The 55,068-nt window shown below is 44.5% G+C and overlaps 4 protein-coding genes across 8 annotated transcripts; all 4 read right to left on the bottom strand.

The window, feature by feature from the left end:
- Window positions 1–304: 304 nt before the first annotated feature.
- LOC135237762 (6-phosphofructo-2-kinase/fructose-2,6-bisphosphatase 1-like) lies at window positions 305–12,116 on the bottom strand. The gene is made up of 12 exons (XM_064305170.1): window positions 11,512–12,116; window positions 9,871–9,944; window positions 8,268–8,393; window positions 7,213–7,309; window positions 6,534–6,600; window positions 5,758–5,832; window positions 4,925–4,981; window positions 3,499–3,620; window positions 3,162–3,369; window positions 2,372–2,518; window positions 1,872–1,976; window positions 305–722 (listed from the first exon to the last, which is right to left on the bottom strand). Exons 2-12 carry the CDS (start codon window positions 9,920–9,922, stop codon window positions 483–485), a joined length of 1,296 nt encoding a protein of 431 aa, XP_064161240.1. The 5' UTR covers window positions 9,923–9,944; window positions 11,512–12,116; the 3' UTR covers window positions 305–482.
- A 2,680-nt stretch (window positions 12,117–14,796) lies between these two features.
- On the bottom strand, window positions 14,797–32,706 carry LOC135238497 (uncharacterized). 2 transcript variants are annotated; one of them, XM_064306442.1, is made up of 15 exons: window positions 32,567–32,706; window positions 29,750–30,883; window positions 28,829–28,975; window positions 27,380–27,518; window positions 25,634–26,037; window positions 24,023–24,105; window positions 23,818–23,861; window positions 22,985–23,128; window positions 22,115–22,162; window positions 21,786–21,830; window positions 21,158–21,250; window positions 20,599–20,763; window positions 17,697–17,921; window positions 17,335–17,418; window positions 14,797–16,126 (listed from the first exon to the last, which is right to left on the bottom strand). In XM_064306442.1, exons 2-15 carry the CDS (start codon window positions 30,517–30,519, stop codon window positions 15,581–15,583), a joined length of 2,937 nt encoding a protein of 978 aa, XP_064162512.1. In that variant the 5' UTR covers window positions 30,520–30,883; window positions 32,567–32,706; the 3' UTR covers window positions 14,797–15,580. The 2 variants fall into 2 exon arrangements, with proteins under 2 accessions (XP_064162512.1, XP_064162513.1); XM_064306443.1 differs by having other exon boundaries at window positions 23,818–23,858.
- An 804-nt stretch (window positions 32,707–33,510) lies between these two features.
- Window positions 33,511–44,450, bottom strand: atp6ap1a (ATPase H+ transporting accessory protein 1a). Its single transcript, XM_064306444.1, has 10 exons — window positions 44,236–44,450; window positions 42,161–42,287; window positions 41,565–41,639; window positions 40,717–40,916; window positions 40,582–40,622; window positions 39,857–39,942; window positions 39,117–39,376; window positions 37,622–37,672; window positions 36,516–36,753; window positions 33,511–35,648 (listed from the first exon to the last, which is right to left on the bottom strand). The coding sequence occupies exons 1-10, from the start codon at window positions 44,355–44,357 to the stop codon at window positions 35,439–35,441; spliced, it is 1,410 nt and encodes a 469-aa protein (XP_064162514.1). The 5' UTR covers window positions 44,358–44,450; the 3' UTR covers window positions 33,511–35,438.
- A 2,680-nt stretch (window positions 44,451–47,130) lies between these two features.
- On the bottom strand, window positions 47,131–54,408 carry tafazzin (tafazzin, phospholipid-lysophospholipid transacylase). 4 transcript variants are annotated; one of them, XM_064306448.1, is made up of 11 exons: window positions 54,323–54,408; window positions 53,027–53,163; window positions 52,546–52,674; window positions 52,086–52,131; window positions 51,411–51,508; window positions 51,068–51,148; window positions 50,797–50,838; window positions 50,143–50,205; window positions 48,250–48,302; window positions 48,074–48,151; window positions 47,131–47,847 (listed from the first exon to the last, which is right to left on the bottom strand). In XM_064306448.1, the coding sequence occupies exons 2-11, from the start codon at window positions 53,133–53,135 to the stop codon at window positions 47,800–47,802; spliced, it is 747 nt and encodes a 248-aa protein (XP_064162518.1). In that variant the 5' UTR covers window positions 53,136–53,163; window positions 54,323–54,408; the 3' UTR covers window positions 47,131–47,799. The 4 variants fall into 4 exon arrangements, with proteins under 4 accessions (XP_064162518.1, XP_064162515.1, XP_064162517.1 ...); XM_064306445.1 differs by having other exon boundaries at window positions 47,131–47,809; XM_064306447.1 differs by having other exon boundaries at window positions 47,131–47,809; window positions 51,411–51,496.
- Between the last annotated feature and the right edge of the window lie 660 nt (window positions 54,409–55,068).

Below are 55,068 nucleotides of genomic sequence, written 5' to 3'. Positions count from 1 at the left end.
ATGGTCATGAGCAGTTTACATGATGACAAGGTAGATGTAGCACAGAGGAATGTTCTGGTACGATGATACTGACCATAGCCACATTGTGATTCAGCACCTGTTAGAGGCACTTGACATTACAGGATCCTCTAGTTACACAGACACAGACAATATGCTGAGTTCACCTCGGACACACTGCACACACTTTACATCTGCAACACACTGCACACGCTTTATACCTGAGACACACTGCACCCATGTTATACCTGAGACACACTACACACGCTTTACACCTGAGACACTGCACACACTTTACACCTGAGACACACTGCACACGCTTTACACCTTAGACACACTGCACACATTTTATACCTGAGACACACTGCACACACTTTACACCTGTGATACACTGCTCTCACACTACACCTGAGACACACTGTTCACACTTCATAATCTCTCTCAGATTCTGATTGTGTGACTGTGGCCTGAAGGCATATATGGCCTCAATAGGAGCAGGTGGGAGCCCATGATGTTTTCCCTGCAGTGCATGTGTGAATGAGCCAGTGATTATATGCGCTAAAGCAAAGCAGGCCCCCTGCTGAAGGTTCCCTACCTGCGTTCTTATCCAGGAAGTAGGCCAGCAGGCAGCGCATGACGGCCTGGTGACAGACCACTAGCACGTTCTCCTGGCGCTCCAGCTCCATGATGACTGGCTCCAACCGCTGCACCAGGTCCTCATAAGACTGCAGAGAGTCACACACACTCAGAGACAGAGACTGGCATTATATGGCCACACGCACAAACGCCTTTAGAGATGGAATGTGTGTGTATGTATTGTAGGCACTGTGTACTATAGATGAAGTGCAATGTAGACAGTGTGTAGTGTTTATTGTAGGTAGTGTATACTGCAGGTTGCCTGTATTACAGATAGAGTGTACTGTAGGTAGTGTGTATATAAATAGTGTGTACAGAAGGTAGTGCTCACTGTAGTTGCAGTGTACTGGTGGTTTGTACTGGAGACCTGTAGACAGTATGTATGAAGGTAGTGTGTACTGTAGTTACAGTGTACTGTAGATGGCGTTTACTGTAAGTAGTGTGTACTGTAGAGTGTACTGTAGGCAGTGCATACTGTAGTTAGGGTGTACTGTAAGTAGTGTGGTAGTGAGTACTGCAGGTAGTGTGTACTGTAGTTAGGGTGTACTGTAAGTAGTGTGGTTGTGAGTACTGCAGGTAGTGAGTACTGTAGTTAGGGTGTACTGTAAGTAGTGTAGTAGTGAGTACTGTAGGTAGTGTGTACTGTAAGTAGTGTGGTAGTGAGTACTGTAGTTAGGGTGTACTGTAAGTAGTGTGGTAGTAGTGTGTACTGTAGTTAGGGTATACTATAAGTAGTGTGGTAGTGTGTACTGTAGTTAGGGTGTACCGTAAGTAGTGTGGTAGTGAGTACTGTAGGTAGTGTGCACTGTAAGTAGTGTAGCGGAGTGTAGCACAGTGGGTAAGGAACTGGGCTTGTAGCCGAGTGTACGTTCGATCGGTAGACACTTCGTGACCTGCAAGGGACTACGAAATTGCTTCAGTAATTCAGCTGTATAATGGATACAAGTAAAGTGTGTAAGTCGCTCTGGATAAGAGCGTCTGCTAAATGCCTGTAATGTAATGTAATGTAATGTAATGTAGTGAGTACTGCAGGTAGTGTGTACTGTAAGTAGTGTGGTAGTGAGTACTGCAGGTAGTGTGTACTGTACGTAGTGTGGTAGTGTGTACTGTAGGTAGTGTGTACTGTAAGTAATGTGGTAGTGAGTACTGTAAGTAGTGTGGTAGTGTGTACTGTAGGTAGTGTGTACTGTAAGTAATGTGGTAGTGAATACTGTAGGTAGTGTGACAGATACAGTTACCTCTCCTTTGGGGTAGCGGTAGCGGTATTTGTCCTGGTCTCGCAGGGCAAATTCCTCTGGGTAGTTCTCCTGTATCTCCTCATACATCATTTCCTCACACACTCCCTACACACAGAGAAGAGAAATTGGCATCATGCAGTATGCATGTACACATCAACACACACGCACATGCTCGCACACACACAGCACATGTTCACGCGCACACACACACACAGTGTTTACATCAAACTATATACTCATCACATTTTGGATTGATTCAGTCACATACACATTTTTTCACTTCCCGCTGACTCAGCTCCGAGAAAAGATCTTTAACTTATGGCTGGAAAAACAACTTTAACTAACTGCTGACGAACAAACACACATACACACATGATTACTTAAAAATGATCCCTTTAGCGTACTCTCTCTCTCTCTACATATATACACACACACACACACACAGATACAGCACATGCACACACGGCGCACACACACACAGCACATGCACTCTGACTCACTGCATCAATCTCATTGAGAGCCTTCCAGGGCTCGTAGGGTACACCCACAGGCTGAGCGGTCTGGATGGTGCGCTTCAGGTGGCTGGTCCAGATTTTCAGATCCTGAATGGCCTGGCTCTGGATGAAGTCTCTTAGTGCACTGGCAAACTGAATGAGAATAGGCATCTCACACAGGGCGGCAGAGCTGTGGACTACAACTCCCATCAGGCAAACATCTGTGATGCTATGCCTTCAGATCAGTGCAGAGCTCTGTGTGTTTCAGATGGAGTTTTATGTGCAGATATGGCACAAAAGCCAGCTATGAACATTCAGTCTGTGCTAACCACTCTCCTGGGGGTTCAGTCAGAGTCACTGCACTGGGGGTGGAGTCAGAATTACTGCATTGGGGGTGGAGTTAGAGTTACTACACGTGAGTGGAGCCAAAGTTACTGCACTGGGGGTGGAGTCAGAGTTACTGCACTGGGGGTGGCATCATAGTCACTGCACTGGGGGTGGAGTTAGAGCTACTGCACTGAGGGAGGAGTCAGAGTCACTACACTGGGGGTGGAGTCAGAGTGAATGTGCTGGAGCGGAGTCAGTCACTATGCTGTGGGAGGAGTCAATGACCACTTGTCACTGTGTGATAGGAGGAGCCAATCACTGTGCTGTGATAGAAGTTAGTCACTACGCTGTGGGATGAGTCAATGATTACCTGTCACAGTGTGATAGGAGGAGCCAATCACTGTGCAGTGAGAGGAGTCAGTCACTGTGTGTTAGAAGTCAGTCACTTTGGGAGGAGTCACTGTCCCACCTTCCTACCCCGCGGTGAAAGGTCAGAGTCTCCTCCGATTCGGCCCTGCAGGTTGAGCTCACTCTCTCCATGGCGACACAGGTAAATGGAGCGTGGCGTGACGTGGATGTTCATGAGGTAGTAGACGATGCGGCTTTGGATGTGGTCTAGGACCCTGTTCACCAGGTATCGCCGGCCCACGTTAAAGATCTTTATGAAGGACAAGTTCCTGTAGGAAGTCACAGGGGCAAGAAACACATTCAGGTTAGGTTCACCACCAGGATATAAACATCTTTATGATTCATGGATCATTACTGACAGGTGTACTGTAAACCTGCCCTGTCTTCAAGCTCGTCACCTGTCAAAATCCTCATCCAGGGACACATAGGCACGTTTGTAGCAATCGATCCTCTTCTGGAAGTCCTCCACTGTTTCTTTCATGTCACGGCCCTTGTAATCTGGGCAGCTGAGCTTCACTTCCTACCGAAGCACAAGACAACTTCGCTTAAATACAGCAGAGTGCAAGACAACACACTTACATACTCCACAACACAACACAACACAACACAACACACTTACATACTCCAATACTCAACACAACATCATTTAAATACTCCAGAACACAAGACACCATTGCTTAAATACACCAGAACACAAGACAACATTGCTAAAATACTCCACATCACAACACAATACACTTACATACTCCAATACTTAACACAACATCACTTAAATACTTCAGAACGCAACACAAGATCACATACATACTCCAATACACAGCACCACCTCACCTACAGATTACAATATACAACACAGCATCACTTAGAAATTCCAACACATAACTCATATAAAATATTGGAATCTAGTATTGGGAACAAGTTCGAATTAATTATTGAAAAACAGGATCTTAAAGCATAGCCAACATGTTTTTCGGGGAATGTCATGTTTCTTGTAAAGGATCAAAGGGATTGTGGTGGGGTGTGTGATTTTAAGAGATCAGCAGTATATTCCGGGAGACATACTAAAGACATACTATGCATGATTTTTAGCCTTGCAGTTACTGTGTTTACAGTCGAAGAAGTCTCTTCCTCTATCCTCAACCCCACCCACTCTCCTCCCTTTTGATATTTTACATTAAATTTTCTACCATTTTTATTTTTATATCTTCGTTTTTACTGTCATCATTGAGGAAAAGCAATTCCAAGGTTGACTCTGGTTTTTGAGCACGCCCTGTCGGCTTGTTGTTCCACTTAGCTACACTTGCCCTACACACTGCCACTGCAGTAGCCAGCTAGCTACAAACGCTCTGCTGAAACCTGATCCCACCCCACAGGCTCTGCAGTCACAGCCTCCCCTTTCCACGCAGAATAGACCATCATGCCGAGAAACATCACAAACACATCTTAGAAGAAGAAATACAAACGGAGGAGCTATCCATTTACCTTCCTGATAGGGTAGAACGGCGTATGCACACACACACACAAACATGGGCACACACGTGTGTACACACACACGCACACAGTAGGAAACTGATCGGACACACACGTAGATGTCAGTGGAAAATTTTCTGTGGTTGACGTATTAAATGCTCATGACACTGTAGCTGGGAGGCTACATTCTGTCATGGCTCTATAATTTCACATGAATTAAATGTGTTCATTACACCACATGAAATTGAGAACCTCAAACAGCTATATTCCTCTGGTGGAGCCAAAATCCCAGGTTGCCATATCCACTTCACACGTGGTTCAGTTTCCAGCTGGATCAGAAATAAAGTCCCTTACCTTGATGTTTTCTGCAATGATATCTGGATCATCACATAAGGACTCCACAAAGAAGATCTGCAATGCAGAACCCAAGGTGAAGTGAACGTCTAACTTTAACATATCTAACCCAGATATGTCCTCAATGTGATCTTTAACATACCTAACTCTGAGATAACCTCTCAGTTAGTTCCACTTTGGTAAAAAGTGTCATCAATACAAATCCTTATTAAGGATCTTTAGCAGAACACAATCACAGCTGCGTGCAGCTGACTCTAGCCAGAATGTGACACAACGATTAGATGTTTGAAAGAACACAATAATAAAAAAATAGGGCTATATTTGGGAAAGTGTCTATCTTATCTATAGTGAATAAATATCCAAAGACTACATTATTTTCATAGCCTGTATAAATGGAAAGTGTTTATTAGTTCATAAATGCATCTCAAATGTCCATCTCAAAAGCTCAGTGAGAGGAGACCCTGTGTATGATTGGTCAGAATTCACAGGCACATAACACAGCCAATAAGGTACAAGCAATGTGCTTCTCCATAAAATCAGAATGGGACAGATGGTTTTTAGAGGAAAATCAGTATAGGAATGATAGGTGTTCTCTGTAAAATCAGACTGGCAGTTTTTTTCTGTGAAGTCAGTGTTGAAGCAGTCGTTTTGTTTTTCTTCCGTAAAATCAGTGTTGGAGAAATAGTTTTTGCCTGTAAAATTAGTGTTGGAGTAATAGTTTTTCTGTAAAACCAGTGTTGGAGTTTTTCTCAGTAAAATCAGTATGAGAGTAAAATCAGTGTGGGAGTTTTCATCTGCATAGTTAAATGAGGTATCTTTCTCTGTAAACACACCTTGTAGCTGTGCTCCAAGGCAAACTGATGGATCATCTCCCTGCGCTCACGTGTGGTGTTGGTGGCATCAAACACCTGAAAAAGAGAAGACATCAGAAACCTGACCCAATCAGAATCAGCTCTGTCTCTCCTGACCCAATCAGAATCAGCTCTGTCTCTCCTGACCCAATCAGAATCAGTATAAATGTATAAAAAGTAGTCACTGAAAAGGCTGGGTTCAACTGACTCTGCAAACCCTTTGAGGCAGTTGTGCATGAAAGCGTTGCTGGATTGTAGCATCTCTCTGTCACTGCTTGCATACGTTTAATAAACTTTATCAATTCTTCATCAAGACTGGAACTGGAAGATTTTCTTACACAGTTAAGACAATAATGTGGCACGGGGTATATTAGACACAGTTAAGACAGTAATGTGGTATGGGGTATATTAGTCGCAGTTAAGACTAATGTGTTATGGGGTATATTAGACACAGTTAAGACAGTATGTGGTATGGGGTATATTAGACACAGTTAAGACAGTAATGTGGTATGGGGTATATTAGTTACAGTTAAGACTAATGTGGTATGGGGTATATTAGACACAATTAAGACTAATGTGGTAAAGGGTATATTAGACGTAGACAGATGTATGGGATATTAGCATTAAGACTAATTGGTGGGTATGTTAGCACAGTTAAGACACTGATTTGGTACAGGGTATATTAGACACAGTTAAGATAGTAATGTGGTATGGGGTATATTAGACAGATGTGGTGTGCGATATGAGGAGAAACTCACTGCCACTTGTCCTTTCTCCTGACTGAAGAAAACAGGTATGTCTCTCAAGGCAGCAAGGGCGCAGGCTCTGAACACACAGAGAAACTGCACTTTACTACTCAACACACAGGGAACACACTTTAGCACATTAGCACTGAACACATGTAGAAACTGCATATACTCACCACAGAACACTTTGCACTACACTGAACCACAAGAACTGTACTACTACTCAACCAGGACACTTTAGCATTAGCACGACACATGTAGAAACTGAACTTCAACTCTGAATGCATGTGGAGAAACTGCACTTCAGTGCTAAATTCACAGAGGAACTGCATTTTAGCACTAAACACACATGGAAAAACTTTTCACTGTCTTTCAGAGCAAGGCCAATGGAAAATAAGGTACGGAAATAAGGTATGACATTTATACATGTAGAGGCTGAACACTAAGACACAATTGAAAAGGTGTTTTAAAACATTTTGTATAACACAACATAAATCTTTGAAACCTGTTCAAGTGGAAAGGAATCAGCCTTTTCAGTCAATAAAAAAACAAATAACAGGAGGTGGTTTTGTCCAGATTTTTATGATATATATTTTGATGGTATAAATGATCATTTTGCAGCGAATGTCGGTCTGCAGGAGACCAAACTCTGGGACATTCTGCAGCTCCACAGATTCGCCGGTTTTCGTACTTGCGAATCTTCATGGCCTCCTCGTTGTCTGGCCGGAAAAACTCAAAGCTCTCGTAGGTGGGAACTGCCTTTCTGCGGTACTGCCCGACGTTGAACACTGAGAGAGGGGCAGAGACGTGGCGTTGCCAAGGGTACGCATGCCAATCATTTCATCTCATCACTGCTAATACTTTAGGTGCACTTGCTTATGAACACAGGAAACAAAGATCCATCAAGACCATGCATGTAGGAAGTGGGACTGTATTGACATCTCCCATGGGTCCCATTTTTTCCAGTATCTCAGTTTCTTAGGAGTCATGAACACTGATCTTAGCTGAGGCTAGAGAGGCCTGCAGTTTTTTACATGTTCTTCTGGGGTCCTTTTGTGACTTCCTGAAAGAGTTGTCATTGCATCCTTGGAGAAATTTTGCAAGGCAGCCACTGCTGGAAAGATTTACCACTATTGTAAGCGTTCTCCATTCGGAGATAATGGCCCTCACTGTCATTCAGTGGTGTCCCAGAGCCTTCAAAATGGCTTTGTATCCTTTTTCAGACTAATGCATTTCATAAACTTTTTTTCCTCATCTCATCTGGAATTTCCTTTGATCGTGGCATAGTGTGCTTGCAGAAACTTTGTGGTGACTACTTCATTTTGATGGAAAGGTTCAATAAGAGTGAGGTTTAGATTCAACAGGGCTGGCTGCAGTTAAGCCTGGCTGTATTCAATCAGCTCAAATTATCAATTAAATTTGGTTAATCGGTTGCAGGAGTCAATTACTTTTTCACACAGGTGATGTGGATTTTTTTTTTTCATTAAATAAATGAAATAATAATTTAAAAAATATGTTTTGTGTTTACTCAGCTTCCATTTTCTAGTATTACATTTTGTCTAAACATCTGAAACCACTTAGTGTGACAAATATGCAGTAATAGAGGAAATCAGGAAGGGGAAAATTATTTTTTCACGGCATTGTAAACACACTGTACAGCAGGGTTAGCCAATGAGTAAGAGTCAAGGGCAAGTATCAAGAGTAAATAAGCTAGAGTCAGACTGTTGGCTGGCAGTGAGGACTGACCTTTGGTGACCACACCGATCCAGTTGAGATAGCGAGTGAGCTTCTTAGAGATGTAGGTTTTCCCCCGGGCGGGCAAGCCGACCATCACGATCATGGTTGGGGAGTTGGTGAAATGCGGCACGCAGGCTAAAAAAGCACAACACACCAGACATCTCCGCTTTTATCATAATGTATTACAGACGTACACCCACGCTACAAAAATGGACAGTTCATCCATTTTCTTTTGACTGCTATATTCCCTACTGTAGTAAAAGTGAATGGAGCTCAGTGCCCAGCTCGGTATACAAATAGTCTCCTACTCACATACTCACGTGCAAACGCACATATACATATATGCAAGCATGCATGCATGCACACAATGAGTGACTACTTTAGGCCCTGGCCATGCATTAGAAGCTGGGTCAATTGGTAGAGGCTGGGCTACAGGTAAAGTCTGGGGGAACAGGTGGAGATTGGGGGTACAGGTAGACACTGGGATATCGTAGCATGTAACCCAGAGGTCACAGGTTAAATACGCAAGTGTGGCCCTGTCATTGTAACCTTCAGGTGCTTAAACTGAACTGCTTCGGTAAACATCCAGCTGTATAAATGGCGACTATGCAAGCTGTGGAAGTCCCTCTGGATATGGTCTATCACAGTGGTCTCCAACCCTGGTCCTGGAGAGCTACAGGGTCTGCTGGTTTTTCTTTTCACCTTAAAATCAGCACCCAATTGAGACCCAAGACACCAGGTGAGTTGAGTTAACTGTGTAATCAACTGCTCTAATTGATTCATGAAGTGCAGAGTCACTATGAAAACCAGCGGACCCTGTAGCTCTCCAGGACCAGGGTTGGAGACCACTGGTCTATCACATGCCAAAACAAAGTACAGTGCCGTAGTGTTGCTGAGACATACAGAAAGAAACTCAGTCGACATTTTTTTCTGAACATCAAGGTGTTCACATTTCCTTTTATGAATTTACATTCAACATCCTCAACAATTCAGAGACATCTTGTGAAAGACACAACATTACATTATTCATGGTATTATAAATAAAACTAATGAAATTAAATAAATTATTGTGATATTCCTATTTCAGAGTGTCATAGTATTAAGCACAGAGACAGGCTGTACTAGGGCATGAATGTATTACAGAATGCATACGGTGCACAAGCCACATTGATCATTTTTTCAATATACTGTCCCTGTGCATTTAAATCAGAATTCATGGCAATCAAATCTCAGCCCCTGTTAACATGATATGATATAATCATGATAACAGCAACAACATAATTTCAGCAGTGGAGAACCCCAAAATGTGACAACTCATTTGATAACAATCTGCATGTCGAAACAGCATGCACCAGCATGCACACAGACACACACACTCACATACAATCAGAAGATCAACAGGTTGCAGCACTGGACTACAGCTTCCTCCAATAAAGCACCCTGTTTATCGCTATTAATGCCCAAAACCCCACAAGCTGGCCTGATTAGGTTAGAGATGAACTCTGCCCCTCACTCTGTTATGGTCATTAAAGTAAAGGAAAGTAAAGGAGAGAAGGAAAGGTGGAGGAAGGGCTTCCAGGAAAGGCAGAACAGACATCTTTCCCTCGCTCACCTGTCCTGCCACTTCGCACGCATTCCCTCGCTTCTGTCTTCTGTGCCTCCATTTTGAAAGGTATTCCAGCGAACCTGGTGAAGGAAGAGGCCGTTTCACTCAGGCTAAGACACGCTACTCGTATGCCACAGATCTTACTATAAATGCACCCTGTACTGCTGCCTTAGGAATCCCCCCCCTCTCCAGGACACACGATACCTTCACAGACTGCCAGGGCCCCCCCAGACCCCATTACGCTGCGGCCACACGAGGGGGGGGGGAGTTGCCAGTGACAAGAGCAAAGGCCAAAGGTCATCTTAAAAGGCAGCCTCTGCTCCGTTCTCGCCGCCCGCTACGTTTACGACCGCGTGGACTCTTACACATCAGTCTTATCTCTGTATTAGTTTTACTGTGAGGCTCACGCCCGGAGTTGTCATGAAGAGCCGTTAACTTTCTGAATGGCCTTCAGTTTAAGTGCAAATGTGCAAAATGCACCATTATAGTGCCTGCTATTGGACAGGAAGGAGTATTACTGAACGTGTGTGGGATTGTTGATCAGCTTGTTAGACCCACACACACATATTCACAAAAACTACACTTTGTGGTATGTAAACTACACTTTGTGGTATGTAAACTTGAAAATTTGGCGTATAAAATGTGCATGCGGTCACACAGTCTGAACTCAGTCCACACGGCTGATCCTTGTTACCATCCCGAGGCATAGAAAGAAACAGGTTCTCAACTTCAATCACGTTCTCAGAAACATACCGGGTGTGTCACTAGGCTGTAAATGAAAATGACACGCTGGGCTGGGGGGGGGCGTGGCCAGATCATGAGCGCTGAATGTGTTCAAAATCACACACTCATTCGCTCGGTAATGCTGCGCGCTGCACTGAGGCCGCCTGCCCAAGCGGAGCTCCGCGCTGCAGCTAAAATCAGTCGGTATTCTCCTGCAGAGTATGGAGGATATTTTTAGTAAGGTGACAGAGCCCTGATACACAGCTTCCATCTGCAGCTCACAGACTGCGTGTCTGCCTAACTGTGCACACACAGTCTCTCTTCCCTGTACTTAACTGTGTACACACAGTCTGTCTCCTTGTACCTATCTTGTTTCTCCTTAATGTATGCATCATAGTAAAGGCTTTTTATCTGCATGTTGTTCAATGGACTTAAGTGGACTTGATCCTGAGTTTGGTTACACTGTTGTAAGTCGCTCTGGATAAGAGCGTCAGCTAAATGCCTATAATGTAATGTAATGTAATGTACCTAACTGCACACACGGTCTCTCTCCCTGTGCCTAACTGTGCACAGTCTCACCATGTACCTATCTGTGCACACACAGTCTCTCTCCATGTACCTAACTGTGCACACACACAGTCTCTCTCTGTACCTAACTGTGCACACACACAGTTTCACACCATCTCCCTGGGTAAACACATTAATGTTACTGTTCAGTGAAGTCTGGTTCAGGGTGTTCCACAGAGTCCTTCTCCTGCTCCAACAGTGCCTCACCTGAACTCGTACTCTGAGTTGCATGTCCAATTCCTTAGCCATTGTACTACACCGCAGCCCACAGCTGGTTTCTTTAATAGGAGGAGTAAAGTGTGGAACATTCACAGTATTAATCCCAGATGAAATGCATAAACCGGCCCGCGTTCCCACCTGTTTCCTCCGGTGACCTGTAGCCATGCAGCGAGAACCGCGCTCCCTGGAACCAGTCAGTCCAGCTCTGCTTCTCCCTGCCGCGGCTGGTGTCGCACTGTAGTTCCTGGAGAAATTTCCCTGGAGAGTTTCCCCACCAACCCGGGATTGGAGGTCTGTCCCCCAGCAATCTCTACAGGCCCAAGGCGTGAGCACATTTGCCCGGAACACAAAAGCGCGTATGAATCTGCAACTCTTCACCACTCAAAACAGAGAATTTCTGTGTTCCTCCTGTGAACACTTTGGAAGAACTGTGTACAAGAAGAAAAACAGCTGACTCAACAAACATCACGGAAGTGGTCACATTCTTCCCCCATTCTCTCCACTTTTGTTCAAAGGGGCAAATTCATTTTTTGCTCACAAGCGGCGATGGTTTCGCAACCATTAGCTTAAGACAGCTAATGTGCAGACACACTGTGTGCCAGTGTTGCTGTAATAATTTTGCAGTCTTTAAACTCTGGATGAGTGAGTCAGATAAAAAGTGTGTGTGTGTGTGTGTGTGCGCATGTGTGTGTGGTGGGGGTGGTTCCATATGCCAGGGAGAGAAAGAAAGCATGTGTGTGTGTTACATTAAAAGCATTCCCCCCTTCCTCTGTTCTCTTCATGTGTGGTGCTGCTCCAGGAAGTGTTCTTCCGCGTCATAACTATAGTTCCCCCGTGGGGATACATCTGGGATCAGCTTGGGGGAAGGCAGGAGAGTCCCTGAGGCGTCCGCCACGGGGTTTTTCCGCTCCTCTCGAGGTTCGATGCAAAACACCACCCCAAGCACCCTCCCCTCGCTTTGCACAGAAACCTCACAGCAGTGTTCAGGTGAAAGGCCTTTCAGGAAGCGCCCGACGCGGGGCGTCAACCCGCCAATTCGCCGGAGCTGCAGTCACATTCCGAGAATTATTCATTATTTGGCACCAAGGCTTTCTTTTTTTTCTTTTTTTTTTAGAACACCAGCGTTCCTATCAACACGCCTCTCACAATAACCTGCTGGTTTCGCCCTCCCACTGTGCGCCAAGGCCTCTCTAAATAACATGCCTGTTTCTTTAAATGAGCACTCCTCTGTGAGACAGGACTTCTCTGCCAGGCCCAGCAGTGTTGCCATGTTGGTAGGTAATGGCCAATGTTTGGGGGATTGTCAGGTTCCACAGATTTGTTATTGGCAGTGGGGGGGGGGGGGGGGGGGGGCGGGAGGTATTTTTAGATTGGGGTATATAACTATTTGTTGTATAAATATGCATTTTTAAAAGGAATAAATGCCTTATGAAGAAAGCCAAACGTTCCAACTTATTTTTCGTTGCATTATTCTTTGAATCTCTCCCATCCCACCATTTTTTGAACTCACCAGCTGCCATTAATACATAAGATAATAAAAATAACTGTTGATGTTTTAGTAACCACCATTTACCCTCAGGGCAAGGTGAAGATGTGTACACCAACACAGCATGTAGACGTACAGGTCTGACCAGTAAAAAGGCACATGAGCAGCTGCACGTCAGCCTTTTACTCTTTTAAGATACTTGTCAACTCTTATACATGAAAGAGAGGAACTTATATCCACTCACTAATGCATATTTTAAGGGTATATAACAATAAAAATATAACCAGAAATACAAAACTATATAAAATGTACAATTTATAAAAGACAGTACTAAGAACCTCAATAAGATCTGTCACTACAGCCTGTTTGAACATCTTCTTACCAGACTAGAATGTTTACATTAATCTGAAACATTCCTACAAGAGTTGAAATATTCAACAGCTACGCTTAAAAACTGAATCAACTCTCTGGTTGCACAGAGCAATTAACACAGAAAGCTATATCACACACTTTTTTTACAGAAAGGATATCAAGCTTCTCTGAATCAAGTGTGTTGATGTCCAAAACCATTGTGTAAATTAGCATATCAACATATCTAGCAACTGGGTCCTGATTGATGCTGTGCTCAAAAGTCAAATGACGAGAGAGAGAAGTGAGGGACTAAATGAAAGAGAAATAAGACATTATTCTGTAAGATCCCCTGCTTAGCAAGCCTTGCTTTCAATGTTCATACAATTTCATGTCATAATGAGTACCACATTTTACATATTTACTAAATTGTCATTAAATTGAAGGAATATACTGACAACTGAAGTACTTGCTCATAAATTAGATTGATTGTAGCCCATATGTGCTACACTGTTCAACAAGAGCACTTGACTGAAAAGTATGATCTCTATCTGTAAGACCATGTCAATGACAAATGTTTGGACAAGCAAATTTTGTTTGGGACTCCAGTGTTACATTGATTCCAAGATTTTATTTTATTTTGTCGGACACTGGAGGACTAAATGGTCCCAATGTTTAACAAACTATGACCATAGGTATCTATTCTGCAATTGTGATATACTAAGTTTGGGGAAAGGTGGATTTGTATTCCATTTTGACCAGAGAAAGATGTTCCTCAGCTTTCCTGTGAAATGGCAGAGACTGTGAGACGTGGCTCTGAAGCCAGCTTTGGGTCATGGTCATGGTTATGCAAGCTAAGAAGACAACAAGCCAGAGAGAAGCCCTCCGTCCCTGGGTGGGCTCGAACCGCCAACCTTTCGGTTAACAGCCTTCTCGGTTAATGTGCCACCACCCTACGTAAGAACGTCAGGCACCAAGGCGGTGTCACTTCCGGTAAGTGGTGGCCCTCGGCTTTTACTTTACCTCAACTGTACACGTATAGCCATTTCACCACTCATGTTGTGCACCTATGTATACTGTCATTATTATTAGACACACTGAACAATAAACTGCATTCATTTTAACCTGACGTTCCACTTTGACTGTTGCCGCTGCACACCTAGCAGTTTTAAGGTCCTAACATACAGACCAGACAGAACTCAGGATATCTGCACCCCGCAGTCACTCACCTATACACTAGTGCCGTAGCAAGATGCACTACTGTATCTACGCAAGCTCACGCGCACACACACACACTCACTCACACATGCTCACGCAGGCACACACACACATACACACTCACTCACACATGCACATTCATACACGCACGCACGTACACATGCGCGCACACACACACACACGCACACACACTCATGCACATGCACGCACGCATACATGTTCACACACACGTACCCACACACACCCCTCAAAAGAACGCCAGAACGCCTGTCACACAAGGAAGACAATTCCACACAGGCAAGAACCGCAGCCGCACGGTCAATCGATCACGGTCGAAACTCAAATGAAAAAAGAAATCTTCAGAACATGCATCCATCCTAGATTATTTATTTGGGGATTTGGTACAAAATTCGAAAACAGGAGAATAAACTAACAAAAAAAAAACCAGTCATGAAACGTAAAGAGCCTCTCGCCAAAGGCTTTAAGGCTAATTGATATTGAAGTTCCCATTCAAAGGTACTCTTTATCCCCCCCACCACAACAGTGATAAACTCCGTGGCTCAAAGCCCTTCCCGCAGATCTGCGTGACGCGGGTCAGCTAGAGGGACGCTGAGAGGCGACGGGTCGGGTTCCCACAGCCGCGCGTTCCAGCTGTGAGGCAGCGTCGCGTCCCGTCGGCCTCAGAGCGCGCGCTAACAGAGCAGAGCCTGATGGGTACAGGCCGGGTCCAATCCGCGTGAGGGAGGAGCGCCCCCCAGTGGTCTCCCCCGGCGCAGACCCGAGGGCAGGGAGAGCCAGGGCAGTCGGTTCAGCAGGGTTCCCTCAGGGTTCTCTCAGGGTTCTGAAAACGGCTCACTTCACTGGTCTTCAGACGGAACGCAGATCCATTTATGGTCTTCAGTGGAAAAACATCAGTAATCATCAGCTGGAATGGAGCCGTGTAGAAAAGAACAGTCCGCAACTGTGTGTGTGTGCGTCACACGTGTATGTGTGAGAGAGAGCGAGTTTCTGAGTGAGTGAGGGAGTATGTGTGTATGGTGTGTGCATGTGTGTTTGTGTGAGTACGTGTGTGTGTATCTGTGGGTATTTCCAGAGTGTGTCTGTGTGTGTGTGGTACGTGTGTACGTGTGTGTGTGTGTGGTGTGCGTCTCTCTCTCAGGGGCCCCGGGCCCCGTCCCTGCAGTGCTCGCAGCGCTCCTCGGTCTTCAGCACCAGGAAGGCGCAGACGGCGGCGCGCACGGGGACGAAGGGCTGCTGGGAAGGCGAGGGGGCGGGAGCGGGGGCGGGACCGGGGGAGGGGCTGGGGCCGGGGCCCGGGGCCGGGTAGCCCTGGCACACGGCGTAGCGCTCCAGGTCCAGCAGCAGCGCCACCACGTGGGCGACGGTGGGCAGGCGGCGGGGGTGCTCGCGGTACAGCGGGTGCGTGAGCAGCAGCGGCTGGCCCTGCACGCTGATCTGGTAGAAGAAGCCCGAGTCGATGAGCAGCGACGTGTCGGCCATGGTGGAGCGCCTGGAGCACTGCAGCACCTGCAGGCTCGGCCCCTCCCCCAGCAGCCCCACCCAGTGGGGCGGCAGCGCCATCTTGCGCAGCGCATCCAGGAGGCCCTGCAGCTCCGGCTCCCAGGGCACGCCCGCCCCCTCGTCTACCAGCGCCTCCCCGTCGGCCTCCGCCCCCTCCGCCAGGGTACAGACGCTGCTGGTCTAAAAGAAACAAATAAACACACCCAGCCAGGTTAAAGATGCTGTTTATCTAAAAAAACAAACACACACTCAGCCAGGTTAAATATGCTGTTTATCTAAAAAAACAAACACACACTCAGCGAGGTTAAAGATGCCGTTTATCTAAAAAAACAAACACACACCCAGCGAGGTTAAAGATGCTGCTTATCTAAAAAAACAAACACACATCCAGCGAGGTTAAAGATGCCGCTTATCTAAAAAAAACAAACACACACTCAGCCTGGCTGAAGATGCTGTTCATCTAAAAAAAAAAAAACACACACTCAGCCTGGCTAAAGATGTTGTTTATCTAAAAAAACAAACACACACTCAGCCAGGTTAAATATGCTGTTTATCTAAAAAAAAAAACACACACTCAGCCAGGTTAAATATGCTGTTTATCTAAAACAAAGCACTCAGCCTGGCTAACAGTATGTTGTTTGCTAGAAAAACAGACCACACACTAGGCGGGTTGAATATAGGTTGGTTTATCTAAAAAAACACCACTCAGCCAGGTTAAATATGCTGTTTATCTAAAAGAAACAAATAAACACACCCAGCCAGGTTAAATATGCTGTTTATCTAAAAAAACAAACACACACTCAGCCTGGCTAAAGATGTTGTTTATTTAAAAAAACAAACACACACTCAGCCAGGTTAAAGATGCTGCTTATCTAAAAAAAACAACAACAAAAAAAACACACACTCTCAGCCTGGCTAAAGATGTTGTTTATCAAAAAAAAAAAAAAAAAACACTCAGCCTGGCTAAAGATGCTACTGAGCTATAAAAACATACAAAAAAAAACGAGTGGTTGTGACACAGAAGGCAGCTCCCTCTGAAGGCAGTAGGCAGTAAAGGAACCTCAAAAGGAGTGAGTGAGTGGTTGGAGCAGGTCAGTGACTGAGTGAGAGAGAGGTTGAAGCAGGTCAGTGACTGAGTGAGAGAGGTTGAAGCAAGTCAGTGAGTGAGTGAGTAAGTGAGTGAGAGATTGGTGCAGGTCAGTAAGTGAGTGAGTGTATGGGTTTGGGGCAGGTGAGTATGCGAGTGTGTGAGTGGTTGAGCAGGTCAGTGAGTGAGTGTGCGGGTTGGGGGCAGGTCAGTGAGTGAGTGTGCGGGTTTGGGGCAGGTCAGTGAGTGAGTGTGCGGGTTTGGGGCAGTCAGTGAGTGTGTGGGGTTGCAGGCTGCTCACCGAGTGGCCGGTGTCAGGAACTCCTCCTGAGGATCTGTTTGCATTCTCAATGTCTACCCTTCGGCTGTCAGCCTTGAAACAGTTCTGGGAATTAAACGAAAGACCACAGCAGTATTAATACAAATAATAATCATCAATTATAACAATAATAATAATTATGTATTTGTAGAATGATTCTTACCACCATTTCATTTCTGTACCCATAATGCACTGCTCCTTATCAACTGCTGCAGGCTGCTAACCTAGGAGCTCATAGTTATGAGACCGGGCCCTGAGTTCAGTGAAAATAAAGACCCGCCTTCTGTTAAACGGGGTCCTGTTGATTGGCAGGGACACCGGCCATACACAGGGCTGTGGCTCACCTGGGATGTCCAAACACTGGCGTCTCTATCCACATCCTGCTGCAGCTTGTAGTCCCCTGGTCTTCCTGCACCGGCGACGTCTTCGTCGTCATCCTCCTCTTCGCTGAACTCCAAGGCTTCCCAGAATGCTTTGCGTTTGTGCTGGTTCCCCCAGTGGCTGCTGGAGTAGTGGGGTCGCGGGCGGCCTAGACCCATCCAACCTTCGTGGGCTACGCGCTGGACCAACTGAAACACACACACATACATATATACATACTGTCATGGAAGTGAGGACAGCAGTTTGCAAGCTTATCCACTCAAGTCTCAAACACTAGCACACAACCATGCCTACCACCCAGATAGTTTCGGTGAATTTATCATAGGGACAATGCGGGTTATAAGCATAAGGGGAAACTCTTCCCCACTGATCGGCACAGTACTCAATTACAGAATAGCATTCGGGGGGTGGGTGATCAAGAGCTATTCAAAACAGGGAGACCTGATTAGCAATACAACAGACTTTCCTGGCTAGGGAGCAGGAACGTCAGGCCCCCTAGGGATGGGCAGACCGGTTGATTTAGGGAGGCCGGACAACTGGCTTCTTTAAATCAAATCACAAGAATTTGAATATACATGACGGTTTCCCACCTCAGAAAACAATGTATGAAAAAAAAGGCATTTTTGCCATGACAACGGGGTTCGGACCAACTCCGCTGAATCCAGAACACGTTTCCTGTATTTGACTAACTGCCTTCCCTGTAAATAAACCTAATTTTCTAAAGATTCAAGTGACCATCCTCCTTCTTCTTACAGAGTCCAACAGTAAATGCGCTTGTTAAAATGTTCAGCACCCTGAATACTGAACACAAATGGTATTGCGTGCTAATGTACATGAAATACATTTAATGTGATTTCTAGAATTATTATTGTTCAAAATGAAAATGACCAATTAAATCACCAAATTCATTGACAGGTCAGTCTACAGTAACTTGGTGGAATGAACCAACAATTCAAAATAAATTCTATGTCACCTTTCAAGGTTAAAGAAAATGTATTAAATAAGAAAATTTAAATTAAGAATCATACATCTTACATTCATTGTAGAATGTGGGCTCACTACTTGTAATTTACAAAACAGAAGACATTAAATGAGATGTTAATTTGAAATTACCAGAAAGGAGAGACCAATAATCCGGTGCAACAGGAACAAAAGGAAAGGAGCAAGAAAAACTCAGATGCAGTGAACACACAACTGAGGAACCACCACCAAAAAAAAGAGGAAAATCCTTTTTCCCCAAGGCTCCAAAACCAACTGAAAACTTCTTTCCCGTGACCTTAAATACCTTACCCTGGACAACAGGGCTTGAGGATGTTTACTCTGATTGGGCGATGCAGAGTTCAGGTGTGGAATGGCGGGGGGAGGGGGCTCATTAATGACAAGGACCAGCCTGCCTAAATACTGACCATTCATTTATTGATTAAAGTGGCCTATTGTTGTTGAAAGCAGGGTCAAGCACCTCTCTTGGCTTTAGCCTCTTTCTAAAGAGACCAAACATGCATATGTTAAGAGATAATGCAGTTCAGCTGATGAATATCCCCACAAGAGGGAAATTTACTTTTAAAATTTAAAGTTACTTTAACAACAGAGGCGGTAAATTCCAACTGGCTGGCCTCAACAACCATTTCTACAGATATTTCAGCGGGTGATTTCAATCGAATGTCATGGATTGGCATTCATACTTAAAATGGGATGAAGGAAATCCTGACCCTTGTGGTATTGTGTGGTCACGCTGGGTCTTGACACCCCATAAATAGCTTTCTGTTCTGGTGCCTGGTTCAATTAACTCAGCGCGAGAGGAGACACCATAGATTGTATGCACAGATTTAGGGCCTACGAGTGACTTTTTAAACTGCCCAAGGACCTTTCCTTCAATGTTTGAGGAGGGAAGGGGGGCAGGGAGAGAGAGACAAAGCAGGTCAACCAAAGCAGGCCACTCGGTAATATGTGGCCGAACATGGTAAAGGGGGGGAAATCATTTAAGGTTTACAGTTTTTTGTTTTTCATTTGCTGTGAAACTATATGACTAGTGCTACAAAATGAGATGTCATTTGCTGGGACAGCCCAAGCAATTTAGAAAATGTGGTTTGTTCAAGTACGCATGTCTGAGAAAGAAGTGGTTGTGAAAAATCAGCCTTGTTTTGTGAGGGACTGTATGAGTTTCTCACCCGGAGGACACCTAGGTGTGAAAACTGGCCCATCAACCACTGATGGGGGGGAGAGGGTAGAGTGATGGGGGCAGGGCAACAGGGCTGGGGGTGCCAGCTAGGTGCAAAATGCAGGTGAGTGCTTCAGGTGGGAGGCTGAATATAGTGTTCTACATGCAATATGATGCATGTAGAACACTATAACCCTGAATATGATGCATGTAGAACACTATAACCCTGAATATGATGCAGGTAGAACACAATAACCCTGAATATGATGCATGTAGAACACTATAACCCAGAATATGATGCAGGTAGAACACTATAACCCTGAATATGATGCATGTAGAACACTATAACCCTGAATGTGATGCATGTAGAACACTATACCCCTGAACATGATGCAGGTAGAACACCATAACCCTGAATGTGATGTGTTTCAGGTCTTCAGTCGGGTGCAGGAAGAACACTATAACCCTGAATGTGATGTGTTTCAGGTCTTCAGTCAGGTGCAGTAGAACACTATAACCCTGAATGTGATGCAGGTAGAACACTATAACCCTGAATGTGATGCAGGTAGAACACTATAACCCTGAATGTGATGTGTTTCAGGTCTTCAGTCGGGTGCAGGTAGAACACTATAACCCTGAATGTGATGTGTTTCAGGTCTTCAGTCAGGTGCAGCAGAATGCAGCCGCAGGGTTTTCCCCTCACTCACCCTAGCGGGCCTCTGGCACCGGCGCAGCCGACACGGCGGCCTGGCTCTGCGGCGCGTGGTCGGGCCGGGCCGGGCGCCGCAGCGGTCGCAGTAGCCGCAGTCGGCGGAGCGCAGGCAGCCAGCGCAGCCCCCGCATGCCCTGCCGAGGCGGCTCAGGAGCACAGGCTGAGCGACACGGAGCACAGGTTCAGGGCACAGGGGGAGAACGCTTTCACAGACACTCACAAGTTCAAGCTCAAGTTCAAGTTCAACTAAGTTTAAGTTCAAGTTCAAGTTCAGTTAGACACAAGGAAATCCAATGCGCTGTATACAGCATTTCACGCTTGCGCATACACGCAGGGGTGTAGCACAAAATTCTGGGCTCTATACATAAGCAGTCTCTGTGGGCCCCCTTCCTCTCTTGATCCATGTGTCTCACGCATCATTCCAGGCTTTTCCAGGGCCCTCCCCCCATTCGGGCCCTGGGTAGTCAGTCCCACTTTTCCCCCCACTACGACACCCCTGCATACACGTATGTGAAATAAAGAAAAAAGAAAAGTGAAAAAAGATGCACTCTCACCTCATCTTCATCCTCTTCCTCATGCGCGTCCTCGTCCTCACCGTCAATACAGACGATGAATTCTGAATCGCTCTCCTTGTTCACGGAACAAGGCTGAAAACGGAAAGGAGGGGAAACAGTTCATATGTACATATAGCAGGGGTACCCCCAAACTGTGGGTTGCAACGCCATGTGGTGTCACCTGGAAGTTTTTAAAACACGTGAATGTAGGCTACTACATGTCGAACGTCACAGCAACCCAACTAAAATAAAGCAATGGGGCGTGAGAGGATGGGGCGTACCGCCAACATAGTCACGGCTAAACGGTGTTGCTAGGCACGAGGCGTGTGCGTGGGCGGGGTGTTGGCCTCGCGTAGATTTGCGAACGTTCATTTTGGAGTCGCAGTAGAAAAAAAGTTTGGGAACCCCAGGCACAACAGTTATTCTCCAAAACATGAGTAAAGCAGCAGTGAATTGCCTATGACTGTAACAGCAAGCGCAGTCAGCATTAGTAAGTAAATATTACCAAGTATTCCTGCAATATGAACAGTGGGGCTGGGCTTTCTCCCCCTCAAAACACAGTTAATTTATATGAGAAATGTATCTTTTTCAATCACAGAACACAATGGAACATATGCACCCCACTCACCTTCACTTTGCTCACTTCTGGAGCTACGTACGGCTCTTCCAGTTTCTGCCACAAAAAACAAAATGTCTGAAAATGCTTTGGTCACTCCTTCACAACATGATTCAACAATGCTGTTCTTGGCTAGAAATAGCTGTACAAAAAATTGCGTTTTGTAGTTGTCCATGAGCATGAAATGCACTTTTGTACGTCGCTTTGGATAAAAGCGCCTGCCAAATAAATGTAATGTAATGATGAAGGATGTACATATTTCAATACCACGACCGTCAAGATAAACACTTCATCCTTCAGCTCCAAACCTGCAAAATGGGAATAAGCACTTCAACACTCACCACAGGTTTCTCCCTCTCCTTCTCAGCTAATCTTTCCTTTGCAGTTTTCTGAAAAATAAAGAACTTCAATTGTTATTTTTTAATCTAACTTTCAACAAATTATACAGTGAGTAACCTACGTTGCCTGTCAGTGCTATCTGTGTGTGCTGCAGATGTGGATGGTGCTGCCTGTCTGTGCTGCTGATGTTGAGGGTACTGCCTGTCAGTGCTGCTGGTGTTGATGGTGCTGTCTGTCTGTCTGCTGCTGGTGTTGATGGTACTGCCTGTCAGTGCTGCTGGTGTTGATGGTACTGCCTGTCTGTGCTGCTGATGTTGAAGGTACTGCCTGTCTGTGCTGCTGGTGTTGATGGTACTGCCTGTCTGTGCCGCTGGTGTTGAAAGTTCTGCCTGTCTGTGCTGCTGGTGTTGATGGTACTGTCTGTCTGTGCTGCTGGTGTTGATGGTACTGCCTGTCTGTGCTGCTGGTGTTGATGGTACTGCCTGTCTGTGCTGCAGGTGTTGAAAGTTCTGCCTGTCTGTGCTGCTGGTGTTTAAGGTTCTGCCTGTCTGTGCTGCAGATGTGGATGGTGCTGCCTATTTGTGCTGCTGATGTTAAAGGTACTGCCTGTCTGTGCTGTCTGTCTGTGCTGCTGGTGTTGAAGGTTCTGCCTGTCTGTGCTGCTGATGTTAAAGGTACTGCCTGTTTGTGCTGCTGATGTTAAAGGTACTACCTATTTGTGCTCCTGGTGTTGGTAGTGCTGCCTGTCTGTGCTGTCTGTCTGTGCTGCTGGTGTTGAAGGTGAAACCTATCCATGTTGCTGAAGTTGATGGTGCTGGCTGTCAGTGCTGCTTGTTTTGTTAGCGCTGTCTGTGCTGGTAGGGAGTAGGTACCTTGCGGATGGGGCACAGACACTTGCGTTTCCGGCAGCGCACAGGTTTGTAGGAGTCACGTTTTAACTGTCCATTCCTGCAGCTAGCACACATCCCACAATCCTTTGTGACCAGGCAAGCCCGGCACTGCCCGCAGGGCAACCACTGCAAAGAGAAACACAATCGGCTCCATTAGCGCGTTAGCCGCCCCAGGACTAACGGTGGATGACTGTGTACGCTAAAGGGATCATTCTTAAGAATGTGTCTGTGACTAAATCAGTCTAGAATGAGATAAGTATACAGGATGATGAAAACACTCACGTAAACACAAGAGTATATAACCAGAAAGCTTGTTGCTTGTCTTCAGAGAAGCACTAAACTGATGCATTGTGAATTCTCTCCATGCCATGTGTAATAAAAAGTACATAATCTCAGCGGTCCTTCTAAACTCAAGAGTGGATTTCCTTGACATAACAAACTCCTCTAATAAGTGCTTTACTCTCCCCCAGCCTAAAAATCAGCTCTATTAGCAATATATCCCCCCCCCCCCCCCCACGCCCAGACTAACAAACTGCTTCATTAGCTCTTCAGCCTCCCCCAGACTCAAACGGTTATTTGTTCCAACGTGTTCCAAGGGTTTCATATTTTTCCAGTACAAACGTTAATGGCAACTATCACATGGAAAGACCTGGCGTATTAATCTGAAACAGGTGGATTTGGACTCAAGCATATGCACTGGCCCCCCAGCCCCAAAAATCAGTAATCAGCACGCCCGCAGTTAAGTCCCTAACGAAACCACAGGCGCATGAACGCCAGAAGACCAGAGAGGCGGACCCAGAGGAGAGTTCTCTCACCTTCCGGAACACAATGTTTGGAGAGTCATCTTTTCTCTTCTCTGCTGGAGGAACAGAAAAACAGAGGATTAAAAGAGAGACGAGACCAAACAGCCCCACCATCCCAACACATCTCCACCATGACACCATTTCTTCTCATTTCATTTCTCTGAAACACTGCATTTGTATTTGTGGCACTGTGAATGGCGCTTTTGCTTTGACGTACCCTTGCACTTCAGACACAAGGACGACGGGCGTTTTCTCCAAAGCTCCCTGCTTGCAACGGGGCCACCACAGCTCGAGCAGCCACTGGAAACACATCAAAACCACGCGTCAACAACACCAAAATCATGCATCACCAACACCAAACACACACAACCCCAACGCAAACCCAAAACCATGCATCACCAACCCCAAAACCACACATCACCAACCCCCAAACCAAGCATCACCAACACCAAAACCATGCATCACCAACACCAAAACCATGCATCACCAACCCCCAAACCACGCATCAACAACCCCAAAACCACGCATCAACAACCCCAAAACCATGCATCACAACACCAAAACCACGCATCAACAACCCCAAAACCACACATCAACAACCCCAAAACCACACATCAACAACCCCAAAACCACACATCAACAACCCCAAAACCATGCATCACCACCCCAAAACCATGCATCACCACCCCAAAACCACACATCAACAACCCCAAAACCAAGCATCACCAACCCACAAACCACACATCAACAACCCCCAAACCAAGCATCACCAACCCACAAACCACACATCAACAACCCCCAAACCAAGCATCACCAACCCACAAACCACACATCAACAACCCCCAAACCAAGCATCACCAACCCACAAACCACACATCAACAACCCCCAAACCATGCATCACCAACCCCAAAACCACACATCAACAACCCCCAAACCAAGCATCACCAACCCACAAACCACACATCAACAACCCCCAAACCAAGCATCACCAACCCACAAACCACGCATCAACACCTCCCAAACCACGCATCACCAACCTCAAAACCATTCATCAACAACGCCAAAACCACGCATCAATAACCCAAAAACCACGCATCACCAACCCCCAAACCACGCATCACCATCATCAAAACCATGCATCAACAACACAAAAACCAATCATTAACAACACCAAAACAACACCCATATTCAGGCATGAGTGCTATTTGGGAATGATGTGGAAATATACTTAGGCATGGATGAGATTTGGGAATAATGTGTAAACATATTTAGGTATGAGTGATATTTGGGAATAATGTGTAAACATATTTAGGAATGAGTGATATTTGGGAATGATGTGTAAACATATTTAGGCATGAGTGATATTTGGGAATGATGTGGAAATATACTTAGGCATGGATGAGATTTGGGAATAATGTGTAAACATATTTAGGTATGAGTGATATTTGGGAATAATGTGTAAACATATTTAGGAATGAGTGATATTTTCGGGAATGATGTGTAAACATATTTAGGCATGAGTGATATTTGGGAATGATGTGTAAATATATTTATGTATGAGTGATATTTGGGAATAATGCATAAACATATTTAGGCATGAGTGATATTTGGGAATAATGCGTAAACATATTTAAGCATGAGTGATATTTGGGAATAATGTGTAAATATATTTATGTATGAGTGATATTTGGGAATAATGCATAAACATATTTAGGCATGAGTGATATCTGGGAATAATGCGTAAACATATTTAAGCATGAGTGATATTTGGGAATAATGTGTAAACATATTTAGGCATGAGTGATATTTGGGAATAGTTTTACTTACGGAGCAGGCAGCTCGGGCTGTGTGCAGTCGGGGGGTCCCGCCTCCTGTTTGAGTATTGGGCGGAGCCTCTGGGAATGGTGGAGGGGGGAGTGAGGGGTACTGCTGAGGCCGCTGGGGGCAAACGGAGGGGTGGGGCCTGGGAGCGTGCTGAGGTGGAGAGGGGCGGGGCGCGGGGGCGTGCCGAGGTGGGGAGGGGCGGGGCGTGGGGGCGTGGTGACGGGACGCGGGGGTGTGGTGAGGTTGGGAGGGGCGGGCCGTGGGGGAGTGGTGATGCTGCCGGGCCGTCCCGTCAGGGGCTGGGGAGGCGGAGTTCTCCTGTGCTGTGCATTTTGTGGCCTGTAGGGGGTGCTGGTGAAATCGGGGGATGACGGCCCCTTCCGCGCAGAGCGGGACATCCTACGAAACTGCAGAAGACGTGAAACACAAACACCAGGGCAACCTGAGCACGCTGAATCACAAATGCTGAACGCCACTCCTGCGGCTTATCCCACTATCCCAGCTTATCTGCACAAAATAATCTGTTCAATCTGCCTGTACAATGCGCAGAGTCTCCCAGGATACAGTATATCAGTGATCATCAAATCACAGTACAGTGAGCTGCAGTGTGTGAGCATGCTAATGAAGCCAGTGTGAGTGTGAGTGTGCGTGTGTGCGTGCATGTGAATCTGGTGTGAGTCTGTGGGCGTGTGTGTGCGTGCATTTGAATGTAGTGTGTGCGTGTGTGTGTGTGCATGTCAATGCAGTGCGTGTGTGTGTGTGCGTGCATGTGTGTGAATGTAGTATGTGTGTGTGTGTGTGTGTGTGTGTAAATGTAGTGTGTGCATGTGTGTGTGTGCATGTGAATGCAGTGCGTGTGTGTCTGTGCGTGCATGTGTGTGAATGTACTGTGTGTGTGTGTGTGTGAATGTAGTGTGTGTGTGTGCATGTGAATCTGGTGTGAGTCTGTGGGCGTGTGTGTGCGTGCATTTGAATGTAGTGTGTGCATGTCAATGCAGTGTGTGTGTGTGCGTGCATGTGTGTGAATGTAGTATGTGCGTGTGTGTGTGTGTAAATGTAGTGTGTGCGTGTGTGTGTGTGTGTGCATGTGAATGCAGTGCGTGTATGTGTGTGAATGTAGTGTGTGCGTGCGTGCGTGTGTGTGAATGTAGTGTGTGAATATAGTGTGTGCGTGTGTGTGTGTGAATGTAGTGTGTGTGTGTATGTGTGTGAATGTAGTGTGTGCGTGTGTGTGTGTGCATGTGAATGCAGCGCGTGTGTGCATGTGTGTGAATGTAGTGTGTGTGTGTGTGTGTGAATGTAGTGTGTGCGTGTGTGTGTGTGCATGTGAATGCAGTGGGTGTGTGCGTGTGCATGTGTGTGAATGTAGTGTGTGCATGTGTGTGTGTGAATGTAGTGTGTGCGTGTGTGTGTGCGCATGTGAATGCAGTGCGTGTGTGCGTGTGCATGTGTGTGAATGTAGTGTGTGTGTGTGTGTGCATGTGTGTGAATGTAGTGTGCGTGCGTGTGTGTGTGTGTGTGTGCGAATGTAGTGCGTGTGTGTGTGTGTGTTTGTGAATGTAGTGTGTGCGTGTGTGTGTGCGCATGTGAATGCAGTGCGTGTGTGCGTGTGCATGTGTGTGAATGTAGTGTGTGTGTGTGTGTGCATGTGTGTGAATGTAGTGTGCGTGCGTGTGTGTGTGTGTGTGCGAATGTAGTGCGTGTGTGTGTGTGTGTGTTTGTGTGAATGTAGTGCACGTGCACACAAACCTTTTTCAGCTTCCTCATCTTCCTGAGGGTCCCCAGATCCAGGAACATCCCGGATTTGAAGTCGAAGGTAGAGATGTCGATGGTGCCTGCCAGGTGTTTGGCCAGCTCGATCTTACTCCTGAAGCGGTCTCCCAGCGGACTGCGAAATATCAGATCGCGTAATGAGAGCCTCTCCCACGCCCAGGACCTTGTGAGTGCGACCGCTTCCACGCACTCACAACTCCGTGTGAAGAAACGCTTCCTGATATCCGTATAAATCTAACACTTTCTACATTCTCACCCACGCCTCCTTATTCGAATGGAAAGAACCGTTTGATCACTTTCGTTTTGAAACCTCAACCAAGTCTATCCTTAATCTCTTTCGGTAATACGTGAAGTAATTGGGAATCTTAAGTCTACCTTCTTAAATTTCATACCAGGAAAGGTTAACGTAGTTAACCTTTTTGCAAAAGGTCTGCTAACAGTCGTCTAGATTGGATACACAGGATTTCAGAACAAGGTGTCCTACCAAAATAGGCTTGCTGTGATAAAAGAATTAAATCCTTCTTCAAACTAAAGATAAATTGTTTGGACAGAAAGGCAGCCAAATAAAAGATGGTGAAATGTGTTACTTATCTTTTATTTGGCTACCGTTCTTTCCGGCTAATTTGCTAGCTATTTAATTCTTCTATCACGGCAAACCAATCAGATAGGACACCGCTTCCTGAAATCTCCTGTATCCCATCTAGACACGACTGTGGTAGCATCGTTGTGGCCGTAACTGGAATAACTTACTTTTGAGATGAATGCTTATGAACAAATAGCTGTTGAACTCGATTGCAAGGATACAATCGTCTTTAAGATCGATCACGCAAATGTGCTCAAATTCCTGCCGTGAAAGGAGTTGTGCAAAGCAACTCAGAAAATCTGCTAAACAAGTTTATGCGCCCCCAAGTGGCGTGGAGTGACATAAACCGAAGAACACGCAGTCCATTTTGAGTATACTGTCAACGTTGTTCGGTGACTTGTCAGCCAGTGGTTCGTTTTGCGGAAAGTTCGCACATCGTTTGGAGTATACAGCCTACTTAATGCAGCAATTCGTAATGCAGTGGTTCGTTTTGCAGGAGCAATGCAGCAATTCTTATTACAGCAGATAGTAATGCAGCAGTTTGCAACGCAGAAGTTTGCAATGCAAAAATTTGTGATGTAGCAGTAAAGCAGCAGTTTACAATGCAAGAGTAGAGCAGTGATTTGTAATGCAGAGGTAATGCCATGGTTTGTGACGCAGCACTTAGTAATGTAGTGAATTGGAATGCAGCAGTTTGCAATGCAGTAGTTTGTAATGTAACAGCAGAGCAGCGATTTGTAAAGCAGTGGTAATGCAGTGGTTTGTGATGCAGCACTTGGTAATGTAGTGGATAGGAATGCAGCAGACTGTGATGCGGCAGTTTGTAATGGAGCTGTTTGTACCTCATGTAGTACGTATCCGTCTTGCCCACGGTGAAGCCAGAGCGACGGAAAACTTCTTTTCGTTTCCATCCCTCCCCCAGCACGGGCCAGTCCTCCCATTCCTCATCCACAATGGACTGCCGTCTTCGCCGGCGACGCCGGACGACCCTGCACCACAGAGACCAGAATATCACTTACACAGAATATCCCATACGCATCCAGAATGTACCCATTTACACATCCCATACACACTGATAATGTACCCATTTACACATCCCATACACATCCATAATGTACCCATTAACACATCCCATACACATCAATAATGTACCCATTTACACATCCAATACGCATCGATAATGTACCCATTTACACTGATAATGTACCCATTTACACATCCAATACACATCGATAATGTACCCATGTACACATCCCATACACATCCATAATGTACCCATTTACACATCCTATACACACTGATAATGTACCCATTTACATATCTCATACACACCGATATTGTACTCATTTACACATGCCATACACGCTGATAATGTACTCATTTACACATCCCACAAACACTGATAAAGTACCAATTTACACATACAATACACACTGATAATGTATCCATTTACACATCCCATACACACGATAATGTACCCATTTACACATCCAATACACACTGATAATGTACCCATTTACACATCCCATACACACTGATAAGGTACCCATTTACACATCCCATACACACTGCTAATGTACTCACACATCCCATACACACTGATAATGTAATCACTTACACATTTCATACACATTGATAATGTACTCACATCTCAAATACACTGATAATGTACACACATTACATAATTAATTACATCACAAACTGAATGGAAAAAGTCTTGCAGTATGTTAAAATAAGTGAAAGCTGCCAGTAGAGGTACATACAGACCGCTCTTGCTGCCCTTGGTGGCGGAGTTTCTCTCGCTCCCCGCCACACTTCCGCTCATCTCGCTCTCTCCTGCCAGGCTCTCCTCCTCCGCCTCCCCTTTTCCGTTCACCCTCCTCTCCCCCGAGAGCAGATCCAGCTCCCAGCTATGCCTGTCGTCCTCTTCCTCGTCGTCATCGTCATCTTCCTCCAGCGGCTCCAGCCAGTCCACCGGGGGCTCTTGGGCTCCATCCGCGTCTGCGCCCTTTGGAGGTTCCACCGTGCAGTTGGGTGCAGCAGGGTGGAGTTCCTCAGAGTCTGTGGTAATCGAGGGCGCCTTGCTCTCGAGCAGGACGGACCCTTCCGACGTCCCCTCCAAACCATTGTCCAAGCTATCGTTTGTGTCCTCGCTCCTTAGCGACTCTGTCCGTTTTTTTGTTAGCGCCTCAGTCCGTTCTCCCATTAGCTCCTCAGTCCGTTCTCCCATTAGCTCCTCAGTCCGTTCTCCCATTAGCGCCTCAGTCCGTTCTCCCATTAGCTCCTCAGTCCATTCTTTCGTTAGGGACTCTGACGGTTCTTTCGTTAGGGACTCTGACGGTTCTCTCGATAGCGCCACTTTCGGTTCTCTCGTTAGCACCTCAGTCCGTTCTCCCATTGGCTCCTCAGTCGGTTCTCTCATTAGCGCCAGTCCCCTTGCCATTTGGTTTGGCTGTGCGGCGGTGTCCCCGGCCACGTCCTCCTGCCCTGCCCCCCTGTCCAGGACCACGTGATTCAGCAGCCCCTCCTTCATTCTGGAGATCTGTGGCCAGGGCAGCCTCAACCCTCGCAGATCTGCACACGATCATAAAGCGGCTGGGCTCTACGGCCCTTCCCACCACCTATGCTGCCTTGTGCCGAGGTGTTGCGCTGTAACCCTTCCCCCCACCTATGCTGCCTTGGGCCAGGGTGTCCTGCTCTAACACTTCCCCCCCTACACAGATACCCTATCCACAGTTCCAGATAGGATACGAGATGGTGCTATTTCAGCCAAAGGAATGCGCCTGAGCGTGTTGCTGGGAGTGGGGGCTCTACATCAAACTGTAATCCAGGTGCAATTCCAGTCGTTTCCGAAGACCGTTCAAAAGCTTGGGCAGAATTGCGGCCGTTCCTTGGATCTTCAAAGAATAAAAATGCAATGTCCAGCATGATGAGATAAAGTTAATCAATCAGTACCAATAAAATGTTGAAACAGTTCTCTACCATCAGTAATACTAACAGAAGCAGCATTGCTGCAAAATAGAGAGGATTTAACTGCAAATGGCGCAGTTTAATTCAAAACATTACATATATTAGCATCATATGCTGGGTAAGAAAAAGCTCTTTCCAGAAATCTTGAGTTTATATTGTATGTACTTCAGTTACCACTAGTTACTCAACACGAAATCGCACAGAATCCAAGAGCGCGGGACTTCCGCAGCACAGCACACTTCCATTCAAAGTACACGCAAACACGCAAACTGACGCTCCACCCTCGCGGACCACAACACTAGACGAGCAAGAGCCAGGTTTGCAGCTGTATTGGCAGCTGGGTCATTGACAGGCAGACCAGCTGACAAGTAGGCAATCTCAGAATACAAGCATCTTAAACAAAGTGTGGTCAGCTAATTAAAGGGAGCGCTGCTTTGCGCAAAATTGAGGTAGCACTGCAGTTACGTGCATGAATGGAGCAGCATAAGTATAAATATCAGGGAACGTGGTGTAGCAAAGTGTTGAAAGTGGTCTCGACAGACTGCGCAAGAGTTAAAGTAAGCGTCTCGAATAATAATGGACCGAACATCCCTTTCCCGGGGCAAACGAGATCCAAATTACAAGTACATCTGACAGGTAATATAGCGAATAACTTTCTTTTATAATACTCCGCCGTGTTTCGTTGGAAATCCGTACTACATTTCTATCTACATTTTTCAGCTGAAATATAGATTAGTCTAAATGTTATCGACACAACATATTGCTTATGACACTGTATGCCCGCTGCTACTTACTACGGTTTTACAGTCAGCACACATTCACAAATCCAGACAATCACGTAGCCTATTGAACACCGGGGAACTCTTTAAATGGAAACTACTAAATGGATAGATAACTAGATAGCCAAATCAGTAAACAAACTCGCTGTGTCACGTGTATCCTCCAATTTGCAGGTAGTTAGCTAAACGATAAACTTGTGGTTAAGCAGTATTAGCTTGCTGACGCTATCTGGAACGTGCCATAGATTAAGTTCACAAACTGACGTTACTGGCGACAGTTTATTTATTGTTCACATTTAAAAATTACCTATTAGTGGGCAACAGCAAGATCAGCTAAATAAGCCTGTTAAAAAGCGTTGCAGGCTTCTCATATACATTCGTCCAACATTCCCAAGCTAACGTTAGCGGCGCGTGTTGATGAAATTCACTATGTGAAAACTTGACACGAGCTAGCACATCAATCGCAAAACCAGCGCGGTAAACAACAGAAAACAATCTGGGGTATACGTATGAATAAAATTAAGATCCCTGTGTGAAATGAAGTGTTTGTAGCCCGCGCAATCCAATATAATTGCAATCCTCTTGAAAACGACCGGGCATGTTTGTATCGCTAGCTGATTTGCCGCTTATGTGACTGGTTGGTTAGCAAACCAACTAGCTAATAAACCACGGCCAAACAGCACGCGCAAGATGTGGATTCCCGCGTACATTTAAAAAAGTCATCGTGACATAGATGAGTAACTAAACGCTACCAAGCGAACATACTTTATTTCAGCCAAAACTGAAATTTATCACTTTACGAACATGCACACAAGAAAATTCGTTACTCACATTACAGGAACCGGAAGCTTTTTGTATGAACTCGAACTTCGTGCCAGCCAAACAAAAGGGAGATGAAGCCATGGTCACCTGTCATGTGACTGGGGCTTGAGACGACGCCCCAGTCATGTGACGGGGGCTAGACCCATAAACGTGTACGCTCTGCTTCTATCCAGCAGGTACTGGTACGATCACTGAACCACGATGGATTCAACACGGATATCTCCAAAATGATCTCTACTGGCATCAAATCCCCACGCTACAAAAACGCGTGCGCCTGTTTAGTGTATTTAAATACGTCAATATGTCAAAATATGTTAAAACTCTTGGAAAAATATTTTTAGCTAAAAAAAACCTATACAACAAAACTATGTTTATGCGCAACTGCCTAAAAATGTATCTGCATTGCATTTTGAATGTTCCGTTTTTTGTGTTAGGCTATATATATTTTATATACGTATTTTTATAGTTCGATAGTTCAGAAACACTTTCTGAGATGTGATATGATGTGTAATATGTATGTATGACCTCTGGAAAACTTCTGGAAGAGTTTTGAGTCTCGGCATTTTTATTTTACAACCATTCAGGACGTCATGCTTTCATTGAGTTAATAAAGTAATCTCATAATACGTTCCAGAGTAGTGCTTAAGCTACCAGCGATTTCTGCCGAATAAGTTTTTATGAAATTTTAAATTCCATTTGATGGGACAATTTGTAAACTTATAGGGATTGTTGTCTTTCAGAAGTTTTTTGTTGTTGCGGTAATTTCGATTTTTGGGGAACCCTTTCAATTGCCCAGTTATCACGTTGCCTAATCGTCACCACACATAACCAAAACCTGCTCCATCTTTTCTTATCATAAAATTTAAATTTTGCTATGCGATTGTATGGAATGTCACCAAATATGCCATAGTTTTAATAGTTCAATTATAACGTATAAAAATCACACACAAAGGTTTATACTGAAACTTTATTTATTTGACAGTTCTCCCAAATATCTGAGTTCTGGAGATTTTGTGTGTTGAATTTTTCTGACAAATATTAATTCAGTTTTCAGACACTGAGTTGACAGAACCACTACAGATATACACATATAAATGGCAAGTCAGTCTATTCAGCAGATACAACAGAAAGGGAAAAAAACAGTATATATTCATTGTATTTCACATCCCGTTTTCTGTGATGATTTTTCCCTCTAATTTAGCTGAAGGCTACGACTGTATGTCTCTATAACTGCTGTCATTGAACAGATAACAGAATTTTCCTGTAACTAGTAAATAAACAGAAAACCGTGACAAAGTAAAACACAATGAGACATATTTCCAATAATAGTGCGTGTTTTACAGATCCTGCATTTTCTTTTCTGCATCTGAATTTAAAAAGAGGTTGAGATCCCCTCAACAAGGGCCTGTTATAAGTATCCTGCAGTCTGAAATTTTCTAATAATGAACCATAAATAGTTGTTTGTGCTGAAGAATTCTATTAAAGCAGTAAATAATTCAGATAGATTATCACTAAAGATCCACTTCAGCAACACTGTACTGGAATCTCATCTACACCACAGACAATAAAACAAAATCAAGAACTAGAAATGTACAAATAACATTTCACATGCAAACACAGCCCACACATTATATTAATCTCTTTATATTTACAAATATTCTCTAAGAACCCCAGAGCCACTGCGGTATCCATCAGATCTAGGTACCGTGCAAGATCTCACTTACAACAGCTATGAGGAAAACGGATTTCAGCCGTTAGATATGAAAGATCTGCCCTCTCCAACAACACACCTGCAGTGGCTCCCGGAGATACAGAATTCCACAGGTAATACGTAATGTTTATCAAACACCCCAGAGTTTTAACAAAGCCTTTTTCAAAGAGTTCCACAAACAAACACCGCAAGGATTAGCCATAAATATTCTACACTTGCAATCTGGAGGTTTCAACTCAATGGTGATCGTCTCTTACCCACCTCTAAATGGGGAAGTCTGAAACCTGAGGGAAACAGATCATTTTGGAAAGCAGGAAGACAAACAGAAAGCAGAAATATTATACTGGGGAAGAGAGGAAAAAATAGAGCTGGACAGATCTGTGCATAAGGAGAGGAGGGCATGATCTTGCCACTTGTTCTGGGGCAGGAAGAGGGCAGGTCAGTTTTTCTGGGTGTCCATTGTTCTGGTGCAAGTCATTCGTTCAGGTTGTCAGTTGTTCTGGGGCAGGTCAATCATTTGGGTTGTCAGTTGGGTTGGTGCAGGTCACTCGCTTTGGATGTCAGTCTTCTGCGGCAGGTCACTCGTTCTGGGTGTCAGTCGTTCTGCTGCAGGTCAGTTTTTCTGAGTGTCAGTTGGCCTGTGGCAGGTCAGTTGTTCTGGATGTCAGTTGGTCTGGTGCAGGTTCCTCGTATTGGGTATCAGTTCTGTGGCAGGTCAATCGTCCGGGGTGTCAGTTGGGCTGGTGCCGCTCACTCATTCTGGATGTCAGTTGTACTGCAGCAGGTCAGCTGTTTTGGCTGTCAGTCGGTCTGTGGTAGGTCAGTTGTTCTGGGTGTCAGTTGGTCTGTGACAGGACACTTGTTCTGGGTGTCAGTTGTTCTGTGGCAGGTCAGTTGTTTCTGGTGTCAGTCGCTCTGTGGCAGGTCAGTTGTTCAGGGTGTCAGTTGGGCTGCTGCAGGTCACTTGTTCTGGGTGTCAGTTGTTCTGTGGCAGGTCAGTTGTTCAAGGTGTCAGTCCGTCTGTGGCAGGTCAGTTGTTTTGGGTGTCAGTTGGTCTGGTGCAGTTCATTCGTTCTGGATGCGAGTTTGTCCGGTGCAGGTCAGTCGTTCTGGGTGTCAGTTGACCTGTGGCAGGTCAGTTGTTTTGGGAGTCAGTTATTCAGGGGAAGGTCACTCGTTCTGGGGTACAGAAATGGCAGGCCCTTTGGGGTCGTCGAAGCGGTCCATGGTTCGGAGCTGTGTGATCATGTGCAGGCCGTAGGTCAGGATGAGCACCATCAGCAGAGACGTCAGCAGGCCCATCCAGATGCCTGGCGTGAAGAACCCGGCACAGTCGCTGGCATAGGAGAAGTCCTGCCCCATCACCCCAAAGCCCTGGATCTGTCACACAGATTACACAGGTCTCAAGAAAAGGAACACAGTCATATAGCACAGGGACTTTAACGTGCACACAGTTTCTGACACCATGTGGAAAACATTGTCCTAAAGTTCTACAGCAATGGCAATGTTTTAGTACCTGCACTGCCTAAAGACCCTAGTTGAGGTAAAACTCACTATTTTCGTGCTAAAAAGGATTTGGGCATTATTGGCATTTTATTCTTTAATGTCCTATATATTACAAAAAACATGATGATACATGTGGCAGTAGCGTCTATTGAGGTTTCATTTTCTCTATTTAGGCTGAGCTTCATCATGTCATTGATAAAAAGGTAAATTAAGGAAAAAATAATAAATGGGTAGCATTTTAGAATACAGTACACTTGATAATCCCCAAGTGAACTTTTCTGAAGATTGAGCAATGGGTCAATTTCATAACATAGACTGACTCTTGTTCTGACACTGGAAGAGTATCAGAAAAGAAAAAAGTACAGTTTGTAAAAGAGAAGGTGCTCGTACATCTGTATCTGGTTGCACAGAGCCACAACACTGCATCAGTATAAGTGGTGTAAACACAGCCTACAATGATGGGTGTTAGCATTGCATTAGGGGTTAGGAGTTAGGGGGTAGGGTTCAGGGGCTGGTTAGTGGACAGTCCAGTTGACACTTTTGCTGGGTTAGAGGTTAGAGGGTAGAGGTTCGGGTTTAGGAGTTAGGGGTTAGAGGCTCAGGGTTAGAGGTTAGGGGTAAGGAGTTAGGGGTTAGGGGTCAGGGGCAGCACCTGCAAGTGGTTAATGGAGAGCCTCCACTGGTGGACACTGTTGCTGGGTTAAGGGCTAGGGGTTAGAGGTTAGGGGTCAGGGACAGCACCTGGAAGTGGTTAAAGGAGAGCCTCCACTGGTTGGCATTGTCGCTGGCCGTGCGGGGCACCAGCAGCGCGTAGCGGAAGCTGGTGACCGATTCGCAGTGGTAGGAGAACTCCGCCGGGGCGTTGATGTTGCGGCTGCCGTTGAAGGTGGCCTTCTGCCCGTCGTACTCCAGCTCTACCTGGTCCAGAGTGAACCACTCCCGCGCCGAAACCCTGTAGAACCGCCGGCTCATGGCAAAGCTGCAGGCAACAGGCACACTGGAGAGTTAAGCTTTTAAAAGAGCAACTAAAACAGCCACTGATTTAAAACACCTTGGAAACACACCTGCATGCATGCCCGCACACACAAATACAAACAAACACACACACTGACACACAGATACAGACAGATACAGACACACACACACACACACACACACAAGTTTGGCATGTTCTATATGCAGTACTTATATACGTATGAAAGCATGACACATGCTAGTATATGAGACGCATTGGCAGGCTATGTTCTTAAAAGAGCAAATAAAACAGCCACTGAATTAAATAACTTCCACAATGTGCTTGCAGTGGCAAATAGCAATGGTTATATCACATATGTATACTTTTGGGCCTGCCAGCCATCTGTATATGCTTTCCAGAACATGAAGGTCTCAGCACACCTGCATGACTACGTGGGAGTGTAGCTGGGAGCTTCTGGGGCCGCTGTAGTCTTAAGGCTCTCAGTCCAATATACTTTAAGCATGTGGATGTTTAAATTATATTTCATAAAGTATATTACAGTATCTTAGTTTTGTGTAGTTAACATTAGTGTAGTTTTTTTGTAGTGCAGTTTACAGTAGTGTAGTGTAGTTTTATGTAGTGTAGTTTACAGTAGTGTAGTTTTATGTAGTCTAGTTTACAGTAATGTAATGTAGTTTTGTGTAGTTTACATTAGTGTAGTGTAGTTTACATTAGTGTAGTGTAGTTTTGTGTAGTTTACATTAGTGTAGTGTAGTTTTGTGTGGTTTACATTAGTGCAGTGTAGTTTTGTGTAGTTTACATTAGTGTAGTGTAGTTTTGTGTAGTTTACATTAGTGTAGTGTAGTTTACATTAGTTTAGTTTTGTACTTACATCAAGCGGAAGGAGCCGAATCCCAGGACGTTCTCATAATTAAGGACGAGCCTGAAACACAGAGAGTCACAGTTAAGGATGGGTCAGTGAACAGTGTTCCGTGAAGGGTGCGGGGTGCGTTTCCCTGGCATGGTTTGGGTGCACCCATTCCCTCAGAAGGCAAGGTCAGTGGCAATCACTACTTAATGGAGCAGAGTGATCACCTTTGGCTGATATTAAAGCATTTATTTCCTGGAGAGAGAAGTGTCTTTCAAAATTACAATGGCCCTGCCCACAGAGCACGTGTAGTTGTTCAGTGGCTTGAGATATTACACTGATGTTATCCATCCATACTTTATGGCTTTCACACAGTCAGCAGATCACCCATCAACCATTTATGGGATGTTTGGATATTGAATATAGTTAAGTTAAAATATGCTGTGGTACACAACTGCATTCTGCTGGCAAGTAATTCAAATTGCAAAAGTGAACTGGCAAGGAGAACCTGTTGTAAACGGTACCTCCACTGGGAAAACATTTATTTATAGCCACCTTGTGCATAACAGTAAACAACAGGAAATATAATACCAACTATCGACCAGCCAATCAGAACATAGAACTGCCCTATTTTCATCAGGTTGCGACATCCCAGCCTGCAACTTTACTGTAAGCAACAAAAACAAAGCTACTGTAAACAATTAACCCGACTCTAGTTGGCAGAAAACATTGCCAGTGTGTCACAAAATGTCAGAATTAAGACTCAATCTTAACTTGAAACTTTGGTTTTTCTGTCTTCATTGATTGTAGTTATACGGTTCAGACTAATGTATTTAGTGATCGGTATTCTACTGAAATGTTTTCTCAGAAAAAAAAGCAAACCTCCCTTCCGCGATTAATATTGTACTAATATTGCAGAGAAGAAAAGTCAGGGGTCAGAAAGTAAAAGTCCTGCCATGTGTTTCTTCCACTCATGAACTCAGCCAGCTGATTTCACTAATTAATTTTACCTCCTGGCTAAAAAATTGTGCTAATTCGCAAATCCAGGTGATTGAAACAAAATACTGGGATGGAGTTTTATTTTTTTTTAACTTGGATTATCCACCTCTGTTTCAGTGAAGTTACACATACAGTACACCTGTTACTGAGGAACTGGAGTGGGTGTGGTTACAGAAGAAGCCTGTTAGTGAGGGGCTAATGGAATGGTTGAAGCTCACCTGGAGTAGGTGTAGTTACAGGGGGAGCCCGTTAGCGAGAGGCTAATGGAATGGTTGAAGCTCACCTGGAGTAGGTGTAGTTACAGGGGGAGCCCGTTAGCGAGAGGCTAATGGAATGGTTGAAGCTCACCTGGAGTAGGTGTAGTTAAGGGAGCTTAGAGAGCTAGGATGGTGAAGCTCCGGGAGAGCTCGTAAGGGAGGCCGTTAGGAGAGGCTAATGGAATGGTTGAAGCTCACCTGGAGAGGCTGCGGTTACAGGAGGAGCCCGTTAGCGAGAGGCTAATGGAATGGTTGAAGCTCACCTGGAGAGGCTGTGGTTACAGGAGGAGCCCGTTAGCGAGGGGGTGACAGAGTGGCCGAAGGTTTGTGGGGTCAGGTCGTGTCTCTCCCAGGCACTTCTATCCTTGTTGTAAAAGCTGATGGTGAGGTTCTCTGCCCACAGCAAGATGCAGCTGGATCCCTCACTCTTAAACTCCACGGGGGGGTAGGGGGTGCTGGGGCTAACCTGCAGCAAGGAACGGCCTACAGACCGGAGCTCTGGAGATATCTCCTCCCCTATCACCTGGAAAACGTATAAAAACACACGCCTGAGAACCACACACACACACACACACACACACACACACACCTCCCCTATCACCTGGAAAACACACACAAACAGAGGCCTGAGAAAAATACACACACACATCTCCCCTATCACCTGGAAAACACACAAACACAGGCCTGAGAAACACACACACACACACACACACACACCTCCCCTATCACCTGGAAAACACACAAACACAGGCCTGAGGAAAGACACACACACACACACCTTCCCTATCACCTAGGAAACACACAAACACACATGCCTGAGAAACACACACTTCCTTGAAGATGGCGAAAGATATTCCAAAGATATTCAGAAGATGAGATTAGAAAATGTTGGCATTAAACAGTGAAAGAAGGGTAATTTCTGCACACTATAAAGGCTGTTTTAATGCGTTTCTCGATACACTGACAGATGCATGACTGCAGGACGAACAGCACCCAGTTTTACCCGTGAAGGTTTGAGTGCAGTGTAGATGGCAGTGTATGGAACTCCCTGCTCCTTCACAATGTCCAGCACCTGCCCAATCACCTCATCTGGGAAAAATACACAAAACTTACACAGTGACACACAGCACTGCAGTTTCTGCTCACACATTTACAGTGACACACAGCACTGCATTTACTGTTCACATATTTACAGTGACACACAGCACTGCATTCACTCTGTACACATTTACAGTGACACACAGCACTGCATTTACTCCCCACACATGAACAGTGACACACAGCACTGCATTTACTCTGTACACATTTACAGTGACACACAGCACTGCATTTACCCCTCACACATTTACAGTGACACAGCACTGCATTTACCCCTCACACATTTACAGTGACACAGCACTGCATTTACTCTGTACACATTTACAGTGACACATAGCACTGCATTTACTCTGTACACATTTACAGTGACACACAGCACTGCATTTACTCCCCATACATTTACAGTGACACACAGCACTGCATTTACTCTGTACACATTTACAGTGACACACAGCACTGCATTTACTCCCCATACATTTACAGTGACACAGCACTGCATTTACTCTGTACACATTTACAGTGACACACAGCACTGCATTTACTCTGTACACATTTACAGTGACACACAGCACTGCATTTACTCCCCATACATTTACAGTGACACACAGCACCAGTAAGGGTAGTGCTCACCATTACCGCTGAGGACCTCCTTAGGGGACATCATGTCAGCCCTGAAACGAGCACAACCAACAGGGTTAGAGCCCGAGGAAAAGCAGCGGGCATGTGTGTGTGTAAAGGCATGCGCGTGTGTAAGGGTATGCGTACCCTGGGCTGTAGGGCAGGCGGATGATCAGCAGGGCAGGGGCGGAGGCGTTGAGGCGCAGTTGGGCGAGGGTGGCAGGCTCCAGGTACAGAGGGGAGGTGCCCAGCTGCTCCTGCAGGAGGCCAGGGACAGCGCTGACCCCCGGCCACGACACCATGGGCAAAACCAAGGAGGAAGGAGGCGGTGAAGACTGGAGGGCTGACTGGAGAGAGAACAACATGCAGTCTACACACTGGCATGGGAGCATTCATGCACTGCAATAGGAATGTATATACACCGCCACAGGAACATATACGCACTGCTATAGGAACATATACACACTGCTATAGGAACATATACGCACTGCTTTAGGAATATACTGTATATACACTGCTATAGGAGAATTTACGCACTGCAATAGGAATGTATATACACTGCCACAGGAACATATACAGCCTGCTATAGGGGCATACACATTCCTATAGGAACATATACACACTGCTATAGGAGCACATACACACTGCTATTGGAACATATATGCACTACTATAGGGACATATACACACTGTATAGGAATATACACACATCACAAAAGCAGCATATATACATCGCTATAGGAACATACAGTTTATGAACTGCTACAGGAACATATACAGAATGCACTGCTATAGAAATACATATACACTGCTATAGGACCACAAAGTATATTCAGTGTCATCAGTATAGACTTATAGAGTATAGATAGTATAGACAGTACAAATCACTTTCTCATGGACAGGGTACAATGGCTCTGAATATTATTAACAGGAAGTCTACTAGCTCATTAGCAATATCTAGCTTATTACCAGTATGTGCGTTAGCATTAAGCTTACCTCCAGGTTTTGGTAGGCACTGTCTTGTTTGTTCCCAAACACACCTCCATACATGGTAAAGTCATCCAAGCTCAGCTGTACAGATCAAGAGAACACATACAAACATAACATCACAAGCCTTTTCTACAGTAACACTACAGTAACTGTCAGTCCCTTAAGCATGTTAACCTCCACAGTACAGAAATACAGTCTGCTCAAGTTTACCTCCATGTTCTTTTACCAAATTGTTGTTCTTCAGTACCTTCATGGATATCAGAAGCTGCTCATTAGCTTTACCCAATATATTAAACAGGCATTGGCTATTCAGTAAATTGATATTAGGAGAATTTGTAGATGTCTGTAGAGTTTATAAATATATGCAGGTGTCTCTAGATGTCTGTGAGTGTATGAAGACATCTGCTGATGTCTGTAGATGTCCGTATGTACCTGCATGTGTCTGTGGGTGTTTTTAGATGACTGTGTCTGCAGAAGTGGCAAAAATGTGATCTGTTCGTCACAAGGGTCAGGAAATGAATTACATTGACTGCAAACCAGCCTACAGCCAGGTTTTAAAGTGAGTAGGTGTGCAAAGCCAAAGCTGGGAATGAAGCCCTTACCTTCTCCTGCAGGAAGAGCAGCACGTTGTGTGGAGCTCCACTGAGGGCATCGTTCAGGTAGGAGACCAGCTGGGAACTGGACACAACATGGCCCACTGCTGGAGGAGCCACAGAGCCCAGGGGAACACTGAAACCACATACCATATACCAGCTCAGAGGAACACTGAAACCAGATGCCATATACCAGCTCAGAGGAACACTGAAACCATATGACATATACCAGCTCAGAGGAACACTGATACAATGCAATACCAGCTCAGAGACCGAACCACAGCCATATATCAGCTCAGAGGAACACTGAACACACCATAATACCAAGACATGATACCATGCTATACCAGCTCAGAGGAACACTGAAACAACACAATCACCGAGAACACTATACCACATGCCATATACCAGCTCAGAGGAACACTGAAACAACAAGCCATATATCAGCTCAGAGGAACACTGATACCACATGCCATATACCAGCTCATAGGAACACTGATACCACATGCCATATACCAGCTCAGAGGAACACTGAAACATTAGGGGTCCAAGTAGCAAAGCTGTCAAAACCCAATTATTTTAGCAAAGTTTCATAAAAAACAAAAACTGCTATAACATCAGTACAGTACAATGAAAATGTATGAAACTTTGTGGGCTATGAGTGATTGGTGGAAATTGCAAGGTAAGCGAATATGGCACAATTGAGATGCATGGCAATGTTATAACAATCAAAATAATATACACACTTTCAAAGGTACTACGTAATAGTGTGGTAGGATTCTACTATTTGTAAAAACATTATTTTTGTTCCTGGGAAAGAAAGCAGATTTTAAACAGAATTCGGCATGGAAAATCATAAATCCGCATGGTAGTCTTTTGAACACCAAGCTGCTATATCTGGGAGGCCACACGCGTGCATCTATCTGAACCATTATGGCAAAAAAAAATTTGAACACAGTATTTAAAAAAGGATTCATCAGGCTTTCATTTCTAAAGCAACAAAAAGGTGATATAACATGGTTACACACAAATCCACTGTATATAAAACAAAGTAAATCATACAAAATAACTAATGCAGCCTACCATGGAATCAGCGTGGTATTGCTGCACCTTACTGTACCGACAGGAAAGTACGACAGCATATAAGCTTCAGTAGCATATACACTACAGCGGAAATAAGCTACAGCAGCAATAAACTATAAAAGCAATAAGATACAGAAGAATTAAGCTGCAGCAGAAATAAGCTGCAACAACAACAAAGTGCTGAACGGACAGCGCTCGGAAGCAGGCGCAGCCCTCTTACATCGGCCCCCGGGCTGGCGTCTTTCCTGACTAACAGCGCCTAGTAAAACGGAGGAGGGAGGAACAGAGCAACGGGAGGACATCGTCGTGCTTTTTCTACCACGGTCATATAAAAAAAACTTACATTTCCTGAGCATTCATTACGCCTACTGATTCAAGTAATTTAGAATTAGTGGGAGCCAGTTTACCGATTACAAATAAAAGAGTTTAAAATTCAATGACGTCTCAAAAAGGAATAAGAACACGCAAAGTGACGTTAACATTACCTCTACTGCAGTGCACTAAAGAGCTTCGCCATTTGACGGAAAATGACTCGTTATGTTGCCGATCTACCTGAACATGTATTCCCTTAATTTGCCAAAAGCTGTTTTCGTTTTTGCGGTTTATTGTTTATTTTACTTTTATATCTGCGCTGATACAAAACGCTGTAGGCCTTGCTATGTTGGTTAGCGGTGGAGCTGCACAGCGACCTTCGGGGAAATAGCGCTAGCTGGCTAACTCATCCTGTTAATAGCCTATAGGCTATTCATTTCATTCATTTTCATGATTTATTCTGTCCTGATGTTCACACATAAACCAGGCAGAATATACGGTTATGTAGCAGGTTAAATAGGCTACTGACTAACCAACTAAAGAAACTAATATGTTTTTCACACTGTTCTGTTATGGTAACCAGACAGCGAGAAAGCTCATCGGATAAGCTAGCCATAGACGTCTGCAGAGTCGGCTAACGCCATTTAATTTTGATGCAAAACAAAATAGATACATAAACGCTCGCTTACCCTCCGCTGGACCACATTATCAACGGTACCTGGTCGCTGCAGCATCCTGTTAGAAATAAGCAACATAAAACTGCACAGGTGTATGCTGTGACTCTAACCCGGTTCATCTTCGTGTCGGCCATCTTCGCTTTCTGTCTTCGGGTATGACGCCAGTCTTGGACAACCCGAGTGTGTACGTATATTGGTTTCTGTTAGTCAGTCGTTTGATCAATGAAGGTTTTTAACACTCATGTTATGTTCGTGGATCACGTAGGCCTAAAACCATTATGTTACCGCGTTCGTTTTGACCCGGCATTGTTTAACCACTCCTAGTTGTCATAAGGTATTTTACCCTCCAGTTTTATTTTACCGTACTCACCTAGTCAGCCAAACTGCAACCATGAGTTTGACAAAGTTTTTGTTTTTTTGTTTTTGTTACAGTCCATGCGGACAGTTTTCATAACAAAACGTATACATTTTGCAGTACCTAATTCATTATATTTGCCATGAAAGATGTAGGATGCATGTTGCTTATGGCCCTTTTAGCACACACTTGCCATATATTTTCTTTGTCTTGATTACTTGACATAATGAACATATTCAACTATTATGCTTTAGATCAAAATTGACCCGTGTATTGGAAATTTAAGCAAGAATAAATTGCAATTATTTTCTGAAAGAAAACTTTATTTTTAGCCAAAGGTAAAATATAAAAAATCCCACAAATACAATTGTATCCATGTGCAATAATTGGTTGGAGGGAATGATGGGTTTGCAGTAAGTGACCTATTCATACTGCACATGAATGACAGCACATGAGTCTGTGTGATTGCAGATGTACTTTTTGCATTAGTAGCAAGTTGTGCTGGTTTTGCAGTTTTTTTTATGGAAGGACAGGTGTGACACCACTTCCTTCTGCTTGCTGGAAGAAGATTCCTCCAATTGAATGACCCTGATAAATAAGGAATGTGGAGGGTGGAGTTCTGGGAAGATACTAACTTCTTTGTATTTACCTTGGTGGGGGGGGGGGTCACAAGAGCTGCCCCCAACTTCTTAAAGAATATGCTCATCCTGTGAAGTTTCCCACTGTTCCATGCTGGGTCAATCTGAGTCCAGATCACAAATGCATTGTATGCAGACACATCAGTGATATTGTGAAGGATGACCAAAGGCCAGCAAACAGTCATCCTCTTATAACTGCATGTTCCTGTTAGGCTATTAAGACTGTCCAGTCCTCCTCTGTAGTTGTTGTAGTCTGGCATAACTGGATCTTGCATCACATGCCGCCCAAAAGTTGACACCACATTCCTGTCTTGGTGGGCATGTACTGATAAGACAAACGGCTTCTAAAAGGAACCAGTCATTCATCCAATCAGGTCTAGGACTGTACAGGCACAGCAAACGCTCCACCCACTTATCCCACACAACAGTTACTTTTTCTCACGTACAGACGTTACAGTTCTCCCATGGACAGTGTGTGTGTACTTATGCATGCTAGACCTTACAGATCGCCAATAAACACAATCAGTACACTCTGCTGCACGCGCACATGCTCTTGGGCACATGCACATGCTCTTGAGCACACGCATATGCTCATGCACATGCGTAAACTCATAAACATGCTCTTGGGCACGTGCACACGCTCTTGAGCACATGCACACACTCGTGCACGTGTTCTTCTGCATACGCACATGCTCGTGCAAATGCTCAAACGCATGCTCTTGAGTTGGTTTACAGTACGTCTCTCTGAACACAGAATTTGCTCCATAATGAAAGCTAAAGAAACCGAAGAAAGTATTAGGCGGGAATGATTGTAAGGGTTATGGTTTAGATGGTTTCTGCAGGCATAGCACGTTAGCGTGAATTGAGCAGCATTTGCACAAAATGTTGTATTTTTGGCACTGAAATGCATGTTGAAAACACAATTTAAATACGCATGACCAAGACAGCGCAATGTGTCACCATTTCCCTGGCACATAGTATACCAGGGAAATGCTCTACTAGGTATTGTATACCATGTATAGTATACTCCCAGTATAGTGCTCCAAGTACTACACCACCAGTAAAGTTTTAGTACACTTTGCTTGTGTATTCATAGACTATTTTAGTGAGGTTCTAGCAGTTTAACTTCTGTAAATAACCTCAAATGGCACAAGATGAGAACTGAATAGTCTGTCTTCTGTGAATATGACTGCCGTGGGGAAAAAATGCCATTAATATGCTCAGCAGTTATAACTGCAAAAGGTGGCTATTTTGATGAATGTAAGATATTTTACTTAAATTATTTTAAACAAAAGATGTTTATTTCTTTTATCTTTGATAATTTCAAAATTATGGATGTTCTAAAACTTCTGACTGGTAGTGTAAATTACTCCTAACACCAGGGTAGCACCCTGAGTACAAAAGCACTTCTCACACCAATATAGAACTCTAATGAATAGATCACTCTCCAGTCTTCAACTGAAGACAGTACTGCAGCCAAGCCATGCTACGCTCGCACTGACGCGCTGCGCTCCCCGCTAGCTGGCGCGATCCCCTCGCTGACTCGTCCCCAGCGAACGGCAGCCCCTCCTCTCACAGCGGAACTGGCCTTCGAACAGAGAACGGCACCTCAGCTTAAACACTGCGCCGCACAGCTAGCCATTCTGTCCGCTGCTCGGACACCGGAACAAAAACTGTCTTTTCCAATTGCTATAATCCTAGAAAGGTCTCTGTGACTTGGCAAAAGGCAACACGCCATTCTTTTTTCTGCACCAATGAAAAGATCAGAAAAAATCCAATCAGCAGACAAGCAGCACCTACAGTTCCGCACAGTACATAGAGATCAGTGTGTCATCCATACGGTCCACTATCAATGAGGACACATCCGGAACCAATGAATACACTTAGAGTGAAATGAAACTGACAAAACAGCTGTGAATTTCAAAAAGTGAACATTTTTCATGTTCAAAACATTTAATTCAAAGATACCAAGGTTTGATATTTCAAAGAATTATGGCAACAAAGATGAGCTTCTCTTGTGGGTTTGTAAAGGCGAAAGGTCAACCTGGAGGCTATTTCCTGTTCCTGGGGGGGTGTAAAAAAAAGGTCAGTCTGGAGGCTACTTCCTGTTCCTGTGGGCACGGAAAGGGGAAGGACAGCCTGAAGGCTATTTCCTGTTCCTGAGGGCCTGGATAGGAGAAATGTCAGCCTAGAGGCTATTTCCTGTTCCTGTCTGCATGGAAAGGGGAAAGGTCAGCCTGAAGGCTATTTCCTGTTCCTGTGAAACCGCAGAGAGCAGGAAGTGGTCATCCTTGCCCTCTTGGCTCCAGCGGCTCCCGGAGGGCGGAGCCACGCTCATAGCGCCCCCCAGGGCCCGAGGAACTCAGATTTCTGCAGTGTGGTCCCAGAGGCCATCAGCCTTTCCACAGAAGTTAGCGGTGAACAGTCGTCAGCCTGTGCTGTGTGTGAACTGTGAGCCGCGGGTACGCAGGCCCGGCCTGGGGCCTGGCTATCGCCCGGCCTTCTGCATCCGCTGATGAAGGGCCTCCGCCTGGGACTTCAAGCTGCGAAACTCCCCCTGGATGAAGTCCGTCACAGCCTTCCTCACCTCCACCTGGACACAGGTACAGACAGGCGCGTCAACGAACACACCTGCTGGGCATACGTATATAAGCACAGGTACCGACTGAACACATGTCAGTAACAGGAGAGTTTGTGTGAGCCTGCACGCCCACGCGCACATACACTCACACGAACACACGCACGCACGTACACACGCGCGCACACACACACACACACATACACACACAAACACACGTGCATGCACACACACATAGGCACACGCACACGCACAGACACACTTCTGTGGAAATCTCACTTGGTTTTTGTTCTCAGACTTTAATATTTCCAGCAGGTGTGTAACAGTAAAAGGCTTCCCCACCAAAACCGTTATTTTCTGAAAAGTGAAACAATTTCAACACATTAACAAAATCCATTTTTAAGGACTGCTTGATGAAAGGTCGTCTAAAATCAGAGATCAAATCAGAGACTCACCTGTCCAGCCCTTGGGATGTAAGGGGCTGTATTTGGAAGAACATCGTTCATCCCTGCAAGGGTAAAAACACAACAAAAGCAACCAGTTAGCCTTCAACTGAGACGACCAATCAGACGGTTCACGCTTCCAAAAGGCATCACACATAGTCACACCCCCTATATTCAGCAGGACCACATATATTTAGCTACTGTCCACTACACTCACCCATATTACATCGTACTTGCCCAGATCTCCTATACAGAACTATACTCTGTTCAACTCCACAATATACCATTATACACAAGTAATACAGGTTATAAGTTAGACAACAAAATACTAAAGCCGCGTTTCCACCGCAGGAACTATACCCCGGAACTAGGAACCTTTTGAGGAACTCAGTGCGTTTCCACCGCAGGAACTAGGGTGTAAATTTAGTTCTGGGGGCTTTGTTTTACCCCCCAAAACGTTCCTGCTCGGGGGTAGTACTTTCCGAAAGTACAGGAACCGTTTGGGTGGAGCTTGCAGCGCTGAACATTTCTGATTGGTCGAGTACTCGTAGCATTTGTGTTGTATTTATTTTCCGCCATTACCCGCCATGTTTGAAAATATTCAGCGGCAAACCAATTTATTTTCATAATAACTTCAAATCAAACTTGTATATTATGCGGCGCAGTAGCCTACTTTTGGTTATAGCCTGTCAACGTCTTGGAATTATAACGTGTGCTCTTCTGTTCTTTTCTTGCTTTAGTATTCGTGTTATAAAATGCTAAGCATTCGTTCTGGGACAGCATATTACGTAGGCTACCAAAACATTCAAACGGATTAATTCGGTTGCTGAATATTTTCTTCCGGATTTTCTTTGTTAGCCCGTTGTAATTGACTCAAAACGTTTGATACAGTTATGTGAGGTATGCGGTAGTTCTGCATAATTAACATTGGTGATACAGTACAAGCAAACTGGAAATCACCTTCCGCACTTTTTATCCGGGTAAAATAACAGGTTAATTCTAGTAATCTTCCCTTTAGCTTTTTCAGACTGACGTAATTTTACTCAATTTTACTGCCATTTTTCAATTCCACGAAAAGACCAGGAAGACTATGGACTAATTTATGGTGCATGGTTCGCATCTGGAGGGCACACTTCGCTGCTCGGCTAGCAGTAACTTCGAAGGAAAGCAAACGGTGGCTGTACCACTACTAATTTACATTTTCACGCAAGTCCGAGTTTTCGTTCTATTCTTATCATTTTGCGATTAGCCTATATGGAATTGACGACGAGAAAGTAATAAAACAGCAAATTGTTTACAACGTGTGCATGTTTTCTGCTGTTAATGAATGTGTTTGAGAGGATATATGAAAATCAATAGGCTAAATACAAAAGTAACCATATATAGTCATTGTTGGTAACCCGTTGTATATAAGTGGAATAAACCCCTCCGGGCTGTCCCGGTTATTAGAAAATAATGTAGGCTACGTCGGTGGTAGTATGGGGTTACAGAAGAAATCATATGACAGATGGACCGACGACAACGTCAGTGGGCTAATTTGCCTAATCTTCGCGGTACTTTAGACCCCGGTGGAAACGCTGACAACCATTGGCTGAAGGAACCTTTTAGTTCCTGGTAAAGTAGTTCCTGGGACTGAAAGTTCAGGGTAATTTTGGTGGAAACGCGGCTTAACATGCATAGTCCCTGCTGATTTTATTTTTGGTAACAATAAAACATATCAGTCAAACATATCAGTGTAATGAATTGATAATAATAATTAATGACATCAACACTCACACTCATTTTATTCAATTAGCCCTTGTTCCGGCCAAATGTGCCTTCCTGTAGTGAGAAACATTACCATACCACTCTCGCAAAAGGTGTTCCGGTACTTCAGCAATATGAGGCCTTATCCAGCCGACTCACCTATGTGCCACAGAGGAAGGATTACAGGGCGAAGTGAACAGTCCGCTATCAATCGCCCCACTCCTGCAATTAGAACACGGGTCACGAGGCGATAAAGCTTGGCAGGAAAATACCTGGTTGTCCAGGTGTCGAAATAAACAATGCTACATAGTACACAAACTAAATCCCAGATCTGGCTCTCGCAAACTTGCCACCAAAACCATCCCCAGATTTAATTGGCTAAATAAATGTTCTCTCCCTCTCCACCTTCGCTAATGTGCGGTGAGCTTTCTGGCGCAAAATGGCTGCCGTGCATTGCCCGGGTGGGTGCTACACATTGGTGGTGGGTGAGGTGAGTTCCCCTTCACTGTAAAGCACTTTGAGCATTTGGAAAAGTGGCATATAAATGTAAGGATATTCTATTATACACAAGAAAAAACAGAACTTACTATCATGGCACAGAATTATGAGGACTAAATGGTTAAAAACCAGCGGAACTTCAGAGGAAGGACCTGTTATTCTGACGGCAAGCCAGACCGCCTGACGTACATTTTTATAGAACTGAGAACTTTATTTTTCTCACATTCCAAAGAAAATACTTCCAGTTCTATCGCTCCTCAATCGGTACCCAGTCAGTCAGTCTGTGCTGCAGGCTGATTTGAGAAAACCACTCACCCCATTTTAGCCTGATGAACTCTTGCGTCATATTTACCTTCCCTGCAGAGGAAACCATAAGCAAACTTATACATGATTCAAGAAATATCATTACATTTTTATTATTTTATCAATCCATCATTTTAATACTTACAGGATCAGTCTGGAAAAAAAACATTTATCCAATGGCCAAAAAATGCAATACCCAGTAAAGTCTATAGGGGGCACTACCCTACCCCATGGGAATAAGAGTCACACAGCAGTATAGAGTCTATAGGGGGTACTGCCCTACCCTCTGGGAATATGTGAACCCAATCTCCTTTGTTTAACTTCTCCAGGATGAAATCCATGCCTTTCTGATACACACCGTCACCTATAAGACACATTGAGAGTTAAACACCAGACTGCACAAAGTCCCCATACAGAAACATTCATGCAAAATACCTCAAGAGTGGGGTAGAGGGGTGAGAGAGGGGTACAGGGGTGAGAGAGGGGTACAGGACTGAGAGTGGGGTACAGGGGTGAGAGAGGGGTACAGGTGGGGTACAGGAGTAAGTGTGGGGCACAGGGGTGAAAGTTGGGTACAGGGGTGAGAGAGGGGTACAGGGTGAGGCATGCATTTGAGAAACACGTACCTCGGCACACAGGCACACACTTCCCCCTGCTGAAGAACTGGGAGTAGACCTCACTGGTGAAGCAGATATCAGAGGCAGCAGGAGTCCTGCAGGAGAAACTACTGCAGTCAGGAGCTGGTCCTATGCTTCCACAGTACCACTATCCTGTGAACACCATATCTTACAATTCCCACAGCGCTGGTACAGTAACACTATAATAAACAACATACGTGTGCACACCATGTCTTACAATGCCTACACCACTGATACAGTAACACTATCATAAATAACATACATGTGCACACCATGTCTTACAATGCCTACACCACTGATACAGTAACACTAACATAAATAACATACGTGTGCACACCATGTCTTACAATGCCTACACCACTGATACAGTAACACTAACATAAATAACATACATGTGCACACTACATCTTACAATACCCAATACTTCTTGTTCTCCTTTCTTCTCAAAATGTGTTGCCAGCACATGGACAGCAGTGCAGTTTGCCTTCTTAGCTCCATGGCTAGTTATTCACTTTGGGAGTTTTAAGCCCAATACATGTACATTTTTCAGCACTTTAGTGTTTTCCCAGCTTTTATGTTGTTTGTGTTCACAGCTGAAAATGTGTATTTTTGTGTTGTTTACTCAATGTGTCCAGGCAACCCACACAGAAGCATCTCACTCACCATCTCATTTTCCTGAAGTTCCAGAGATGCCTCAATTTCAAAATTCCTAAAGAAAAGAGAAACACCACTAACACTGTCAGTACATGAGACACAGACCACACCACTGTTAGTACACGAGAGATAAGCCACAGCACTGTCAGTACATGAGAAATACACCACAACACTGTCAGTACGAGACCAAGACCTGAACACTGTCAGTACATGAAACATAGGTCACAACACTGTTAGTATAAACCAGTGAGATATAAACCACAGCACCCCACCACAATTCTGCTACTGTCCTGCAACAAGATCCTACAATCTTGCCGACTCAAACAGAACAAGGATGGAAACGTAACAGAAATGGCAGTGTGTGTGGCACAGATTTATCACATGCAAATTTTTCATATTATCATCATCATTATTACATGTAAAACAGGGTACAGCTATGCAAAAGGAGTGGTCTGGAGGAGAGCCGTACCCCAGATGTGTGGGTCATCCATGCAGGACTGGTGATTGGACAGGGTAATAAGGGGCGTGTCAGGAGGGCGCTGATCAATCAAGTCCAGCAACACTTCCTGGTTGTGCACTGTCATATAGTTTAAGTACTCTGCAGAGACAGAGGAAAAATTACAGTTTAAGTAGAGTTGTGAACAAACAACAGGTAACAAAAATTAAGAACAGCCAACACACCTTAGGCCAAATATCTGAAACACCAGTGTAAGCACACTGTTCAGAGTTTGTTTTGATTTTTTGAGCAATCTACAAGCAGCTGGAAAAAGCAATTAATGCTTGCTTGTTGCAATCCAAGGTTTACAGCTTTCATGGGGATCTTAAATGAAGTGGCCTTGTATGATGTTGTGTGAAGTGATGTTTAGCGGTGTTTCGTTATTTTACGTGGCGTTTAGTCACGTGGTGTTAAGTGATGAGGTGTTTAATCATGTGATGTGTGAGCTACTCACTGGTCCAGAAGAGGCTGTAGGATCCCACCATACCCATGATCAGAGAACCTGACAGCCTCCAGCCCAGGTGGGGGCGCTGTGGGAACGGCCATTTCACCTCCAAGGGCATTACTGTCACAATGTCCCACTCATGGAGCCTGAGATGAAAATAAACTACAAATTACAATGCAGGATAGTGAAAAGTACACTTCACTATACTTCACTATAGTTCTGCACGGTATTACTTAGATAAACGGAGTCTCGAGCACTGTGACGCGGATTTATTTTTAAAAATCCGACAATGGCTCGATCTTACACATTCATGAAAACAAACCATTTAATTAAATATAATTTTGCATTTACAAATTTTTTTGTAAATTTGTGGGATCAAATTAGGTTAGATGGTTGCTTGTTTCTCTAAAATGTATTCTGAACAGGTCTGACCCCTGCCTCCGGAACACTTGAAAGAGAAAGGAGCTTTCCTTCATTCATGAAGATTCTCGTTAAAAGTGGATTTCACAGCGAGTCAAGAATCTAATTCTAGTTTGTACCATAGTCTGAGTGTTATTAGTTTGTATAAAGTTATAGAACATGTAATTTCAATGTACAACACAACGACATACACATAAAACATTACACTCCATAAAGTTTTTGGGACTTCCATCTCAGCGTAGCTCTTAACTTTAGTTACTATTGTTGGTAATTAAAGTTAAACTAACAATATGCCACGCTATATCTAGCGAACGTTTTTAACGTTTGATCTGATTTACTAGCTGGTTATCTAACTTAGTTAAACCAGTAAAGTATAGGACAGTACAATACCTAGTTTCACAAACATATTTTATTACTAGTGAACGTGTTAAAATGAAATTCAAAAGAGCACACAGCTGATATCAAAATAATTTGGCAAATAATCTTAATAAGGTTTAAGGGTAAAACAACGGAAAGGTCGCTGTCATCAGGTCACTCGCGATATCGTTCCTGGACATTCGTGTTCATACCGGATGTTTAGTTAGTAAATTGCAGCTAGACTAACAAGCATGCTAACCGTTACTGTTGCACACAGTATAGTAATGTTAGTCTCAAAATCGTGGCCGTTTGGATAGCCGGCTAATCTAGTAAATCATATTAAACCAAACGAATAAACAAAACGTAGCTACATGGCTACTCCGCTTGCATCTAGTTCGCTAGCTAATTTCCACACAGACTGCTGGCTAATTAACTATCGAATGTGCGGTTTAATATCAATCGCTTATACGCTGAAGTAATTCGCAGTTATTCGTCGAAAAATTTATTATGAATCACATTAAGAATCACCTTTTTTTCTAATAAAGCAGCAGCAGAAAAGGCTCACAAGAGTGAAGTCAAGAGTGAAGTTCACAGAACATATTCACTTCCGGTATCTACAAGGATGGGAAAATACAAAATAAAAGTGGAAATATTAATTGAATCAAAATTTACGGAGTTTCTAGCCTACATAATGCAATACAATCTCAAAAGAGGCAATGGAAACCTCATCGAAAAATGTTCTAAAAATTAATAATGTAGAAAAAAAACTGTTGAATGGTTTCTTGTAACATAGTTAATATTATATATATTAGGGATGGACAAGAGTCCAGGGCTAATAGAGGATTCAAGTGCTTAAAAGATGAGGACAAGGGGTGGGGGGGGGGTGGGGGGGGTGGGGGGGGGATTAAGCTGACTTGAAAATAAATTAGCTTGAATTAACGTTTTTAGTTTCATTCTTTTTTTTTTTTACATGGCAGCTTTGGCAATTTGTTTTTTTTTTTTTTTTTAATCGGTAATGATGTTAGTTTCAGAAATCCTTCAACAGGCGTTGTGACTTTTAAGTGGAGTTTTACCTGACAAACTTACGTCCAAAATGTGAGTTTAAAGTCAAGTCAAAATTGTGTATCCCATTAAAACTCCACGTAAGAATGATTTAGTCACCAATACGTTTATTTAAAGTTTAATGAATATTTTTATTGACATGCGAAGATGTTCGGTTGCCCTGTCTATTGCTACGTTTTCCAGTTTTGTTGACTGTGTATCAAGGGCTGTGG

This window comes from Anguilla rostrata, chromosome 13, assembly GCF_018555375.3.
Source record: "Anguilla rostrata isolate EN2019 chromosome 13, ASM1855537v3, whole genome shotgun sequence".
Classification (NCBI taxonomy): Eukaryota; Metazoa; Chordata; class Actinopteri; order Anguilliformes; family Anguillidae; genus Anguilla; species Anguilla rostrata.
This window is presented reverse-complemented; position numbering and strand designations above follow the sequence as displayed.

Excerpts from the sequence above, each read along its gene's own strand:
- LOC135237762 (XM_064305170.1), bottom strand. The coding sequence starts at position 9,922 with ATGGAGGCACAGAAGACAGAAGCGAGGGAATGCGTGCGAAGTGGCAGG. Across the intron at positions 7,310-8,267 it reads GATCGGTGTGGTCACCAAAG|TGTTCAACGTCGGGCAGTAC; the intron begins GTCAGTCCTCAC and ends CCCCTCTCTCAG. Across the intron at positions 4,982-5,757 it reads CCTTGGAGCACAGCTACAAG|ATCTTCTTTGTGGAGTCCTT; the intron begins GTGTGTTTACAG and ends TCTGCATTGCAG.
- LOC135238497 (XM_064306442.1), bottom strand. The coding sequence starts at position 30,519 with ATGAAGGAGGGGCTGCTGAATCACGTGGTCCTGGACAGGGGGGCAGGG. Across the intron at positions 28,976-29,749 it reads AAGGGCAGCAAGAGCGGTCT|GGTCGTCCGGCGTCGCCGGC; the intron begins GTATGTACCTCT and ends TCTGTGGTGCAG. Across the intron at positions 24,106-25,633 it reads CAGCCCGAGCTGCCTGCTCC|TGGCTGCTCGAGCTGTGGTG; the intron begins GTAAGTAAAACT and ends ATGTGTTTCCAG.
- atp6ap1a (XM_064306444.1), bottom strand. The coding sequence starts at position 44,357 with ATGGCCGACACGAAGATGAACCGGGTTAGAGTCACAGCATACACCTGT. Across the intron at positions 41,640-42,160 it reads TGCTCTTCCTGCAGGAGAAG|CTGAGCTTGGATGACTTTAC; the intron begins GTAAGGGCTTCA and ends TGATCTGTACAG. Across the intron at positions 40,917-41,564 it reads GTGCCTACCAAAACCTGGAG|TCAGCCCTCCAGTCTTCACC; the intron begins GTAAGCTTAATG and ends TTCTCTCTCCAG.
- tafazzin (XM_064306445.1), bottom strand. The coding sequence starts at position 53,135 with ATGCCCTTGGAGGTGAAATGGCCGTTCCCACAGCGCCCCCACCTGGGC. Across the intron at positions 52,675-53,026 it reads CTACAGCCTCTTCTGGACCA|AGTACTTAAACTATATGACA; the intron begins GTGAGTAGCTCA and ends CTGTCTCTGCAG. Across the intron at positions 48,303-50,142 it reads CCTTCCTCTGTGGCACATAG|GGATGAACGATGTTCTTCCA; the intron begins GTGAGTCGGCTG and ends TTACCCTTGCAG.